Source organism: Choloepus didactylus, chromosome 22 (assembly GCF_015220235.1).
Source record: "Choloepus didactylus isolate mChoDid1 chromosome 22, mChoDid1.pri, whole genome shotgun sequence".
NCBI lineage: Eukaryota > Metazoa > Chordata > Mammalia > Pilosa > Megalonychidae > Choloepus > Choloepus didactylus.
In genome coordinates, this window is record NC_051328.1 from 43,046,408 (window position 1) to 43,115,984 (window position 69,577).

General features: G+C 60.0%; 1 protein-coding gene and 1 long non-coding RNA gene across 2 annotated transcripts in view; both read right to left on the bottom strand.

The window, feature by feature from the left end:
• Nucleotides 1-14,856: 14,856 nt before the first annotated feature.
• LOC119518546 lies at nt 14,857-16,571 on the bottom strand. The gene is made up of 3 exons (XR_005213800.1): nt 16,460-16,571; nt 15,460-15,536; nt 14,857-14,948 (listed from the first exon to the last, which is right to left on the bottom strand). It is a non-coding gene; the product is annotated as an uncharacterized LOC119518546 (long non-coding RNA).
• Nucleotides 16,572-68,410: 51,839 nt separating this feature from the next.
• The window catches only part of LOC119518587 (formin-like protein 14), a 4,073-nt gene continuing 2,906 nt past the window's right edge, over nt 68,411-69,577 (bottom strand). Inside the window, exons 4-6 of the mRNA XM_037815795.1 lie at nt 68,916-68,992; nt 68,644-68,802; nt 68,411-68,545 (exon numbers count right to left, since the gene is read on the bottom strand). Of these exons, the coding sequence (XP_037671723.1) occupies nt 68,411-68,545; nt 68,644-68,802; nt 68,916-68,992 (371 nt within the window). The remainder of the gene's footprint in view (nt 68,546-68,643; nt 68,803-68,915; nt 68,993-69,577) is intronic.

A 69,577-nucleotide genomic window follows, 5' to 3' on the forward strand; every position in this document is an offset into this window, starting at 1 on the left:
TGTGTGTAATGACCATGCGTGTGTGTGTGAGGGCGAGTGTGTGAGTGCATGATGACCGTGTGTGCGTGTAAGGGTGTGTGCATGTGTGCGATGACCGTGTGTGTGTGTGTCTGTGTGTGAGGGCGTGCCCTGGGCTCGTGGCCCTGCAGCTCCTCTCCATGGAGCCGTCCTAGGGCACGCGTGTCCCCTGCAGGGAGCCGAGCCCTCGCCTTCCGTCCCAGCCTGGAGACCCCCGTGGCCCAGCTCCCTGCCCTTGGCCTCGCCCTGCTGCACTTCTCCACGTCGAGGGGCCGTGAAGCGCGGGCCGTGCCCCTCCCCACCCTGGCCCAGCTACCAGGACGGGGCTGGCAGTGGGGACCCCGCACCGTCCCCAGGGGTTGGGCCTCCCGCTCGCGCCCCTGCATCCCCACTGGCTTCCCAGGCCCCTTGCTCCTCACCAGCTATGAAGCAGCCGCCCTGTTGAATTTCCTTAAATCTGTCTAAAATCCGATGTCCTTCCAAGCTCCCAGAAGTGGGCTGGACTCGGCTGGAGGCAGCGTTTGAATTTCCCCGAGTTTAACCCCAATCCCCTTCTTTGCTGCGTATCCTAAGCTCGCGGATGGTGTGGGGCTTTTCAGCCGAGGGTTTAGATGAAGGGCCCCTCCTTCCTCACCAGGAGCCCACTGAGTAGGGATTGCGAGGGAAGCCGGGAAGCAGGTGGGGTCCTCTGGGGGCACAGGGCGGGAGGGCAGGGCCGGGCGCCCCTGAGAAGGCCTGGGCCGGGGGATGGGGGGACGGGCTCTGGCTGCCTGGGAGAGGCCCCGGCCCCCCGCAGGCCTGGGGGTCTCCTCTCCAGCCTCTGGCTGAGGGTGCCCCGGCTGCAACAAGGGGCTGCAGCGGCCCCTCGGGCACTTGGGGCTCTATCCGCAGTCCTTGGGCTGCACCCAGCGCCTTCTCGGCCTCAGCTCCGGGCCGACATGGAACCAGCTTTGCCCCCCTTGCTATCCTCACCCGTCTTCTTCTCGTTTACCTCTTGCTTTCTCCCCTTCCGTGATTCCACATTCCTGTTTCCCATCCCTGATCCCTCACCTTCAATTCAGATTTCAAAGTAAAGCACAAAATATCCTACTGCAGAGTTTAAAGTTTAAGTTCCAGCCCCCATATTAGACTCGGAAGGAACCCCCTCACCCAGCCCAGCAAGGCCCACAGCCTCCCTCGCCGAGTCCTCAGGCTCTGCTGCCCGCTCAGGTCACAGTGAGACTTCGGTGAGTGTTTCGGAAACCCCCTCGTGGGCCTTCAGCTCCACACAGGCAGGGGCAGGCTTGTCCGTTCACACCTATGTCCCCGAGGCCTGGGGTAACACCTGGGGCCCCTGCAGCAGGTACGGATACATCTGTTGAATGAACAGATGAATGAATGAATGAGTGGGGGAATGAGTGCATGAATGAGTGGATGAAAAAATGGATGGATGAATCGACTAATGAAAGAGTGGAGGAATAAAGGAATAGAGAAGTGACCAGTGAGTGGAAGACAGAAGGGATGGATGGATGAGTGAATGAATGAATGGAAGACTAGATGAATGAGGAATGACTGATGAGTGAGGAAGGAATGGATGATGGATGGACGGGTGGATGTATGGATGGATGGACAGATGCATGGATGCATGGATGGATAGATGGATGGATGGACAGATGGATGGATGGGTGGAGGGATGGATGGACGGACAGATGTACAGATACACGGATGGATGGATGGATGGACAGATGGACGGATGCATGGATGGATGGATGGGTAGATGGACGGATGGACGGACAGATGCATGGATGCATAGATGGATGGATGGATGGATGGACAGATGGATGGATGCATGGAGGGATGGGTGGGTGGAGGATCGTGGGTGAGTGAAGGAGTGAAGGGTCGGATCTGTGGCACCCTGAGCTGTCTAGCCCCTGCCTGCCATCTTGCCTGGAGCCCGGCTCGGGGTCCCACGAGCCCCTCCTCAGACCTGCTCGGCTCCTGCTCTGCCTTTGGTGGCCCTGTTTTCAGGTCCACATTGGCATCTTGACACCCCTGAGGGCCTGGACCCGTCACTCACCACATGCCTACAGTAAGGCGGAGCGAGGGTTTGAAATCTCCGACTGCCCCTGTGCAGACCTTTCTTTCTTTTCCTTTTTCTAAAATCTTGTGCTGACATAGATACAATATAAGATGCGGCATTTGAACCATTTCAGGTGTGCAATTCAGTGACATGACTTGCATCCACCGTGCTGTGCTGCTGTCACCAGCATCCGTGCCTATTGGGCTGCCCCAAAGGAAGCTGCACATTGAGCTGTAACACTCCATCCCCCCCTTGGCCCTGTACCTCAAATCCACTTTGTCTCGGCGAAGCAGCACGTTCTAGATATTTCATACGCGATCATTCGATGTCTGTCCTCTGCGTCTAGATTATTTCACTGAGCATGATGTCTTCCCGGCTCATCCACGATGTCACGTGCACCAGTGCATCACTCCTTTCCATGCCTGAGTCATGTTCTGTGGTGTGGACAGACCGCATTTGTTACTGTCCTTCTGTGGTGGACACTTGGGCCGCGCCTGCCTTTCGGCTGTTGTGTGTAATGCTGCACTGCGCATCGGTGCCAGCCATCCCTCGAGCCCTCTCTCAGGTCTTCGGGGTCCGTGCCTAGCAGTGGGGTTGCCACGTCACGTGGACATCCTGGGTTTACCCTTTGAGGACCACCGCAGGCCTTTCGCCATCACTGCCCAGCTGGGGGTCCTGGGGCCGTTTGCTCACCCTCTCTGGGTGGGTCAGAGGGGGCTGTGTTCCTCGCACTCCTGGCTTGGAGCCGTCTGGGGCCTGGGGCAGCATGTCCTTGGCCAAGGACATGTGACTTCTCGGGGCCACACCATCCTCGTCTATGAAACGGGGACAACTGTCCCTGCCCAGCTGGATTATCACAGGAGCCGCTGAGATGAGTTCACGATGGTCTGCGGGGTGGGCGGAGGCCGGCAGTGTCCGAGTTAATCCGAGGTAGAAACTCTCTGCAAGAGGACAGCTTCACAGAGAGCTTTGGAGCTCCTCCTGGGCTTTCTCAACGAGGCAGCATTTGCTTTTCATCATATTCTTCTTTATAAGAAATTCAGAAAATACATGCAACAGAGGTAAGAGAAAACAGACTCAAAGACAACGGCTATTTGTTAGGGGTGCAATTACTTTTGGTCCCTATTTTCTCTCTGTGAACAGTTTTAACAGTTGAGATTGACCTGGAAAACAATTTTTAGACAGCCTTGGGAAGGTTGTCAGTGTCAGATACCGTAAAGAGGTTTTATTTTTATCACTAAACACAGAAATTTGGCCGTGATTGCCTGGTGTTCCGGCTCGCTGGGTCTCGGGTTTGTCCCCGGGCTCGGAGGGAACACACTGCTTGGGGACTGCCGTCCGCGGGGGGCCTGGGAAGGGGTGAGGGGCAGCGGGGGCCTCCCCTCGGTCGTTCCTCGTCGAGGCGAAGAGCTGAGCCGCCCACGGGTCAACAAACATCATTTAACCAATCGTTTCTCCAGGGGTTTCAGACGTTCTCGAAACTTCAAACATAATCAAATTTGTTCTGCATTTCACTAACATGAATCAACCAAAAGGAAAGATAATCAGGCAAAGATAAAGAGATAAAAGCAACGTTAGCATTTTCACCAATTTTCCGGTATTTTGCTCAAGAGGAAATAACGAGCAAGACCCCGACGGGCTCCCCTGCTCCCCGCGTCTCGCCAGCGCCTGTCCTTTGTCAGAGCGACACCGTCCGACGTGAGGAATAAATCACTTCGGAGCAGATGAGCCTTTCGTGGAAACTGTCCCGCGTCCTCGGACACCACAGACCGACTCGTCTAGGAATGATCTGGAGGTAAGGACCCTGCAGGAGAACGTGGCGTGCAGCTGCCTCCTTTCCGCTCATCGATGCCCCGTGACGCGGGGCGGGGATCACTTGGAAGACGACCCAGCGGCGCTGGATGCACCTGAACTTGATTCCATTAGAGAAGCTGTGGGTTTGCAGAACCTTCCTGCACGAACCACAGGGCTCCCGTGGGAGCCCCTGGTGCTGGGGGGACACTTGCTACCATCGTGCAAGCTCAGTTTCCAGCCGTGCTGCTGCCCGTGGCCCGGGAAAGGGGTCAGCGCCTGGTGGGGACGGTTTCTGTTTGGGGTCACGGATGAGTCTTGGTCCTGGGTGGAGGTGATGGTGACATCACAAAACACAGGGAAATGACTGCGTGTGGTGGGAGGGGGAGGCTGGCTGTTTACGGGGTTCCGGGCAGAAGCCTCATGGTTGCAGCACGTCCTTCCTGGGCAGGAGCAGGCAGAGCAGGGCCGCGGTCAGGGCTGGCCGTTCTCCCAAGCGGAGGGCGGGTCTCCCCATGATGTGGAGTTGTGGGTGCGAGTGAGCACATGCACGTGGTGGTGCGCCATGTCTGGGGGCCGCAGGTCCCCCTCACCCACAGCTGCTTCCTGCGACGGGGGGGTACCGTGCATCTCCCCCAGCACCGCTCGGCCCGGCCCGCAGACCCGAGACCAGCAGGAGCAGGGCCACGCGTCTTCCCTCTGTGGGGGTCTCTGCTCTCTGCCGGCCCATCTGGGACCCCGGCAGTGGGCGCCCTCTCTCGGGCCCCTCTCCACCCCCCGTGCTGGCCTGCCCTGCTCTCGGCCCTTGTGCAGTCACTGTGTTTCTGGGCCCAGGCGTCCCTCCGTCTTGCTGGAGACGGGACTGAGGTTGCGGCTTCTGGCTCCTCGTCGTTCTCGCCCAGTGACTGCCAGGAGGGGAAGGCGGCAAAGCTGGGAACTGACCCAGCACCGTCAGAGGTGGCCACCACACGGCCGCGGCCATCTGCAGAGGACAGATGAGTGACCGCGTGTCAGCCTTCCTTTCCTGCTTGCAAAGGTGGTACCTGGGTTTGGGGGCCCCCGAAGCAGGCCTGGGCCCTGAGGCAAGGATTTGGGTGCAAGCTACTTATTTGGGGAGGTGGTCCCTGCGAGCCCTGGGGAGTGGAAGAAGGTAACTCAGGCGGCTGATGAGTGGGGTATGGCCAGGGCCACGGGGGATCCGACCCGCTGGGGAACGTGCCTCAGAGCTGCCCCAGAGGGGGCTGGGCCTTTACCCCACCCCTGCCCCATGGCTGTGGACGGTGCAGCTGCGGTGCCACGAGTGGGGACCCCAGCAGGTGGGCTCAGGTGTAAGGGCCACAGGAGTGTGGGCAGTAATTCAAACCCCAGCTGCAAATCCAGCATTTCCCACGGCTAACCCACAGATCAACTGAAGGCCACGTCCCCACCCCACCTGTCCCAGTTTGCTAATGCTGCCGGAATGCAAACACCAGAGATGGATTGGCTTTTATAAAAGGGGGTTTATTTGGTTACACAGTTACAGTCTCAAGGCCATAAAGTGTCCAAGGTAACACATCAGCAATCAGGTACCTTCACTGGAGGATGGCCAATGGTGTCCGGAAAACCTCTGTTAGCTGGGAAGGCACGTGGCTGGCGTCTGCTCCAAGTTCTGGTTTCAAAATGGCTTTCTCCCAGGACGTTCCTCTCTAGGCTGCAGTTCCTCAAAAATGTCACTCTTAGTTGCACTTGGGATATTTGTCCTCTCTCAGCTTCTCCGGAGCAAGAGTCTGCTTTCAACAGCTGTCTTCAAACTGTCTCTCATCTGTAGCTCCTGTGCTTTCTTCAAAGTGTCCCTCTTGGCTGTAGCAAGCTCACTCCTTCTGTCTGATCTTATATAGTGCTCCAGGAATCAAGACCCACACTGAATGGGTGGGGCCACACCTCCATGGAAATTATCTCATCAGTTATCACCTACAGTTGGGTGGGGCGCATCTCCATGGAAACACTCAAATTACAATCTAATTAACACTGATAGGTCTGCCCACACAAGATTACATCAAAGATAATGGCGTTTGGGGACATAATACATCCAATCTGGCACATTCCACGCCCTGGACCCCAAAATGACATTATCTTTCCAAATGAAAAATACATTCATCCCACAACAATATCACAGAAACTTAAATCATTTCAGTAACAATAGTTAAGTACAAAATCCCATCAAAATTATAGGTGTGGTCAGTCCTAAGGCATACTTTTCCTTTAGCTGTGGATCTGTGAACTTAGAACAAGTTATGTGCTTCCAATATACAAAGGAGGGATATTCATAGGATAAATATTCCCATTGCCATAAGGAGAAACAGTAAGGAAAACAGGGTTAACAGGACCAAAACAGTTCCTAAAACCCTCAGGACAAACTCCATTAGATTTCAAAGTCTGAGTCATTTACAGAACAACACTGCATCCTTGGGGCTTGAGAGAGCGGGAGTCTAACCCTTCCTAAGGGCCTTTGTGGCAGCCCTTTCCTCTCCAAACACTTGGATGAGTGCTCCAACATACCCACACATTGGGGAGACCACCTTCTCGGCCCCACTCTCCTCAAACATCGGGGCAGCTCCCGGATTCCCTTCCATCTCCGGGGCACACGCTCAACCCCTTCAGAACAGTGGGGTGGCAGCCAGGCTCTCCCCAATTCCCTGGGAATGTGCTCCACCCTCTTTGGGGCTTGGGGTGGCAGGACATTTCCTGAGCATCGAGGCGGAAGGCCCACCCTCAACCTCCAGGGCAAACTCACCCTTTCCATGCGTGTGGGCTGCTCCGCTCTCCCAGCCCGAGACCTCTTGACTCCAGACCTCAGCCTCCATGGCTCTGTCTTTGAAGAAATTTTTCCTTCAGTTTGTTCCTTGTCCGTCCCCTCCAGTTCAGACCAGCAGCGGTTCTGTCTATAAAGATCTTGCAAAAATTCCGTTGGCTTCACATGAAGCACACAGGGGTCAAAGCTGTCAGACAACAGGACTTTCCACAAATCCTTTCTGGATAACTCCATCTCCAATCTTGGCTTGTAGTGAAACGGCGGCTGGGTTCCGTGTTTAGTTATATCCTCACGTTGGGCTGTAGCTTCTGGGATTCCACCCCCTGGAAGCCTGGAATTTTCCAAACCATCAGTTTCTAGTTTCTTTGAATCCAGGAAGTCAGTTCTAAGTTTATCTCTGTCCTGTTGCATTTTACTATAAGCTGCAAGTAGAAGCCAGGCTACTTCTTCTATATTTTTCTTGGAGATCTCCTCAGCTAAAGATTCCAGGTTGTTGCTTTCAAATTCTGCCTCCCATCTGACACTAGAACGCAATTTTGCCAAATTCTCTGCCACTTTAAAACAAGGGTCACCTTTCTTCCAGTTTGCAACAACACAGTCATCATTTCTCTTCAAGGCCTCATCAGAAGTATCTTTAGAGTCCATATTTTCACAGTCTCTTCAAAGCAGTTTAGGCCTTTTCTATCAAGCTCCTCACAGTTCTTCCAGAATCCTTCCCTTATCCATTTAAAAAGCCATTCCAACATGTTTGGTATTTGCAAACTCAGCAGCAAAAGCACCCCACTTCCGGTACCAAAATCTGTTCGGTTTGCTAATGCTGCCAGAATGCAAAACACCAGAGATGGATTGGCTTTTATAAGGGGCTTATTTGGTTACACAGTCACAGTCTTAAGGCCATAAAGTGTCCAAGGTAAAACATCAGCAATTGGGTAGCTTCACCGAAGGATGGCCAATGGTGTCTGGAAAACCTCTGTTAGCTGGGAAGGCACGTGGCTGGCATCTGCTCCAAAGTTCTGGTTTCAAAATGGCTTTCTCCCAGGACGTTCCTCTCTAGGCTGCAGTTCCTCAAAAATGTCACTCTTAGTTGCACTTGGGGTATTTGTCTTCTCTTAGCTTCTCCAGAGCAAGAGTCTGCTTTCAACGGCCGTCTTCAAACTGTCTCTCATCTGCACCTCCTGTGCTTTCTTCAAAGTGTCTCTCTTGGCTGTAGCAAGCTCGCTCCTTCTGTCTGAGCTTATATAGAGCACCAGTAATCAAGACCCACGCTGAATGGGCAGGGCCACACCTCCATGGAAATTATCTCATCAGAGTTATCACCTACAGTTGGGTGGGGCGCATCTCCATGGAACACTCAAATTACAATCTAATCAACACTGATAGGTCTGCCCACACAAGATTACCTCAAAGATAATGGCGTTTGAGGGGACATAATACATCCAAACTGGCACCCCACCCCATACACAAAAGGACTCAACAGAACCCCGGGCGGCAAGTGCTGACTGGAGGGGGGCACGTCGATAGCATGCCATGGGCACCTTGGGGTGACAGGTGAGCGAGCCCCTCTGGCCAGGGCCTCCTGTTGCTTGAGGCAGACACCGAGGATGGGAAAAGTGTGCTTGGTGGCTCTGGGTCCCTTGGGGCCCAGCAGGGAAAAGTGTGGGGGACAGAAGAGGGTCCCACCCTGTCTGAAGGTCCGGGTGGGGTTTGGGGAGGCAGCAAGGAGGAGATGGGACCCCATGAGCCGAAGCCAGGGCTGCCGCAAACCAAGTGCGAGGAGGGGGCATCTTTGGGGCCCAAGAGCTCCGTGGCTTCAGGTGGTGCAGATCTGCTGTCCTGCAGGTCAGGAGGCTGCTGTGCCGAGGCGGTCCCCGCCCAGAGCCCTCCAGAGCCGGCAGTGCAGCCGCTCCCATCGCCCTCTGACTCTGACCTCTGCCCCCACTCCTAAGGGCCTGTGATGGCAGGGAGACCCCAATGACCAAGGACGGTCCATCCCGGCCCCCTTCACTTCATCACCCGCAGTCACATGTTTGCAGTCGGGGATGAGGACGCCGATGTCATCGGGGTCAGAACTCAGGCCCCCCCAGGAGGCTGCAGAGGGGCCTCCACCACAGCTAGTGCCTGTGGGGGGGGGGTGTGGACCACCTGCGGGAGCCAGAGAACAGGCACCCCGACACACAGTCTCCCTGCTGCCACCAGAGGACAGGCACTGGTGGGCAGGCACTGAGGGATGGGCATCAGAGGACAGGCACTGGTGGGCAGGCACTGGAGGATGGGCATCAGAGGGCAGGCACTGGTGGATGGGCACTGGGGGATGGGCATCAGAGGATGGGCACTGGGGGATGGGCACTGGGGGATGGGAATCAGAGGATGGGCACTGGAGGATGGGCATCAGAGGAGGGCACTGGTGGGTGGGCACTGGGGGATGGGCATCAGAGGAGGGCACTGAAGGATGGGCACTGGGGGATGGGCATCAGAGCACAGGCACTGATGGGTGGGCACTGGGGGATGGGCATCAGAAGATGGCACTGGTGGGCAGGCACTGGGGGATGGGCATCAGAGGACAGGCACTGGTGGGCGGGCACTGGGAGACGGGCAGGCTGCCACTGGCTGCCGTGTTTGAAGGAGCACAGATTGCCCAGCTGCCCCCTCGGTCTCGCCTTGGCCGGACACAAGCCCACGCCCGGTGAGCCTCTTGTCCTGCCCAGAGTTGACCCTGGGTAGGGTGGTGAGAGGGTGCCAAATACTAGTCCCGCCGCAGGGAGCAGTGGGCTGCTGCTTTGCAGGCCCTCGGCCCTCCAGGGAAGAGAGAGGGCAGCCAGAGGCTGGACGGGCCATGATGGTCTGTGCTGACCCCCGGGAGTGCCCTCCTTGGCAGCCGGCTTGTTCAGCGTGTTTTTCCTCCTTGAGCCCCTGATCATTCGACGATCTGAACCTGCTTCAACTTCCGAGCCTGTCGGAATGCGTGTGCCGAGCCCTTCCTCCTGGCCACGGCCGGAGCAGGAGACAAACAGGCTCGTGGTCTGGCAGCAGAGGAGTCAGGCCGCTGTCCCCAGCCAAGCCCTGCTGCCCGGGCCCCCTTGACCTCTGTCCCATCCTCCTCTCCGAGAGCCGCTGGGGCCTGCTCAGCCCCCCACAGCCCTGGGAGCTCGCACCTGCCCCGGCCAGCCGTCCAAGGACAGCGCTTCCGAAGGACCCTCCTGGGGAGCGAGTCTGGCCGGCAGGAAGCTGCTCAGCAGGGAGACCCCTGCCCCGCCCCGGGCTCTGTAGAGAGGGTCCTCCAGGGTTCCTCATGCTTCTGGCCTAATTTCTGCCTCTTTTCATGTCCAGGTTGGGAAAACTGTCACCACTCAGCTCCGCTCCTCTATGGCCAACGGCTTGTTAGTTTACCCTCTTCGTCCCTGCCGGGGCCCCAAACTGTGGAACTAGATCCGTCCACACCTTTCGAGCCTGGGAGCACCTGGGTCCCTGGTCTGTGTTGTGTGATCCCTTCGGAATCCCTCTTGGAAATCTAGAAACAGCCACCTTGTCTGGGGAGGCAAGTATTCTGGAAGTTTCCGTGGGTCCTATGCCATCGACCCTGCACGTATGGCCGTGTCCTCGGTGATGGATGACTTGAAAGAGTTTGGTTTTGATGACAGAGTTTGATTAAGCTTTAAAAAAATTCCACCTGGCTGAGGCGTGAAATAGGAGCCCAAACATCAGCCTTTGATTCGGCCACTTTCTCAGGGAGGGACAAGCAGCTCCTTGGGGCAGCTCCCGGGGGCTGTGCTGGACCGGTTGGGGCCCCGAGACGGGCGCTGGGAGCTGCCCGGGACGCTGGAGATGCGGGGCGCTGGCGATGCACGCGGGCTTGTTCGCTTCTGCTATTTTCCTCGTTCGGGGTGGACTCTCGGCCGTGGGACCCTATTATCTTGTCCCACAGAGTCAGGCAAACCCTCCACAATTTTGATCTTGGTTTGGGGATTTGGCCTGTTCTCTGTAGGTTTTCCACATGTGGTTTCCACAGGAACATTTGCTGTTTAAGTGTTTTCTAAAAAATATATAAAATTATCTTTTTTCCTATCTGAATGGGCTCATTGGCCTTTGTGGGGCCCCACGGGAGGTCCTGGTGCTGTGCCTGACCTTGACCCACCAGGCTGCTCCGGGCTCCTTGCTGTCTCTGTGGTTTTGGGGTCTCAGCATCCACTCCACTCCTTCTGGTCGGCTCATGCCCTTGAGATCGTCTCCCCTCCCCCTTCTCCATCACAGACGCCGTCTCAGTCCTGACACCGTCCCTGGACCTCACGCTGGAGGGGACACAGCCACCCCCCACCCTCTCCCCCTGATGCCCAGGCCTCGAGCTGGCCCCTGTGTCTCTCTCGCCCCCAGGGTAAAATCTAGGTACCCCACACCAGACCGGCAAAGCTGGGCTTGAACCAGCCCTGCCTGACTCCAGAGTGTTTTCCCTTCAACCACATCGTGGGGTTCTCCAGTAGAGGACAGAGGGGCCTCCTCGGATACCACCTCCTCTTGAATTTCCACCCCCCCAAATTAGCGTTGTGAGGGCCAGGGCTTGCAGTGAGCTCGGCATCTGCGAGACGACGGCAGACCGTTCCCCCCACCAGGACTCCCACGAGCAGTGGCCTGCGGAGCAGCCGCATCCCTCAAACTTTTGTCATAAAGAGCAGACTTTATTTTTCAGAGTGGTTTTAGGTTTCCAGAAAACTGTGCAGAAAGTACAGATTTCCACGTCCCCTCCTCTCTGCGTCACAGTCTCCCCATTATCAACATCATTTGTCACAACAATGAGCCCACATGGATTTGTCGTAAGTAACTGAAGCCCACGTCTCCCCTGGGTGCCCTCTCTGGGCTGCGGTTCTCTGGCTCTGACCATGGCCCACGGCCTCCGCCACAGCGTCCCACGGGTAGGTTTGCCCGACACGTGTCCAGGGCGCCACCCGCTTGCCCTCCCTGCCCGGCCCCGGCACCCCCTGCTCTTCTCGCTGTCGGGACAGTTTTGCCTTTTCTGGAAGGTCGTCTGGTTGGGGTCGTCCAGGACGCAGCCTTTCCAGACTGGTCTCTCTCGCTCGGCGACAGGCGTCCCAGGGCCCTCCTCGTCTTCTCGTGGCTTGATGGCGTGTTCCTTCCGTCGCTGGGTAATCCTCCGTTGTGTGGACGGGCCGCAGTCTGTCTCTCCGTTCCCCTGTCGAGGGACCCCCTGGGCACCCCCAGTTTCTGGTGTTTGTGAATGAAGCTGCCCTCCTAACTCTCATCTGTTTTCCTCTGTGCCCTGCCAGGCTGTGAGCAGCTCGGGGGTGGAGGTTCTGGTCCACCTGTGCCCAGCACCCAGCTCGGAGCATGGAATGGCGTAGCAGCTCGGATATTTACAGAACTGAGTAGGGGCTGGGGTGGGGGTAGAAACCGGGGGCCAGTTTCTTTCTACAGGGAGAGCAGTCCTGGAGCAGGGATGGGGAAACCAGGCAGAGGGCACAGAGGGGTCCCTGACAGGCAGAAGGGAAGCCCTGAGGGGGTGCACGTCCTGGAGGGTGAACCAAGAGTGGTGCATACCATGGAGGGTGGCCAAGAGGGGGTGCAGGCCCTAGGGTGAACCAAGAGGGGGTGCGGGCGCTGGAGGGTGGCCAACAGGGGGTGCGGGCCTCTTAGCAGTGGAGCCTCCGTGAGCAGCCCGGCTCGGGCCCCCTGTGGAGACCACCTGCCCTGGAGCCCTCGGGGCGGCCATTGGGGTTTGCAGATTGTGGTTGCTTTAAACTCTCTAAAATGCACATATCTGAGAACAACCTATTCCAAAGTGGAGGAAAATGAAGCCGCCATGGTGTCCGAAGCATCCCCTGTAAGCTGTTTGGGTGCCAGTCTTCTCAGTGGGCCCCGAGAGTCAGAGCCGGGGACACGGCGTCAGGCAGCCTCGGTCCACTTCCTCCACCAGAACCGTTGTCCTCTGGTGGGAAAAGCCAGCGTGCCCACGCTTTCTCATGGAGTCGTTTGGCAAAGATTTGGTTTCGGAAAGCTCCCATCCACTCACCTTGCCCAGAACCGGGCCTCGGTGCCGGCCGGGTGACCCGGGTGAGTCGCTGCCCCTTCTGACCCGGCCGAGTCAGTGTCTCCTCTCGCGCGGGGCCGACTGGGTTTTGCTTATTTCACAGTCAGAATTGCTAGCTGACTGGGCAGGAAGGGAAAAAATTGGAACTTGATCAGTCATTGTAATCCCCCCTTATGTGGTTAAAGGGAAGACGCAGGCGACTTCTTTAGGCCTCAAACCTTCACGCTGCCTCTGGCCATTTGCACCCAAGGCCTCTGGGGGCCGTGGGTTCCCTGGTCCCCGCTTCGCTCTGAGATGCAGTGGGAGTGTGTGTGTCCTGGGGCCGGGCCTACCCGTGGATTTCCCCCACGTTGGACGTCTCGTCGCCCCCGCAGCCTCCCCTGTGTGCCTCGCAGGCTTGAGTCACTCCTGACCCTGTTGTTACAGTGAAGTGGGGCCGGAGCGAGCGGGGGCCCTGCAGGCAGTGCTGGGGGGCTGCCTGCTCAGGAAGTGGCCACTGCCCTTTCCTGCACGGTTTCCTGCCCCCTTGGCTGTGGAGAGGGGCCCGAGGGTGTTGGCTGCGGCCGAGGGTTGGGGGGCGATGCCCAGCCGAGCCCCCCAGCCTGCCTGGGCAGCCGCAGGAGGTGTGGGGTGACCCGAGGAGCTCCTGCTCACCCTGACGTGCAGCGCTGACTTGCGTGCGGAGCTCTGGGGCCGACCGGCCATCCTCCAGTGCTGGTCGGGAGAGGGGCCTTCCTGTGCCAGGTCGGCTGAGGGCACCGCTGCAGACAAGCCGACACTTGGCTTCCGGATCCCTCCATGCCCACCAGGGGTTGGCATGGAGAAGGGGGCAGAAGGGGAGACATGACAGGAATGCGGGGTCCAACCCGGCACAGACATGAACCAAGAGACCCCAAAAAACCTCGTCAGAGCCAGGGCAGATGCCCACGGGAAACGGTGGGGGCAGAAAGGGGGTCTTTGAAGACGCCAAAGCCTCCATGACAGGGGGCGGGCTTCGGGGGCTGTTTTGGAGCCTGGGGGCCCACACTGTTCTGCCTGCAGACTCGGTCTGGGGGCCGTGGGGAAGGAAGGGCCTGCGGAGGGGAAAGCCCCTTGCCCCCTCCCCACGTTATGTCCGGGACCTCGGTACGTCCCAGGCACGGCGGCCGACTCTCGGAGGCCTGGGGCGGGAGGATGTCCAGTGAGCTGCTGGCGCGGACCCGTCTTCCTGCTGACCCCACGGCCCCCAGCGTCCTGCGTCCGACACTTTGCAGACCTTGTGGAGCCTTCGCTGGCTTCCAAGAGCAACACATTCCCGTCCGTTCACCGAGCAGAGCCTCGTGTTAAACGCGCTCTGTGCCTCCATCAAAGGTTATTTCTTTGGAACCCGGGGTCCCCCTCTGCGTCGCCTCTGCCTTGGCTGGGCCCCAGGGCCGGTGGTTCTCACCGGGGAGCGGTTGCAGGGGGCTCGGGGCTGCTCCCAGGCTCTGGTGACAGGTGGGGACACTGTGCTGGACCAGACGAGGACCCCCGGAGCCAGTGCTGCCACGCCATGGCCAGGAAGCTGGGAAGGAAGATGTCGCTTCTGGGGTGGGAAGGAGAAAACGGGGAGCGCACCAGGGACATGCTGGACCCCTCGTATGCAAGTCACCGAGCAACACGCAGAAGATAGTCCCCCTCTGTCCCCGCCTCGGGAGCCGGGCCACTTCTAGGACCAAATCCAGCAGGCCGGTCAGACGGGGCCTGGAGCAAGTTCAGAGAACCCACCCGGCGATTTCCTGGCGGGAGTCAGGGCTGTGGGGGAGGCTGGAAGCACTGGGAAAACCAGCCGGGAGCAGAGAGGACTGAGGGTGACTTCACATTCTAGGAATTTTTGGAAGCTTCGGGTGTCCAGGAGATGGTGAGTTGCTGCTCCCACGAGCTCAGCTGTGGCCCAGGGCATCCGAGAGAGCCTGGAGGCCAAGCACACGGAAGGCCCCTGGCCCGGGCCAGGGCACACCAGCTCCGAGGGTGCCAGCAGGGGCCCCCCAAAGCAGACCTGGCTCAGGGGCGAGCACAGGCCTTTCGCCCAGGGGTCCCCCCCGGGAACGGGAGGGCGAGTGCTGCCCCCCAAGCCAGGCCCTCTGACCGAGCTGCCGTGGGTAGGGTGAGATGCTCACATGTCCTCCTGGGAGACCCAGCCACGCGCCCTCCTGGCTCCCGCCGTCTCGCCCATGGCATCTTCTCCATAAGGCCGTCTGGAAGCACCCGGGCGTCCCTGCAGCCAGCGGCCCCTGGCACCCAGTGGGCAGGACGGGTGAGGGTCTCTCTCTGCACCAGGCCCCACATGTGGGGATGGCAAAGGGGCGGGAGGCCTGGCCACACCACCAGCTCCCCTGCTCCACGTCAGCAGCCTGGGGGCCCCACATTCCTCACACCCCTCACCCCCACCAACCTGAGGCCAGGAGGGGACACTGAGGGCATCGGGAGCCACCAGCTCCGAGCCCCCAGATGCATGGGGGGGCAACTGCTTGAATCACCCCCCACCCGCCTCCCCAGAGGGCCCGGCCATGAGCGCTCCCAGCCCCTCTTCCTCGTCTTCCCCCCAGGAGGCCCCTAGACCCAGGTTCGGTCCAGGCCTGGCCCCTCAGGAGCCACATGACGCACGGCACTGTGGGTAGTCTCGGCTTTACATCTGTGGCTTGGGGACCCTGGGCCGAGGGGTGACTGACGAGAGGGCTAGCCCCACTCTTTCCTGTCCGCATCCGTGTGGATTTTAGAACCTCAGACCCCAGATCTCCTTACCTTGGCCTGTGGGTTTATTCCATTCAGGATGGAGCCACCTCCGGGGGCAGATCCAGGAGGGCAGGTGTGGGCAGCACCTAAGAGACCCTCAGTTGACCTCAATTCTCCTTGTACCCACATTTCTCGAGCACTGTCTGTGTGCTGGGCATTAAGAAAAGCCCCGGTGTCCCCAGGGGTCCCCTCACCCCTGGGCAGTCAAGAGGGGACAGACACAGCCAGCCAGGCCCTGTCCGGAGCTGCACCCGGGGGACGGGGGCCTGACCCTCAGGGTGGGCGCATCGCCCATTAGCAGGCGTGGGAGGGGGAGGGATGGAGATGAGGCTCAGCTTTCCCAGGCCTCGGCCCTGCATGGCTTGGTGAGGGTCAGACCCCACCAAGGGGTCAGCCCAGTTCCCACCAGCGAGGATCCAGACTTGGCCGGACACACGCGGAGCCCCCCGCAAACAGGGTTTATGACTGTCTCTAAAACCCGGGTGTTTACACATTCCTGTAACGAGGGAAAAAAACCCAAGAAGAAAAAACCCAGAGCAATTATTCACTCTTGCTTTCTTAAGCTACAGAAGGAACCGGTTGGAAAATCATGAGTCAAGTAAAATCTTGTAGGGAATGAGCAAAATCGAAGGGAACAAAAGCCTTTTTGCCTCGGCCCGCGCCACCCCCCACCCCCCGCCCCGGGGAAACGCTGACTCGGGCTGGGACTGTTTACTGTCCCCGCCGTCCCAGCGCGCTCTGCCCGGCCCTGGCCGTCTGCAGTCCCTGGCTCCGCTCGCCACTTGCTGAGACGCTGCTTATAAAGGCAAAAGATGCCAGGCGGGGGCTCCCGGGGGCTGGAGACACTGAGATGTCCTCGGACGGCAGCCGCGTCTCGGCTCCACAAGGATCCACTGTTGAGCCGGCACCCACCCACCCGAGGCCGTCAGCGCCTGTGCAGGGACGCCCATGCCCGGGCGGGTCTGTCTGCAGCCCGCGGTGCCGTTTGCGGGTCTCCTCACTCACTCACTCATTTACTCGTTCATCCGTTAATTCACCCAGGCCCTGTTGAGCTGTCCTGTGCCAAGGCTGACTCAGGTTCTGTCTGCAAGTGCTTCAGATCTTGGTTGGGATGGCAGACGTACAAGACCCCTTCTGGGAGTTTCCCTTGGGCCCTCCAGGGTTTCTGCTCTTACTTAGCATTTGTCCCCCTGCTCTGCAGTTGTCTGATGATACACCTCCCAAAGAATGTGCTTCCCAGCGACGGAGCTGCAACTCAGTCACCGCTGGTTCCCACCGGGAGTGTCGGGCGGGGCACATTCCATTTGGCCTGTGTGTACAGCACAAGTCTGGGGTGTGAGGCAGAGAAGATGAGAACTGAGCATGAGCTCATCCAGGAGCGTTTGTTAGATGGATGGATGGATGGATGGATGGATGGATGGATGGATGAACAGATGTGTGGGTGGGTGGGTGAATGAATGGATGGATGGTTGGATGGATGGACGGATGGATGAACGGACAGACGGGTGGGTGGATGGATGGATAGATGGATGGGTGGATGGATGGATGGACGGGTGGGTGGGTGAATGGATGGATGGATGGTTGGATGGATGGATGGATGAACAGATGTGTGGGTGGGTGGGTGAATGAATGGATGGATAGATGGATGGGTGGATGGATGGATGGACGGGTGGGTGGGTGAATGGATGGATGGATGGTTGGATGGATGGACGGATGGATGAACGGACAGACGGGTGGGTGGATGGATGGATAGATGGATGGGTGGATGGATGGATGGACGGGTGGGTGGGTGAATGGATGGATGGATGGTTGGATGGATGGACAGATGGATGAACGGACAGACGGGTGGGTGGATGGATGGATAGATGGATGGGTGGATGGATGGATGGACGGGTGGGTGGGTGAATGGATGGATGGATGGTTGGATGGATGGACGGATGGATGAACGGACAGACGGGTGGGTGGATGGATGGATAGATGGACATGAACCAGTCATTTTACAGTGACTACCAGGGCATGCCACATGTCCAGTGGAAGAGCTCAGATAGTGATCTGGGAAAGCAGAGAAACTGCCAGTCCCCAGGAGAGGCAGAACTTACTGTCAAAGGCAAGAGGAGATCGTCTAAATTGTGCCTCACCCCTGAAAAGCAGTAGTCTTCTCTGAGAGAAGTTGTTTGTCCTATTTTGCAACCTGATGAGGAGCTACCTCTCAGATCAGCAGAAGCTCATTCATGGGTGCCCATGCATGCTCACTGCAGCACAAGGGATTTAGGGTAGACACGAGTCAGAACTTTCGGACGCGAGCAATGGGGAAGGAGGGAAAGAGTGTGACTCACGTCTCTCAGGATTTGGAAGCAGGCATGTTTCTCATCCGTCTGGTTCTCATTGGAGTGTCTGACTCCCGAGGAGAAGGCGAGAGGATGTGTCAGCTCCTGGGGCCTCCCCCAGGACCATCTCCCATGGCCCCTGGGTGCTGCCCCTGCAAGGAGCTTCGGCCCCTGAAGCTCACCCTGTTTCCCCTGGGGGTCTTGGAGCTTGTGTTCCGAGGCTGGCCGTAGCCCGAGGCGTCACTGTGAGGCCGTCTCCTTCCCACCAGCCCAAAGAAGTTGGCCCCAGAGGGGGGAATTCTCTTCCCCCGGACCCTCTCCCCCTCGCCTGCCAGCTCTGAGTCAAGCCACCCCCAGCCTATTTTTAGACCGTTTCTCCAGATTGTCGCGCAGGGCAGGATTGTTTATCCTGGATTGGAGCTGCTCTGGGAACCCTCCGTCCAGCCATCAGACACTGAACAAACAGCAGCAAGGAAGCAACTGATGTTTCAGACGTCAAGCAGCCTGCGCGTCCCAGTGACCCCGGTGCCTGGCTGGGCCACGGGGAGGTGCCCGGGGCAGCCGCAGGGCCCGGGGTGTCCTCTAGCCTGGCCGCCTCGGCTCTCGCAGCAGGAGAAGTCTAGGAAGTGCCTGGCCGGGCACCAGGTGGCGATCACTGGACAGGCCAGGACCCCGCCAGTCCCCAAAGAGCCGACCCCACCACCAGCCCCGGCCCTCGCCCCTGGGGGGCTCCATCCGTTCCCTTGAGGCATGGAGAATAGCTCGAGAGCAGACGCTCAGCCTGTTCTCGTTCCTAACCCAGCGTCACTCCAGGAAGGGCTTGGCGAAGTCAGCTCATGATTCGTTCACTCGGTTAGTGTTTGCTGTGACCTGCTGTGCCAGGTGCTGTTTCCACCCTCAGAGAACCTCTTCCCAGGAGCCAGCAGGGACAGGTGTGACACGTATCGCCACGGGTGAGTCTAAGGGGCCGGGCAACATGTAACTCCATCTTGGAGCAAATCAAGGAAGGCTTCCTGGAGGAGGGGGTGCCTCTGCATCAATGGAAGGAAGTGCGTCAGCATTCCCCAGGCTGAGAGGGATGGGAGGAGGGGAGGATGCTCTTTCTAGCACATCAGAGTGTGTGTCATATTCTGTGGGGGGCATGTCAATCTCACAGGTGAGGGTGAGGCCCCCACATCTGCATTTCTAACAAGTTTCCTGTGATGCTGAAGCACTTGAGCACCCCCTTTCTGGCGAGAGGGTGCAGCATGTTCAAAAGCCTGGAGTGACAGTGTGAACAAGTGAATGAGTGAATGAGTGAAGGAGGTAATGAATGAATGAATGGATCTCCTTTCCCCCAGGGAGCTGGGCTCATCTGGACATCTGTTCTCTCTTGGCCAATGAGCAGGGTCATTATTCTGGGGACTGGGGCTGAGGGCGCTCCCAAGACCCCAGACGCCTGCCACGTGGGTGGTGGTCACCAGCCGCGCCCGCTGTCCCCCAGCCCATGGCTCCCCCCGAGCGTCAGCTTCGTCAGCATTTGGTCACCTGAGCTATTGTTGCCCAAACTTCCCCAAAGCTGAAGAGCCTTTTTACTTCCCAAAGAAATCCCTGGCAGCCCTTCTCCCAGCAGAGGGACAGATGGACGGATGGACGTGGAGAGGCCCCGGGCCCCACCCGCACTTGCCCGGGGGAAGCTGTCCCAGGGACCCCAAGCGCCCTGGTTGTAGCTGCTCCTCTAAATTCACAAGTTATTATTACTGTTGTTGTTTTTGTCGCTGTGGTTGTTACTATGTACCAGCCTCACCACGCCAATTCCAGAAGTGTCTAAATGAACTACCCAATCAGAGTGGTGCTTAAGCAGCATTTCTGATGATAAATCTTTATTGGCCTAAAATCAGTGTTCGTTCAGAAATCTCGAGGCAGAAGAATGGGCCAGCGCTTTTTGGAAATAGCTTCGCGTCGCTGAGCTGTGACAGGGCCACCCCCACCCTCTCCGCCCATGGCAGAGCCGCCTCCCGGGACCCTGGGTGCTGGCACCGTCGGGGGCTGCCGGGCTGCGGGGGCAGTGGGGGGCTCAGGGCCAGGAGGGTCTCCCCATAGCTGCCCCGCTGACCGCAGGAGTCAGCTCGGAGCTCCTGCAGAGCCAGGGGTCCCCTCACTTTGGGGGTGTGCTCTCCTCGTCTCTCTGGGGCCACGCGCTCCGGGGCTTCGCTGAGAACCGTCTCTGTGTGGTCACTGCCCAGGCCCTGGGGACAGAGCGAGGGGCCTCCCCTCATTTCTGACCCCCACAACCCACACTGCCTGTTTCAGCCATTTCTCTGGGGTCTGCAGGCCTAGTTTAGGCTGGAGCTGAGACCTGGGGGAGGGCAGGGCCGGTCGGGTGACCGGTGGACGGGGGAGAAGGGGTCGGCACCCAGGGAAGCGTGGCACCCTACGTTACCCCGGCGGAGCGCGTTCCTCAGGGTCCTGCAGCCGGAAGTCCCCTCCTGGCTCCAGGGGAGCCCCTTCCTTGACCTCCCAGCGTCCAGTGGCCCCGGGTATCCCCAGGCCACGTGGGGCCTCCTTCCCGGGGGTCTGCATCTTGTTTCCTCACCCTGTAAAGACACCGGTTACTGGATTTAGGGCCTGCCCTACTCCAGGATGCCCTCACCCCACCTGACTGCATCTGCAAAGCCCTGTGTCCAACCACAGTCCCTTCCTGAGGCTCGGGCGGACCTGGATTTGGGGGACACCACTCAGCCCGGAATGTCACATCCGGGAGGTCGGTGAGGGGCAGTGCGTGGCCCGGGGTGGGCAGCGGAGATGGGCGCATCCCTCGGGGCACTTTGGCTTGCAAGTTACAAGCCAGAATTCTGTGGGGACAGTGGAGCAGGCCCCCAAAGTAAATCGGGGCTCTACCTGCAGAGAAGCATGGGGGTGCGCTGGCTGGGCAGCCTGCAGTGAGGGCCAGAGAGAGGGGTCAGGGTTTGAACCACGAGCCGGGGGGTCCACAGGAAGATTTCCCTTGAGGGGTCGGCAACCGATATTCATGGTGTGAAGCTCCATACGGCTGCGTGGGGAGACCCAATGGGGGCTGAAAACACGGCCCCCTCCTCCCCTGGAGCGACACTGGGAGGGTGGAAACACCCGAGGCTGGGGTCCAGGCCGCCACGAAGGAAGCCACCCCGAAGCCACCAGGCTGGGAGGGAGCGGAGCCGCGGGGGTGGGGCTGGGTGGGGAGGGGGCACTCCCCTGGGCGTTCTCGAGGGGTCGGGCAGCCCAGCTCAGCCACACGCGAGAAGGAGCACAGGCGGTCAACTGTGTGGCGTCCCCTCAGCCTTCCCACAGGAGACCCCAGGACCTTGAGGTGGACAAGCCCCCCCCTGCACCGCCCAGTTCCTGGTCGCCCCGTCGGAGGCGCCGCTCAGCGGGGGGTGAGGGCTGGGGGTGACGGGACTGGCGGCTCTCGAGGCCACCGAGGGGGACAGTCCCCAACCCAGCTCAGGGCCACACCACGTCCAGATGCGCACGAAACCCGGGCCCTGCCTTTGGGTTTATGGACCGGGGGTATAGACGAGAGGAATGAAATCGGCCATTTCGAGGGAAAGCCCTTGCAGGGTGACGAGCCTCGCTTAGCCATGGAGGCGTTTAGAAACCAGTGTGGACGTTATCAGGGAAGACTTCACGGCGAACCAGGCCGGAGTGGCCACACGAGGAGAAGTGGGTTGACCGGCCCCATGCCTCAGACGCCTTGAGTTTTGCAATACGTGTGACGATGCTCCGGTTTCTCTCCGGAGGGGCTGCGATACTCTTTAGAAATTCCCCCTGATGAATTTTAATTTATGTAGAATTTATAAAACTGAGTCTGCTAAACTAGCACTATTTTTTTTCTTTTTTTTTTTTTTTGGAAGGGTATAGGCTAGTTGTGTAATCAAGTAAAAGAGAGGGCGTTGTCATAGCGGGTTTGTGAACTCAGCATAATGGCACTTTAGAGCCAGGAAACTTGTGATTGTTGGTCTCAACTCCTGCATGTTTCAGAGATGCGAACTGAGGGCAGAGACTCGGCCTCCTGCTCGAGCGAGTGCACTGAGCTGGGGCAGAGCTGGGGCCACAACTGGGATGGCTGAGGCTGGGGCCAGGGGACTTTTCTCAAGGTTCCAGTCCAGTGTCTTAAGTCTGTTTTTCTCAGCTCCCACCCTGGTGGCCTCACCAGCCAGCTCTATCCTCTCTTTGTCTATCTCTCTCCCTCCCCACCTCCCTCTGTCTGTCTGTCTCTCTCTGTCTCTCTCTCTCTCACACACACACACACATCTACACACTACTCTTAACCCACATCTGTTGCTGACACCCCAAGTGCCGTATCGGTCACAGGGAGTGTCCAGTATTCCACAGCCCGAGGGCTGCAGGCCACTGAGGGGAGCAGCTCTGCTCCAGTCGTGTGTGACACAACAATATGTCGTGAACACCCGGGGCCGCCTTCTAGATCTTCCAAATTTCTTCCCCACCCCGAGTGCTTCATGCTCTGCCGAATATTCCTCACTGGCTTTTCGCATGGCTGGTTCCTTCTCAACCTTCCAGAATTGGCTGAAAGCTCTCCAGAGAAATGTCCCTTTCCCTGACTATTCTCTATCTCTGCCCTCATTTTTAAGTTTAAAACATTTTTGACTTTTGGACTGAAGGTAACGTTTATGTGGGAAAGTCAGGTTGTGAGTGTTCAGCTCAGTGGCTGTCCACACCATGAATCCACCAATTGGATCAGGCAACAGAACCACACCAACCCCGGAGGAGCCTGCCTCACTCCCTGAGACCACCCCCTCCGCACAAAAGCAGATCTCATCCTGACTTCCCTCACCACAAACTGGTTTTGCCTGTTTTGAGCTTTATGCTAGTGGAACCCTATAGTATTATTCAGGTGACTTGGGTGTCTTTTGCTCACCACTGTATTTGGGAAGATTTATCCATCCTGGTGCACACAGCTCTAGTTCATAATTCTCATTGTTGCATAGTGTTTCATTGTATGAACATGAAAGAGTTCCATTGTTGATGCATACATTACACTGCTTGGGCATTGCCAGGATTCTTAGATCCATACATTAATGTTTTCCACCAAATCTGGGACATTTTCTGCCATTATTTATTCAAATATTTTTTTCTGTCCCTCTTTCTCTCTTTTCACCTTTTGGGACTCCCCTTATACATATGTTGGACCACTTGCTAATATTACTTAGGTTTTTGAGGCTCTGTTTCTTCCTTATCTGTCATTTTTTTCACTGCATTTTTCAAATTAGGTAATTTCTATTAATTTATTTTTAAGTGCACCGATTCTTTCTTCTTCCATCTCCAATCTATTGTTGAGCCCATTTGTGAATTTTAAAATTTCGATTATATTTTTCAGCTCTAGATTCTCCATGTGTCTGTTGTAGCTTCTTTCTTTTCTGTTGCGGTTCCTTATCTGTTTTGTTCATTGATAACACATTTTCTTTCAATTCATTGAATATATCCATAATGTCTGATGTGAAATCATCCATTATCTGGGCCAGCTCAGAGTCACTTTCTATTGAGTGCCTTTGCTTCTGAGCATGGGTCACTTTCCCATTTTGCTGAAAGCCTCTTAATAATTTGGGGGCATTGCAGCAGCTCTGGAGTCTGCTCTATTCTTCTGAGGATTGTGGCTCTTTTGTTCTAGGAGGCGTTCACTTGCCTGGACTCGGACTGCAAGATTTGCTTTCCAGTGGTGAGCCGTGGCTGACAGCTTCTCCTTCTCCTTGTGGCTTCCAGTTGCCCCCCTTTTAGCTGGTCTCAGGGGACCTTCCTTGTCCCTGGGCAATTTGGCATTCAGCCAAGGATTTAGGGCCAGGTTATGCTCCTATTTTGGGTCTCATCCTCTCTGTGGTTTCCCTGCTTCTAAGGATCTCCCTCCTGCTGATTTCCAGCTGCTTTGCCGGCCTCCACCTCCGTCCTCTGACACTCAAGTTTGCAAGGCTTCAGGTTTCTGCCCCTTGAGTGGCACACAATTGGAGAAGGCACTGCATTAAAAAAGCAGCAAACACACAGACCTTTCCTCGTGTACCTCTCTCTCTCAAGAATGGATTCTGCTCCGGCCTCTGCCTGCCTTTTCCCAGGCCTTCTGGGGTTTCCCTAACCAGGCTTACTGTGCCAGAGATTGGGGCACAGTTTATACCAAGGTGTGGGGATTTGCTCCTTCTGCAGTTTTCTCACTGCCAGAATTTTCCCTTTTGGTGCCTAGTTGCTTTTCCATCCCCAAAATATCATCTCTGGCACCTCGAGCTGGTCAGGTTGTGGTTTTCCATCACAGTTACCTCCACAAAGGCTTTGCTCTCAAATCAGGAAGCTGCAAATTCACAATTTCTACTATTCCCAGTTGAAGTTGTTTGGGAGTCAACTCTCCTCTGGCTTCTGTCTGTTTTTGGTCTCTCTAATGCAGTTAAGTAGAAACCGTTTACATTTTATCAAGTTTTGGGAGTTGTTATCTGCAGGAAGATTTGCACAACCACTTCCCTCTGCTGCCCTTATCAGGCGTTTAAGATCTCTTTTTAGACAATTAAATATATTGGTATCTATATAGACTGGCTCTTACTTTCAATAAAATATGCACACATGCAGATGTGTGTACGCAGGCAGGCATGTAGGTGTGTGTGTGTCTGTGTGTCTGTATTATTGAAATATAGTTCGTATAGAGTAAAAAAACACCTATCGAGAGTGTATGGCTTGAGGAATTTTAAGAGTATATCCCATGTAATCAATGCGCAAATAAAGTTGGAGAGCATTTTCTCCACTTCATAAAGCTGTCTCTTGCTTCTTTCCAGGCAGGGCAGGCACTGCTCTGATTTCTGTAGCCTTAAATTAATTTTGCCTCTTCCCAAACTTCATTTAAATACAATCACACAGCCTGTGTTTTTTTTAATCTAGCTTTCTTGCTCAACACAGCATTTTTTAGATTAATCTTTGTTGCATATTTCAATAGGTCACTCCTTTTTATTGCCGAGCGGTGTCCCATGATACGAGTTAACCACAATTTGCTTATTCATTAACATCCTAATGGATATTTGGGCTGTTTTCAGGTTTGACTGTCAGGAATAGTGTTGCTAGAAACATTCTTTTACCCGTTTTCATTTCTCTTAAGTACATGCCTAGGATTGAAATGGTTGTATAAAGTTATATCTAAGTTTATTAAAAACTACTACAGAGATTTCCAGATTACACTCCCACTTGCAATAATGAGTGCTCCTGTCGTTCCATTGCACCAGCATTTGGTCCTGATGTTGGTTTTTGGTCATTTTAGCTATTTTCATGGGTTTGAGTTAATATCTCCTCATGGGACTTGTGTACGTACTTTCCACGTGATACATCGTGCTGTGCTCCTTCTGATGAGCTCAGTGCCCGTTTGTCTGTCTTCTGCAGTTCCATTCAAAGCTCGTGCCAATTTTTATGGGTGGTTAGTCTTATTATGATTGGGTTGTAGGTGTTTCGTTAAAAATGTATTTCGGTTATCTACTATTTGTCAAATGTATTTTCCCCAGTCTGTGGCTCGCCTTTTCAGTTTCTTAATGGTATATTTTAAATGAGTAGACATTATTAATTTTGAAAAAGCCAAATTTAATGTTTTTCTTTCTTAGTGGGTGCTTTTGGGTTCTGTCTAATAGATGTTTGCTTATCCCAATATCATGAACATATTACTCAATATTTTCTGGTAGAAACTTCATTGTTCTAGGTATTATGTTTATATGTACAATAAATTGATAATTATTTCTGTGTACATTGTTAGATAGATGTAGAAATTCACTTTCTTCCGTTGGGATAGTCATTCAGCTTAGCACCATTTGTTGAAAAGACTTTCTTTCCCATTGAGTTGCCAAGACGCCTTAATTAAAAATCAAACAATCGTATATGGGTCAATTCTGTATTCTAGTTTTCTTGAACTTCTTGTCTATCCATACTCCAATACAATACTTTGTTGATTACTACGGATTTATACCAAGTCTTGAAGTCTGATAGTATAAGTCCTCCAATTTTTGTCTTCTTTTTCAAGGTGGTTTTGGTTATTCTGGATCCCTTGCATTTCCATATAATTTTTAGAACTATCAGCTTATCTGTGTCTACAGAAATGTGTGCCGGGAATTTGATTGAGACTTGGAGAGCGTAGATCGATTTGGGAATGTCTGACATCGTAAAGCATTTTTAATCCACGGGCGTGATGCACCTCTCATTGTTTAGGTATTCTTTCATTTTCTCTCAACAGTGTTTTGTTGTTTTCAGTGTAGGATTGTTTGGCAACTACTTTTTATGACCATGTAAGACATAGACGTATAAGATATGTCTCCATCCTCCGGACACTTAAAGTCCAGTCAGGGAGAGAAGCCAAGGTATGGGGATCAGCCCCGAGTCCTCGCAGACAACGCATCGTCCGCGGCCGACCAGCAGGTGCCCCAGCCGGGTGCAGACACTGTGCACGTCGAGCAGCTGCTCGCCTTCGACTGTCGGACAAGCATCACCCAGGCGTCCAGGCGCTGTCCCGCGGGGAAGGAAACGCATGATGGGAATCGGACAGATGGTGGCAGCGGCAGCTTTGACCGCAGGCCCCACCGTCTGCGCTGCCCTGAGGGTCCCAGGAGGCGGGGGCTGTTTCCATGCCCGTCTCACAGGCAAAGTCTCCTGGCTGGTCGGCAACGGAGCTCGAAACCCGGCTCCTGTCCCCAGGGCCGACCCGGGCGCAGCTCTGCGGTGACCGAGCCACACCCAGGACCCGTGGAAGCACAGCGTCACCCCTCTTTTTCCCACCCCCACTTCCTTAACTGCAGAACAAGAAGAGCAGGAGGAGGCCCCAGAATCTTCCCTCCAGCTCGGCAGGCCCTGACGGCCGATCTCAGCTGCCTGCGGGCTCTGCTGCCCTGGGTGGACCCAGGAAACACCCTAAACACAGCAGATGTGTAATTTGGTGCCAGCTGGAGCCATCGCAGCAGAAGCTGGTGCAGCCCAAGGGAAACAGGCATTGACCGTTTAAAGAAAAGAAGACTGTGGAGGACGAGCACTCAGAGGAAGCCGACTGTCAGCGCAGGCCAGGGGACAGCCACCGTGTCCTGTCTCTGGCAGAAGGTCGCCCAGATCTCTGCGCTGGTCTCAGGAGCACGGGCTGAGGTTTGGGCATTTTGCTCCGGAAGGCCTCCTGGAAGGGAAGGGGTCACAGCGGGACGGACGGCTGCCTGGCCCCGGGCTTCCTTCCTGTACCCCACTTTCCCAAAGGAGTCTGAGCTCATTCGAGGTTCTGGGCTTGAGGTTTGAGGCAGTGATGTCAGAGGACAGACTTCCTTGGGGCAGGCTGAGCTTCTGGGAGGCTAAGGTGGCCGCATCGGCCTGAGCCCCCCGTTTCCCTCCGACACCCAGAGACTGGAGAGTCAGGGGATAGTAGGAGTCGTCGTGGCGACGAACGCAGCTGGCGTTTCAGAGCAGGGAATGGGAAGGACAGATCCCAGCCACACGAGCATCCCATGCGGCGAGAGAGTCAACCCACCACATTGTCCACGACAATTATCCCTGTTTTAAATGTGGGGAAACGGGGGCTTGGAGAGACCTGTCACTTGCCCAGGTCACACGGTGGGAAACGTGGAGCTGGGATCTGAGCCACCGGCCCGTGGGGTGAGCAGGGGGTGCAGGCCGAGCGGATCCGGACGAGCCCCGTGGGTGGGGGCACTTGTCCCCGAGGAGTGACAGGGCACTGCTCCTTCCCACCTGGCCTCACTCCACCCAAAGACCAGAGGATGCGACATCTGCCTCTTTCTCTTTAAGCAAGATTTCCTTAAAAAAAAAAAAAAGAAAGAAAGGAAAAAAAGAGAGAGAGAGGTCATGCTGACAAAGCAAAAGAAACCCTCACTGATTCATCTGTTTGCGTGCAGGCCTTGCCCCCAGGGGCTGAGACTCCCTTGGAAACAAGGGTGAGCGGCCGTCCCCAGAAGAGGCTGCACAGGTGCCTGCCCTGGGCGGGTCAGGAGCCAGGGACCCTCCTTCCCCCTTCCCCAGGCCCCTGCCCAGCTGTCGGCACCCTTGTCCCACCAGAAAGCCGTCCAGGGAAAGTAAACAGCCAGATTTTGTGAGGGGCTGGAAACAAAACTGCCGTTGTTTCCACTCAAACTGCGCTTAGGGAAAACAACACGTTTTTTCACTTTGGAGCCCTCCTAGATTTCGACACATGGCGAGCTCCCTCCTGCAGAGGGAGGAGACCCTGAGTGTTTGTTCTCCAAGGTTGGAAACGCTCTTAGAACTGGACTTTGGAGACTGGCGGCCGTACCGTTCGGGGCCATGGGGGCCGGGGGGCCTTCGCTGCCCACAGACAGCCCTGGGTCCCGGACGAAGCCCACGCCCTCGACCCCCTGCCCTGGCTGCCCCATCACTCACGCCTCACGCTCCCCACCTTTGCCCGCCCTCGGTCACACCCAGCTTCCCACGGGTCCCCAAATCACTTCCACTAGCAAACGCCTGCCCCCTGCAATGACGAGACTGCACACGCGGCCAGAGCTGGAGGGCCGGCCATGTCCAGTGGGGGGACTGGCTCCCTTCTCTCCAGCACACGAGGGACGTGGCAGAGACCGTCCGTCTTCGTGCCGTGAGGGCGTTTGGCTGATTTGTCTCCTCCTGGGACACGACCTCGTGAGGCAGGGGCTGTGGCTCCTTTGCTTGCTGCCTGGCACCTGGTAGTTGCTGGGAAATACTTGGCTGCCCATGTGCTGCAGCCGTGCAGGTGTCAGGCCACAGCGGGGACCTCAGCCCGGGCTGCCCACCACGTGGCCCTCCCCCGGGAAGGCTGCCTGGGCCACCTCGTCCCTCGTTCTCTTTCTTCCTCCCAGCCCCTGCACACGTCTTTTTCAACATGACTAGGGGGCAAGGTTTGCTTTTGCGTCTCATGCATTAAGTTTATTTCTGCAGCTGGATGGATTCTGGAACACTCTGAGTGTGATTGCTCACGGAGGGTGTATTTTCCCAGGGGTGAGGCAGCGGGTGCCGGAAGGATGGGGCAGCCCAGGCTTGTGGCAGCCAAGCTGTCACCCCCCCAAGGCCATGGGGTGCAGGAAGGAGAGGGGCTGGTGCCAAGAGAGCAGCCGTGTGGGGCAGCGACTCTGCAGGGAGGGCGGCCGAGTAAACGCCCGACCTCACTACCCCCTTAGCCTGCTGCGGCTCCCCTGTGGGGTCCCAACCGGGAGCCGGGGGTGTGATGGCCTCACTGCCCCACATGCGTTGGCTCCTGGGGCAGGCTGGGGAGGGACAGGGGTGTGGAGGCGCCAGAGGGAAAGGGGCCGAGAGGGAGATTTCTGTGCCGTGTGGATGGGGCGTGATGGTGCGTCGGGAGGTAGAGGACAAGCTGAAAACGGGGAGCCTGGGGTCTGTCCCAAACACGGTTGCCCGTGGCCTGTGTCACCACCCACTGCGGTGTGTCGTGGCCCCAAAATGTGGGGGAGGAGCCGGGGCCTACAGAGGTTCAGGGATTTGCCCGACGTCCCATAGCTCACCCCGTCCTCTCCCCCGTGCAAGGGGCCCCTTCCCTCCGATGTGGGACAACGAGCTGCCCGGGCCCTGCACCAGGCCCTGCAAGGGGTCCTTTCAAAGGAAGCGATTCCCATGGGATTGAAAACCCAGAGGAGGAAATAAACCGGGAGCTGCCCATCTTGACGCTGCAGGAAGGTGCCCCTGCAGCCCCTGCCCAGTGCCGCCGGGAGGGAGCGGGCGGTGGGTGTGGAGGCCCCAGGATTGTTGGCCATGTCCTGGGAGCACCGCTGGTGGCGGCTAGGAATTCCATTCACATTTCAGGGCTGGGGTAACAGCCCCATCTTGCAGGCTGCAGGACAGCCCACTTGAGGCAGGTCAGCGGGATGAGGATCGGGGGCCCCTCCGAGGCCGGGAAAGGCCGGGACGCAGGGTGCTGCCCACTGGCCCCGCTGCCCCTGCCTGCCCGCAGGCCACAGGCCCCCCGGGCACGTCCTCCCCACCGGCCTTCTGGAGTTGGCCGAGAACGTCTGGAAATTGCAAACACCTGTGGTCGGAGCCGCGCGGGCTGTGCTGGCCCTTCCCACTGCCCGCAGCTGCCATCACGTCCTGGATCCCATACGCCCCTCGGCCCCAAAGCCAGTCCGCTCTGTGGAAGTGGCTGGGCCCTCAGGATTATGGGAAAGAGCGGACTGGCCTTTTTCATCTAGGTGGAAACAGAAATTGAGCACTATGCTAGAAATAAAGCAACCTGAAATAACAAAGGAGCTGGATGTGCTCCTAGGAGTTTTTGTGGAAACATTAAGAGGGTCCAAAAGGATGCAGACACGGAAGGGTCAGAGTGGCTTGTCCGCAAGCTGGTCATTGATTTGAGGGGTGAGCGAGGAGCCGGCACTGAAGGCCAGGACGGTGCGGAGCTGCCCGGTCATCCCAGGAGCCCAGACCCTGCGCACGGGCCGTGGGGCAGCCCGGGAGGGGAAGTGGACACTGCCGGGTGCTGGCGGGGGCTCCCAGCGGGGGGCCTCTCCTCCGGGGCCCTCCAAGGGGCGGCGGGGGAGGACGATCAGCGAGCTCCGCACCGTCGCGGCAGCTGACAGCGTCACGGACACGCCCAGGGGTCTGTCTCGGGAAGTCACTCCGAGCGCGGGAAAACAGAGGCTTTCAGCAAAGGAGGTTCACATCGTGCCACATCCAACCTCCGTCACGTCATCCAGCAGTGACCCGAGCTGATGGGCTGGGCCTTTCTGTCATTGGAGCGGGGACCCTCCTTCTCCATGAAAACATGGGGGTGCCTGAGCCCCCCAGAGAATCGAACTGTGAAATCTGGTCTTCATAAACGGAAAAAAAAGACCCAGGACCGTGCAAGGACTAAATTCTTTCACAGGGATTCATGTTAGCGTTGCCGTATGGGACAGACCCCGGTCGCTGCACCCCTGGACTGACGAGATTCGGGGTTCATGGCTCTCGAGTCCACGGTGCACACTGAGCACCTGTCCTCCTCAGCATCAGGTAGATGAACTGGCTCAGGGATAATCTGCTCGTCCAGAAGCACGAGATACACACGACTCACGTGCAGACAGGGTGCCTGGGGTCCTCCCGAGGGTGACCAGGGCCTGGGGCTCTCTCGGTTGGACGACCCTGAGCAGAGGTCCGGCAGGAAGCCCGGCCATGCTCCCGGGATGCACGGGGGCCCATCCACATTCATCCCTGCGGGTTTCCTTGCCTGGTCAGCACGAGCAGCCCATGTTTTCCTCCCAAGCTCGGCATGGGTGAGCCGTGTCCTCCCTCATTTGCCATTTTCCGCCATGAAATAAAATCACCATAATTAGGAGGGGATGGCCGTGGCCTAGGGTGAGGCGTGGGCTGACGGGGGCCGCAGGCCAGAGGAGACCCCAAGAGAGGAGCCTGTGGTGAGGCTGGGCCTCTGGTGACCCCAGGTCCACGCCCGGGCCCCCAGATCCAAGGCTGAAGGGCCCCTGTGTTTGCAGAGTGTGGACCCCTGACCTGGGACACCCCCCCCATTGCTCCACCCTGGCTGGTGGATCTGGACCCCAGACCCCCACCCCCACCCCACGGCCACCCTTCCCCCAGCTGGGTGGTGGGTGCAGCCCCCGCCGTCCCTGCTCTCTGCCGCCTCCTCTTCCCCTCCCCCCTTCACACTGCAGCCCTGACTCCCTCCTGTGCCCCCCACCCCCATCCTGGACGTCTGTCTGTCTCTGTCTGTCTCCTGCCCCAGCCTCACTCTCAGCAGCCTCATCTTGGCCTCTGGGCCAAGCGAGACAAAGCCCCCTCTCTGGGAGGGTATCCCCCAACCCGGCCGAGGGTGGGGGCAGAGGTCACGCTCCAGCTGCCACCACGGCCCCTGCGTCCTTCCGTGGAGCCTTCCGGGTTCCCACCGAGCCCTGAGGCGCTGCCCCCCACCCAGCCACCTCCCCGGTCTGGGAAGGCCCCGTCATCCCGTGCCGGTGAGTCACGGCCGCCCGCTCTGTCCTCCAGCGACCCCACACTCGTGACCTCGCCCCCTGGGCTCTGAGATCAGCGTCCCCAGGAAAGAGGAGCCGGACGTTTGGACACAGGGCACGGGGCATGCCCAGGGCCCTCTCGAGACCCCCAGGGGCTCCCCAGGAGCACGCTCACCCATGGGGGGATAGGATGCAGACCCCACCTCACACCCACCAGCTTCTGGAAGATCTGGGGGCTCCTCAGGCCCCCCGTGATCACAGTGGTGAAGGAAAGGGATTTTCCCAAGAGGGCCCGAGCTCCTTCCGAGGACTTATGTCCTTGGAGAGTGGACTTAAAGTGTGGGGCATCCTGGGACGAGGGGTAGCAGTGGCTGGGTGGGGCTGGGTGCAGGGGACACGTGGGGGCCCGACTTCGGAGCCGGCCGCGCCTCGTACCCCACCGCCAGGCCTCAGCGTCCTCGTCTGTGAGGTGGGGACAAAGGACCCAGCCCCCCTGCAGACAGGACGGGGAAGGAAACCGGCGCAGGAGGTTGTGAAAGCAAGTGGAGGGGATGCATCTCGCCCCGGCCCCATAACACACCGAGCCAGGCCTGCCTGGTGCCCTCCAGTTTGGGAGAAGCCTTGTCGTTTGCTCAGATGCGTCCAACGAGCTCGTCAGACGGACGGGGACACGCAGACTCAGGGGCCGTGATCTGCCCAAAAGTCCCACGGGGTCCTGCAGCCGGCCAGCCCCTCACCAGCCCTCAGCCTCCCTCTGCCGTGTTCCAGCCTCTCAGGGCCCCTCTCCGTCTGCCTACACCGAGGCGATGCCACGTGCTCACCGAGATGGCGGCCTACGTTCACCGCAGGTTCAGGTGCGGCCACGTGGAACTGGCGAGACCTGTCAGCGGAGCGCGGGCTGCTCTGTTAGCTGAGAGCAAGGCCCACAACACGACGAGGCTCAGGCCTTCCCCCCGGACGTGGAGGCCAGTGGACAGCAGCGGGAAGGCGGCGCTGGGCCCGAGAACAGCAGCGGCTCCCGCCTGCCAAGCGCTGCTGCGTGCCGGGCCCTGCGGTGAGGACGCATGGCTCAGAGCGGGTCACGACTTCCCCGAGGTCACACAGCCGGAAGGATCTGAGCCCGCGATGCACGCCTGCTTCCCCTCCAGCGCTCAGACCCAACATTGGCACAGGCACAGGCCCCGGGCACGGGGGCTGCAGTGCTGAGGGAGGCCCCCCGGGACGGCAGCGGGCTGAGAGGGAGGTGGGGCAGGGAGGGTCTGCCCGAGCCCACGTGGTGATACGGCAGCCGGGCCCTCTTGGGGTTCAAGGCCGGCAGTCGGGGAGCAGCCCTACATCGTGCACACTGGGACTGGATTCCGGAAAGCTCTGGGGCTCCCAACAGAGGAGTCGGGTCTTCACGCGGGCCCCCCCATCAGCCCAGCACAGCCCCCTCAGTCCCTGCTGCCCCTTGCCTGTCCCCGCTGCGCCCCGGTGCCCTCTGGCTCCCTCCGTCTCTGCGCCGTTTCCCACCATCTCTCAGCTTCCTCGCAGCTCCAGCTCGCTCATCACCTGCTTTCCGGGACATGGGCTACCACAGTGCTCCTTCCCCGCAGGCCCCACCCTGGCTTGAGCTCCTGCTGGTCATCCTCAGGCTCTTTTCTGGGGCCCCCGTTTAAGTGCCCCAGAGGAGAGTCTGGCCAGCTCCTTCCGACCCAGGCAGGGATTTTCAGGCCACACTCCTCAGCCCGGGAGCTGTCAGCCCCGGGGCCCGACACCGTGAGGGGCTGGCACGTGGCGCAGGGCTCCCACCTTCCCTCTGGCCAGGGGCAGGGTCCGCACTCTTGCCTGCTGCTCACGGCGCATGACATGGCAGAAAATGGGTCTCCAGAAAACGGGGCCCGCACCCCTCACAGCTGCCTCCCCAGGGCCAGCCACCATTACCACAACCCAGCACCAGGACATCCCTGGCCCAGGAAGCCCCCCACCCATCTCAGGCCCGCCCCCTCCCACCCACCTGGCCCAGGCAGCGGGGCACCTGAGTTCTGTTCTGGAGAGTCCAGAGGAACGGAGCCCATGGTGCCAGCCCCTCGGCCCAGCTCCTTTCGCTCCACATTGAGGTTTTGCTGTTCACCCATTTTGGGGGTGGCTCTTGGGGGTTCTCTCCTTTCAACTAAAGAGCCGTGTTCTGTTGTGTGCAGAGGCCACACTTGCTTTCCCATTCCCCAGCTGATGGACATTTGTGCTGGTCCCAGTTTTGAGCTGTTAGGAGTCACCAGCTACGGGCACCACATGCCGTTCGTTGTCGGTTTATCTTTCTTTTGCTGGTGGAGCCCAGCAGAGGTGTCGGGTCAGGGTCCGGCCTTGTACCTCACTCCCCGGTCGTTCGCCATGGGTCCCACCGGGCACGAGGGTCCCCTTGGGGGACAGATGCGGCAGGTGCATACGGGGACCTCACTGCGGCTTTAATTTGCACATTCCCAATGATTAATGATATTGAGCATGTGTTCATGTGTCTATTTGCCATTTGTGTATTTTCTTTGGCAAAATGCCTATTTGAGTCTTTCGCCCATTTTTTTTAAATAAACTTTTAATTTGGGAATAATTTCAGATTTATAGGAAAGTTGAAAAGAACACGAGCTTTGACACGTGCACGGGGACACGGGGAGGGGCAGGGTTGGGGATCCCTGGCCGGCTCTTGGGGGAGCTCCCGGCCGGGGTCCGTGCGGCCAAGGGGGGAGGGCCCAAGGGCTTGGACGTTGGGGACCAGCATCGCGTTCACGGCAGAATGGACGGCCCCGGAGCACACGTGTGCACACACACGCACCAGGGTTCGCCAATTTAAAAATTAAAAAGAAAAAAAATCATACCTCAAAGAAAGAGTGAGCGTGAAGTGGGGGTCCCCAGAAAGCCCGAGACCCACCCGCACCTCGACGTCTGTGGGCTGCAGAGACCCGGTGCAGGTGCCCCCACGGCCGCAGCAACCTGGAAACCATCAGTCAGACAGCAGGTGAGGTGGGAGCTTGTGGCCTCGAAGGCAGCGATTTTTCATGTTTTGCTGACAGCCCCGGCGATTACAGGATGCAGCGGAGGGGGTGGTGGGAAGCCGACGAGCGCCTGGGAAGGACAAACCCCACGGCCCCGCGGACGCAGCTGCCAGCGGGGAAGGACCCAAACCCCCGCAGTTCCACGCTTTTAAGTGGGGGCCGCGTCAGGTGCGCTGGGGCTAGTGTGGGTGCCGGGGCCGGCGAGGGCAGTCGCCCAAGAGCAGCCGAGCAGCCCACGGTCTCTCCACCAACCCGCGTTCCCAGTGCTTTGGGGGCCAAGATGGCACAACGCCCCCAGACCCCGTCACGCGCCAGAGCCTCTCGGGAGTCTCGGGGCTCGAGTCCATCTTTCTCGCGACTGGCCTGGCTCCCGGCACGCCCCACCCCGCGCCGTCCCCCCATGTTCGTCTGCCCCGTGTTTGGATTTCCTCCGCATGGGGAAGGCAGTGGCTGGACAGCACCCCTCTCCTTGCCCTTTGCCGTCCGTGGAGAAGGGGTGCGAGCGCATGGTCAGAGGAACGGCCAAGAGGGGACGGTGAGGAGAGCGGGAGGGGTGCCGAGGCCCAGCCACAAGCTGCTGACGGAACGGCCAACGCGAGGGCAGCATCCTGGAGGGGGGAGGCCAGCGGGGCTGGACGCGGGCGCAGGGCCGGGAGCCCTCAGGGTCCACCCGCCAGGCCATCGCTGCCAGCAAGGTGGCCCTGCTGTCCTCCGGGCAGCCCAGCCCCAGGAACCCAGCCGCCGCCTGTGCCAGGGTGGTGGAGAGAGCCAGACATGGGCGCCACGGAGAGCAGCTGGCACCGTCCGCGGCTTGCGGGAACCGCATGGGGCTCCGGGGGGGAGAGAATCCAGGAGCGTGTACAGGAAGCAGTGGCCCTGCTCGTCCGGTGAGGCCGGGGCCGGAGGGAGGGGCTGCAGCCGACACAGGGGACAGTGAGGCGAGACCCAGGCAAGTGGAAGGAGAGGCCAAGAGTAGAAGGAAAAGGGGGTAAAAAAGCAGCATAAAAAGCCGGGGCTTCCGAATGGATTTCACGCTCATGTAAAAGTATGTGCATCTGACAAAATGAAAGCTAGAATTAAAAATTCTTGAAAATGAAGCCTGTCATCTTGGCCTTGGTTTTAAAGAAAAGGCAAGGAAAGCAGTTGTTTGTGTTCACTTCCTGCCACAGGGAGGGGGTGCAGCCTGGGACAGGAGGGGTCCCTGCACCGGGCCCCTCCCCTCCTGTTGAGAGAGGACGGAGCAGGGCTGCAGGGGTGCAGGGAAACGGGAGGTGCAGGGAAATGGGGGTGCAGGGACATGGGGGTGCAGGGATATGGGTGTGCAGGGACATGGGGGTGCAGGGAAATGGGGGACAGGGACATGGGGTGCAGGGACGTGGGGGTGCAGGGAAATGAGGTGCAGGGATGTGGGGGTGCAGGATGTGGGAGTGCAGGGAAATGGGAGGTGCAGAGATGCAGGGGCACAGGGAAACAGGAGGTACAGGGAAATGGGGGTACAGTGACATGGGGGTGCAGGGATGTGGGGGTACAGGGACATGGGGGTATGGGGACATGGGGGTGCAGGGACGTGGGTGTGCAGGGACATGGGGGTGCAGGGAAATGGGGGTACAGGGACATGGGGGTGCAGGGACGTGGGGGTGCAGGGATGTGGGGGTGCAGGGAAGAGGGGAGGTGTCCCTCCGGACGAGGCACAAGCCCCTCACCTGTCCACAGGCCCCTGGGGTCTTACACCCCTTTCCCCAGCCAAGGTAGCTAGGGGTAAGGAGGGGGAGCTAAGCGTGCACCCCCAGGCTGCTCGGCCTCTAGGTTCGGGACACCCCCCACCCCGCCCAGAGTGACGGGGAGAGCATGGGGAGGGGTCCCACGGAGCGCACCCGGCTGTGGTTTTCCAAGCCACACAGGCGGCACCCAGCGCGGGGAGCCAGTGGATTTTCTACGGCCGCAGCCCGGGAGACCCCTCCCCGGTGTGCCCAGAGGGCCCCCCACTGCCTGCCCAGGGGGTCTGGACCGGGGAGTCTCCTGGACAAGCAGCCCAGACGCGGTTCTCGAGGGCCTCGGCTGACGCCCCGTGTGTGGTCCACAGGGCCTGCCCGGCGGCCGCGAAGGAGACCGCGTGGGACCGGCTCAGCCGCGGGACGGACCCTGCCTGGCTCCGGGGCCGCAGGTAAGAGCCGCACCCTCGCGCTTCGGGTCTGACTTGGTGTCCCGGCTGACACTTCCTCGCGCTGTTCGTCCAGGGTTAGCGCGGCACTGACGTCACGCGGGTGGGGACTGCGCCGACGTTGGTGCGTGGGTTGGGGTCTCATGGACGATGAGACGTGTTCCTGGCTTTCTGGAGCTCCTCAGATGTTCCAGGGCAGGAAGCACTGCTTCGGCCAGGCTCGAGGGGCGATGGAAACAGTCCCGAAGGCAGACGTGGGTGAGAGATGGCGGTTGATGAGAGTGCCTCCTGCTCGGCACCCCACCCTGTGCTCCGCAATGTGAGGTGCGCGGCAGTCGGGGCGATGGGCGCGGCTGCCGGCGCTGGGTCGAGAAGGGCTCTGAGGGTCTCTCGGGGCCGGCAGGACGGCCTGTGTGGTGGCCGAGAGGAGGGCAGTGCATGGCTGGTGCTCGTTTACCTTTGTGTGTCCTCGGCCTTGGCCTCACCTTTACATTCTCCTTGGGAAGGGAACACTTCTCACGTCCACCCCGGCAGAGGTGCTGGGGAGCCATCTGGAGCCCATGTGTCCGGGGCTGTAGCAGGTGGGGACTGCCCCCCAAGCCTTCGAGGGGTGCAGCCAGCATTCCTCACTAGGCTTGGAGACGTGCGTCTCACGGAGAGGGAACCCCTGTGACAGAACGGGGGGCATCACGCCCCTCGAAGGAGTGGACACGACTGCGTGCACACCACGGAGGGCCCTGCCGCCTCCAGGCGCTCTCTGGGCTTCCTCCTGATTCTGGGACACGCAGGTCGTCACAGGGTCGTGGCTCCTGGAGGCTCGTGAACTCACCTTGGGGAGGAGGGTGGCTGCAGCTCCACCAGGAGGGCAGCCGGCACACTAGAAGGTCACCTTCCTATTTCTGATTATTTGAGGCATAGCTGCCCAAAGTCTTTATTTTCACCTTTGCAATTTATTGCAGCAAAATCTGGGTGGTGAGCGGGTGCCGGGGGGTGGAAACAGCACTGACTGGGAAGGGACTCCCTGGGGTGAAGGAAATGGTCTGTAACTTAGCAGGGATCTGGGTTTCTCAGGGAAACCGCTTGGACGGGAACTCATTGACTGGTGCACTTGGGACTTGTGGGGTTTGCTGCAGGTAAATTTCACCTAAAGAATAAAAAGAATTGCAAATATATATTGAACTCATGTTAACAATAGGCGAGCTGAGGTGTTTAGGGGTGAAACAGACACTGTTTGCCACTCACTCTGAAATACAGGGAAAGATGGATGGGTGGATGGATGGATGGACGGCTGGATGGATGGATGGGTGGATGGGTGGATGATGGATGATGGATGATGAGTGATGGGTGATGGAGAGATGGATACATCTGTGATGAAGCAAACAGAATTAAATGTGAATAACTGAATGTAGGTGGTGAGTATTTGGGTGCTCTCTGCACCCTTCTTTCAATTTTTCCATGTGTTTGACACTTTTCATAATAAAATGTTGGAGAAAAATTCTGGGTGGTGGGTTATGGGTTTCTGTTATGATGTTTTCTGGGCCTTGCTGTACCGTTGGAATGTTCTGATCCCCTGGGGTGCGTGGGTAGTGCAGCTTCTCGAGGCGTGCCCCCCCTTTCTAATCACCCATGCAGGGGCTGTGGCCCGACGTCTTAGCCCAGTGCCCAGCATCGTGCTGCCTTCATCTGTGTTTTGATTATGCCTCCTGGGTGGTCCGTGGCTCCGTTCCGTCTCGAGTGGCAGAACCACCCCCCGAGCTGGCCTGGGCCGCGAGACAGGGGACCGGCTCACGGGCTGGAACCGCTGCGGCACTGCTGGGCTCTGAGGTCAAACCCACCGCTGGAGCTTGGCTCTCTCCAGCTCCTGCCTCTGCCCCCTGCTCGGGCTTCCCAAGGCCCTCGCATCGTCACAACCCAGGTGTGTCCTGCAGCAGCCCCCGTGGCCAGGGCCGTGGTGGGTGCTGCCTGGCTGAGCTGCAGTCGTGTGCCACTCCTGCACCTGCCGTGGGGTCAGCCCCACGAGCCACAGCCCCCGAGTCGGGCAGGGAGGGCCCCGGACCACCCGGGGGTGCATCACAGGAGCGTCGCAGATGACGGACCCCTGGACACGGCCTCCTGCCAGCTCTCCACGGAGGCCATGGCTGCGGCAGGTCCAGCCCTCTCCTCTCCAGGGCCCAAGCGCTCCCGCACGCTGGCCTCCGGCTGTTTCCAAGTCCGAACAGGGCCGTGCCCGGTGGCTCCGGTAAACCTAGCAGGGTCAGGGTGCTCTTCCTGGGAGGGGCGCACCTTTGGGCTTTGGGGAGTTTCTCCAAGAAGCTCCTTGGCTCCCTCCCCACCGGATGCTTCGATTTAACCCAGAATTTCGTGGTGCCTCCCTGCGCGGCAGCGCCCACTTGCTCCTCAGAGATGAGGAACACGCAGCAGTGCTGGCTGCTGACCTGCGCCGGGCCGGGGGCTCTGGGGACACGGCCCTCCCTTCGTCCTGGGGTCCCTCCCCACACCCCACTCTCAGCCCGGCTGCCCCCGCCCCACCCTGCACGCTGTCAGTTGTCGCCGTCCTCGTGCCCGTACATGAGCGGAACATTCCCAGTGTTTCGCTGTCACCAACAAAGCCGCCGTGGACATCCCCGCGCCTCAGGATGTGCACCTGGTCGTTTCTCTGCGGTGTAAACACGCACGTGCACGCCGGGTTGTGGAGGATGTGTGTGCCCAGCTGCACAGCTGGGCCAGGTTATTTCCAAAGGGGCGGCCCCCACGCATGCCGCCACCAGAAGGCGACGGGGTCCGGATGCTCTGCCCTCACCCCCACCCTAGACTGTCTCGTTTTCATCTTCAAGCCAGTGGTGGTAAAATTGCATCTCATTTGTTATTCAATCTTTTCATCGCAGTAAAAAATGCACGTAATTTGAAATGTCACACAGTTCTACAAGCTCGTTATGAAAAACTGTCCCCCCCCCAGTGACCACCTGTGCCACCTCCTGCCCCTCAGTGCGCTCCTGCTCAGCTCCTCCAGCCGCCCTGTGGTCTTTGCCTCCGTGTCACGGTGAACACTCAGGCAGTGCTCCCTCTCGACTCGGGTTTAGGTACTCGGCACCCCTCCCTGTCCCAGCGAGCTCATATCCCGTGTTCACTGGGATCGTCGGCTGCGATTCTCAGCCAAGTCTCCTTGTAGATGCACCGCCTTTTCGTAACTGCGCTTCCCCTCGGGTTTGGGGCTGGCTGTGGAGGTTGGTTTGCCTGCCCCTGGCTTGCTCTTCTGGGCATTTATCACTAATTCAACCCCAAACTCTTCCGGCGTGTAAACCTCCTCCCAATACTTTCAAGCACATTAGATGATCTAGCCATTTTGTATTCATGAATAAATGTTTTCTGGATCCTTCTGCTGCTCCAGTCTGGACTGGATGTTCTCCGTTCCTGGTGCCCAGCTGACATTCTGGGAATCCTCTTTCTCCATCTACCCGGGAATTGACATCACCTTGCTCTCATGTGGGATCCCCTGCTTTCTGGATCCCATATCCTCCACTTTCTTGGCTTACGCCCTTGTTTTCATGGGGTGCATGCCCCAGTCACTCCTGAGAGAGGGTGCTGGGAGGTGCGTTTGTCGAGGGCTCCCCTCATCCTCCTCGGGCACACAGGCTCCCTGGTGGCCGGGCCTGCCTGGGGCCCATCGCGTGCACCTTTGTCCCCTCCCTTTCCCAGACCCACGCTGTCATCTCCTCCCCTTCCATCCACCCAGCTCTTCATCTGTCTTCCAGGCCAGCTCCTCCAGGAAGCCTGGTTTCTTTCACTCCCTTATGATACTTATTATCCGTGTCACTCCTTTGGCAGACTCCTCATATTTGTTAATTACCTCAGTACACATTTCTCGAGCACCTACTCGGTGACTTGGAGAATTCCACGATGAATCAAAAGTAGTCCCTGCCACAGAGGAACATCCTAGGAAGTAGAAGCTAGAATGGACCCATCGCACAGATAGACACTGGGGTCCAGGCGATTACAGGACTTCCTTGCTGGGCAAGGACCCAACCGAGGTCTCCTGTCTTCCAGGCTCCTGCCCTTCCCATGATGATGATGGCAAACAAAAGGGACCTTCATATAAAGAGATGACAAATATGAGTAAAGACCTGCAGCAAGTGTTTCACAGGAAGGTGGAGGCTCTTGCAATGGAAGTGTTAAGTCTCAGAAATGTGTTTAAGGACAAAGAGCACAAGATCAGATACTCCGTAAGTTGGTGTTCCACTGGACACCAAACAACAGTGGTGGTGGTGGTGATGATGGTGATGGTGATGATGATGGTGATGCTGGTGATGGTGATGATGATGGTGATGATGGTGATGACGGTGGTGATGGTGATGATGATGATGGTGATTGATGACGGTGTTGATGGTGATGATGGTGATGATGGTGATGGTGATGTGATGGTGATGATGGTGATGGTGGTGATGGTGGTGATGGTGATGGTGATTGATGATGGTGATGGTGATGATGGTGATGGTGATTGATGATGGTGATAGTGATTGATGATGGTGATGATGGTGATGATGATAGTGATGATGATGAAGGTGATGATGAAGGTGATGATGATGGTGATGATGATGATGGTGATGGTGGTGATGGTGATGGTGATGATGAAAATAATACAAACAATGAGACCAATCCTTGTGAATATCAGTTACTGAGTGCACTGTTCGGTTCTCTGCCAAGTGCCATGCTGAGTGCTGTGTCTAAACTGGCTCATTTACTCTCCACCCCTACCTACTCCATGAGGGCTGAGTGTCATTTTACCTATTTTACAAGTGGATAAGTGAGAGAGAAATAAAGTGGTTTACGAATGCTGCAGCTGGGACGTTGACTCCAGAGAGCAGTGCCTACGGGTGAGCGAGTTTCTGAGCTCTCTTGGTCCATGTGCCACACGTAATGTCAGGCAGATGTCCACGTCTGGCCTTGTGGGCCACGCACACAGCCATCGCAGCATGTGCCTGTTGCCTGTTTCACACGGGGTGGGAGGGAACCCCTGCCTCGTTGCCTACCCAGAGGAATAGCTTTCACTGGCCGTAAAAACTCATCCTGGCGTTTAGGATGATGGAAATTCTGATAGTCTAGAGCCTGGGGCTGTGTCAGACTCCAGAGTCTAGGAACTACTTGGAAAACTGCTTATTCCCGGGCCACATACATGGCGCAGCCGTGCTCCTGCCAAACACGAACGGCAGCCGTGGAAAGGTCACTGAGAGGGCTGTGGGTGGGGGAGCCCATCCCAGAGAGGTGGGGCATCTCCAGTGGACGGGAGCCGTTGGCCATGGGCTTAATCACACCCGCAGGAGCTCACGCGTGCGTTGCACAGAGAGGCATCCGCCAGCTGTGGATTTCCTCTGCGGCCGACAGGTCTCCAGACGGAAGGCAGAACTTCCTGTGCCCGTGATCTCCAAGTTGTCTCTTGGACAATTCCCGTGTACTCTTAAGGTGCGCCCATAAAGAGGCAGATAAAGCTACATTTTATCAGGAAAGGAGTGTACATGGAGAGGTGTGTGGACAGCCTGCTTCCAGCACGGTAGCCGTGGCCTCTGCCTTAAGCGGACGTGTTCCTCGTGGACGCCGTGACGTTCCAGGGCTGTGTTCCATTCACGCAGCCCAGTCGGCAGCACACTGGGGCACTGGGCTTTCCCTTCCTAAGAGACCCCGTAAATTCCAGGGCTCTACCCTCTTACATATACTATTTTACGTAAATAAATGTTGAGAATGGAAACAACCCTAACTCTGGCCTTCTACATTAAGTAGAATTCCTGATATCAGTTCCTAGCGAACCGCCCCTTCTCCCCCACCCCCCAGCTAAGACAACAGATGCTCCCTGGGGTGGCCTCGTGCTGGATTGGCATCACAGCGATGTGCTCCCTGTGGGTTTTCCATCCACGTCTCAGAATGAACCAGTGGATTAGACTGAACGAGTGAAGCAACATCTAGTGGCCCCTGTTTATGTCCCTGACGGGAAATAACTTAGTGGACTCCACGCTGCCCATTTTCAGGACACGGTGTCTTCTCCAGGGACCCCCAGGTCCTTTGACCACTGCTGCTTGCGTGTGAGCTCACGGCGTATTTCCCTGGGGTCGAAAGGGGGTCAGCCTTGACCAGTGCTCCATCCCAATGCCCCCATTTCAAGAGCCCCCCAGAAACACTTGCTGAGGGGCTGAGGGGCTTCTGGGACCTTCTCTATCCAACACGCTTCCACGGCTCTCACAGACAGCGGCCCCCAGACTGTGGGGGTCCTGGGCCCACAGATAGAGCAGGTGGGCTCCCCGCTCCTGGCTCGGCTCCTCAGAACCACCCCCCCACACCCCTGCTTCTCCAGAGGCGTCGGTGGGCGGAGGCCACGAGCTGGGACCCCCTAGCTCTTCCTGGGTCCACCTGCCTGGGAGGGCTCTTGGCTGCTGCACGTCTTGCCCCACGGTGGGAACTTAGTGAATTTTGACCAGAGTCCTGGGATATCAAATTCGGGAGTGGTTTTCGGCTTCCAGCCCCTTTTCCACCATCGGGAAGTGTTGTGTAAGCCGCTGTCATTTACCGAGCCGCTGCCGTTTGCTGAGGCAGCCTCTGGGCCCCTCTCTTGGGCACCCCTGGTCGCCCCACAGCAGCTGGAAGGCATGGCTGTGGTTTCTCCATTTTAGAGGCTCAGATTGGTTACATAATTTGCCTAGTGTCTCCCAGGTAAAGAGAAAGAGTCAGGACTTGAACTCGGGCCTCCCTGCCTGCAGACACTCCCACTCCCTCTCACGCCATCGTCTCACCTGTGCAGAAGCCCCATCATAGCCCTTGACCTTGAAGAAGCCCCGTGTGGGACGCTCACACCTCACAGGGTTCAGGTGTGTGAGAGCCGGGAGGACGGCCGTGCAGAGTGGCCGTGCTGGGCCCGCCATCTTGGGTCCACCCTTGAGTCTGGGGACTCGGCCGGTCATGTGACCATCCCGGGCTCCGGCGTCCCTTCCGGGGTGGACCTGTGGTTGGTTGAGGTTTGTCCGGCCTCGCCCTTCCCGGCAGGCAGGGGCCTGGGGCTCGGCCTCAGAGGAGGCTGCGTGCCTGCTGAGGGGTTTGCAAGAAAGGGGTGCGTGGTTAGGACAGGTTTGGGAAGCGAGTCTTTGGCCCAGAAGGAATTTGAAGACATGACCCGGATCTGGGTAGGGGTCTGCAGCTAAAGGTCGGGGAGCTGCTGTAGGAGGACTTAGGAATGGCGCACAGGGGGCTTCCCAGAGACAAAGGAGAGGGGGGTCTTTCAAGGGCCCCCGGGATGAGCCCGTGGTGGGCAGGTGGCTGCAGTGGGCACTGAGCTGCTTGGGTAAGTGTGACGCCAATGGGCATTTGACCAGACTTGCTTAGCTCCCCGTATCCAACCAGGCAAGGGGGAACCGTGGCAAACCAGGGGCATGGAGCAGACGCTGGGTGGCGTGCCTGGTGCCTGGTGCCCGGTGTGACCCCAGACTGGTAGCTCAGCATCTCTCAGCCTCAGCCAGCCCCTCACCAGGGCTGTGGTGGGAAATCAACAAGGTAATGCCGGTGAAGGGCGGTGACAAAAGGTGAGAGACTGGAGCGTACCCCAGCAGAGCCTGAGAAAAGAAAAGACGTGCTGAGCTTGGGCTCGGGGCCTGGGGGGAGACTGGCAGTCAGCCCAGGCTGGGCGTCAGACCCTTCGCCGAGCTCGTCTCCTGTGCAGACTGGCAGGTTACTCTCCACTGGTCAGAGAACCTTCCAGAGTCCTCCAGTCACTGCCCCAAGTCATTTTTTCCATAGATTAGCTTCTCCTGGGCTGTGCCATAAAAATTTATTTTCCAGCTGAATCTTGTTTGCATCCAACCCCAGTTGATTTTTTTTTTACCATTACTTTTTATACATTTGTTTTATGCATTTACATTTTAGAGCCGCGTCCCTCCAGCCGCCGTCTCTCCTCTGTTTGCTCGGTGTCCCCTCCACGTACTGTGGGGGGCCCTGTACGTCCAGTCACACCCTGAAACTGCAGCCCTGGTGTCCTTCAGCCCCTTTCTAGTTACTTCCACGGAGGAGGAGAAGCCCGTCCACCTCACCTACTCCACTGTCTTCCCAGAAGTCCCACATTAACTTTTAAATCCCCACATCCCGGATCCTTTACCCAACACTGGTCAACCAGACACAGTCGGACAGTTCCGGCAAAAACTTCCTTGGCAGAAAGCCCTGGGGTCTTCTCCTTCATACAGAAGGATGGAGACCAATGGCAGGGTCTCCTCGGGCAGCCGGAAATCTAAACCCTCCCCTTCCATTCTCTGGCGTTGACTGTGGCTGAGGGGTGTGTGGGTGGGTGGGCTGATTAACTAAATAAACAGCGAAATGGCTGTGCAACACCCAGCAAGCCTCTGGCTGTTGCCCAGCATTTCTGTGGAATATTCCAACAAAGCAAAGACATATTTAGAGTGTTTGGCTGGAAGAGTCAAGACCAACACAGCTTTCAAAACTGTGTTCCAGGAACGGCCAGTGGCCAGGCTGCTTTCCTTCAGCCCCTTGCAGCCTCGTTCCCGGCGAGGGGGGCTTCCGGTCACCAGGCCCCCACACCCAGGACGATGCGGTTGCCTTCTCGATAGCACACGCTCAGGTCCTGATGGGGTGGCCTGGGCCTTTGGTCTTAACCCCACCCTCTGTCCCCAGCCTCGGCTCACACGCCCAGTCTCTCTGGACCTCACACGTGCCGAGCGTCACCCACCTGGGGCCTCTCTACTGGCCACGTCCTCTGGCCACTGTCCCGTGCACGGTGGGACAAGGCAACAGATTCTGTGTCGTCAGTGCATGGGTGACGTTGGCCTGAGCCTTCCAACAGGAAATACAGAAGCCGGCTCGTGCAGACAGCTTCCTGAGACCCCCTGCTCATATTGTCTCTGTGAATAGGAAAGTGACTGCAGAGTGCTCCGTTCTAGAGACGTTGCTGTTGATAAGCGGGGCCTCGGGCTCGGCTCTGTGGGGGAAGTTGTTGGAAGCCACCCCACCCGGCTGTGAGGGCCACCCCTGCCTTTGCAGATTCCTGCTCCGACAGGCGATTTCCCCCCAAGAGCGGCCCTCGCAGACCCTGGCGTGTCGCAGTGAGTCCCACAGCCGTAGTGTGGGGCGCTGTGACCACTCGCAGACCCCCGGCAGGACGAGGAGGCTGGCTTGGCAGGGACGGCCCAGGAGACCCCAGGCCCTGGCCCAGGACTGGCCGCGGGTGGGCAGAAACAGGCCAAGACGACTCCAGCTGCACAGGGTGGGCTCCGTCAGCCCCCTTCAGGGTGGGGATGGGCAGGGCCACTCTCCACAGGCTGAACAACGGCCACGGCAGCTGGGCCAAGGCAGGTGCCATCTTGGTGTGGGTCAGGTGGGGAGTTAAAGTGACTGCTGCCGGACCCCCGCGAGGTGTGTTAGCATCTGCTCGGGCCCCGAATGCTGGACAGGTCGGGGTGGGGCAGGCTCAGGGAGAGACCGGAGAGGGGGGCGGGCGTCTGTGGGGTGCAGCATTTGGTCATGGCCCAAAGCTGATGGTGTGCACTTCAGGGTCCACCAAGACACATGTCCCTTTCTCAGAGGGACCCTCCAAGGCAGTTTGGAGATGGTTACGTGGCGTGACGAGGCCTCTGCCTGGACGCCTGGGCCCCTGGGTCACCTCTCGCGTGGCCTGGGGTTTCAGGCCACCAGGCGTTCCCACTGCCCGCAGCAGCAGCGAGCGCTTGGCAGAGCTGTCCTCCCCAATGGGCCCCACCGCAGACCCCGCCTTGGAGACTTGACACCCCCACGACTAGAAACACCCGAACGTGGGTTGGGAGGGCAGCTGGCTCTGTCTGAATGGGGTTGGGTGGGGTCCCCCGGGACCCGCACCCCCTCGGGGGGCTCTCCCCCACACTGCCCTCCTCCCGGGTTCTCGGGGCGGCCAAGCGTCGGAGCCAGCCCCACGCCTCGTTCACCTGGGGAGGGCGACGTGGCCGAGGAGGCCCCTCTGGGGAGAAGCCGGGCCGGACCTGGGATCATGCAATCCGGGGCTCGGGCCCACCAATCTTGGGGGCCCCTCCCCACCCACTTGTAAACCGCGCAAAGACGTGTTCCGGAGCCTCACGGAACAATGGAGCAGGCCCCAGAGGTCACGTAGGCCCCGGAGGTCATGCCCGGCTGCACGTTCTGCCCAGTCCCCTTGCTGCGGAAGGCGGCCACCAAGCCCCAGAGCGCCCGTCCTGGACACCCGGGGACCTGGCGTGGCGGGAGGCGTCCGGAGGCCTGCCACAGCCCGAGGCCGCCCGCTGGGCCCAGTGCGGTGCCAGGTGATGGGAGCCCATCTCCCCGGGCTCTCGTCTTCTCTGCTGAGTCTCGGGTGACAGCCAGAGCAGGGAAAAGAGCCCACCCTGTGACCTGCTCAGGGCCACGCTTTTGAACTGAGTGCCAGAAATTCCTGGCGGCAGGGCCGGGCGGGGGCCCTGTTGGCGGCTTCCCCGGACCCGAGGCAGGTGGGAGCCGAGGACAGGCGAGCACGGCTGGGCCGGGGCAGGTTCCGGGCCAGGGGAAGGCACCGCGTCTCCTCGACCTCCCCCCCCCCCACCCCGTGCCGCATCATTCATTCCTAAACGCCTCCCGACCCTGGGGCTCCGGGCCACGCCGGGCCCTGTCCTCAGCGCTGGGAGCAGGTGGGGGCGAGGCCGAGACCCACCTCCGGGGAACGGCTTCTCGCCGGGGAAGAGGCGGCGGCACCTGCAGACACCATGTGTGAGCCGGACACGGGCAGGGCAGACAGCACTGTGAGGAGAAGGGGGGGACAATGGCAGAGGAAAGGGGTGGCCACATTTGGGAGGGGTCCCCAAAGACCTCTCTAGCAGTGACATCACATCACAACAACTCAGGGGAGAAACCTTCCAGGTGGGAGGGATGCCAGCCCAGAGTGGGACCCAGGAGAGACAGGAGAGCAGGAGAAGGGCCCTCACCTGGCTCCGGTGTCGGGCACACCTGGGCCACTGGGCAGGGCCTGCGGGGGGCAGGTGGGGCACGGGGAGACCAGGTGGCCGAGCACCTTGGCCCTCCCCCCTCCCGTGGCTGCAGCTTCAGGCCCCCAGGCCTCCTAGGTTGACAGGCAGCCCGGGACCCCCAGCCTCAGGCCACGCGTCCCACCTCCTGCCGCACCACCCCCTACCTCCTCCCGGCACAGCTGCCCACCCATCCCAGTCGCCCAGCTCACCCCGTTCCCCCATGGCTGAGCCTCTGAACCCGCTTTCCTTCTGCCTGGGTGCCCTTCTGTCCCTCCCCCCTGGGAGCCCCTGCCAGGCGTCACCTCCTCCCTGCAGCCTTCCAGATCACCCCGGAGGAAGCAAGCCCTCTCACAGGCCCTTGCTCTGGCCCCGTTGTCCCTTGTCCTCTTGCCGTCCAGCAGGTCATTTACAAGCCACACCTGGCCGGTGGGACGTCATCATCGGTGTCTGCTCACTCTCCCCTCACGTGCTCAGGGACACTGAGCTCCCGGCTGAGAGCTGACAATTAGGGCAGGGGTGGGCTCTGGGGTCTCAGCCTAGTGCCCCCCCAGTCCTGCACACACAGCCACACTGGGCAAACCAGAGACCAGAGAGGGAGCCGACCCCCCGGACCCCTGGGAGGGCTGCAGGATTCCCACGGCGGGGAGAAGAGGCTGGGTCCGCGTCCCAGGGCCACGTGACAAAGCTCAGGAACCCAGGGGCTTCAAAGAAAACACATCTTCCCTTGCAGCTGGGGGTCCAGCGGTCCCGAGTCAGTGTCCCCGAGGCAGACTTTGGGTCAGCAGGGCCAGGGGGGTGTCCCGGGCTCGCCTCTTCCAGTCCTGACAGCGGCTGGAAGCCCTTGGCCTGTGGGGTGCCCTCCCCTCACAGCCCTTGTGTGCACAAGCTCCCACCTCCCTCACCCAAGGACGGTCACCCCAGAGATCACCTCCTCTCAGGGTCCTAACCCATCGCATCTGCAAAGGCCCGGAGTCCAAACGGAGCCCACGTGGGGTTCCAGGATGAGGGCCAGGTCAGGAGGGAGCCCCTCGGAGCCCCCACCCCATCCCCAACCACCCTCCATGCCCCCCAGCACAGCCCACGAGGCAGGAGGGGATGGGGCACTGGGAGCCAAACGCCCCCGGTCCCTGCCCGGCCCTGTCACCGCCTCAGCAGCCTGGAAGAGGGACCTTGGCCACGGCGTCTCCTCCCAAAGGGAGGGAGGGTGACTGGGAGCACCCCCGATGGAAAACACTCCGAGTGGGGCCAACCCAGGGGTCCCCCCACAAGATCTCCCCACAAAGGAGCCTCTGGGGAGGAGGCTGGGAGGTGCAGGCCACGTCAAGTGATGCCATATTGCTGCCCCGTCCACTGTGTCCAGAGGCACCGGCCACTCCGGTGGTCCACACGGGCAGCTGTCTCGGAGTGAGGCCGGCTGCCAGGCGGGTCCACCGCAGCCAGAGGGCCAGGCGGGGCCAGCGAATGTCATCTGCTGTTTTGACTTTTCACATTAGAAAAAGTGTCACGGAGCACAGACAGAACATGGAAACATGAGGCCCTTCTTATGTCAGACGTGACCGTTCCGAGCCGCGGGCCGTGCTAAAGGGACTTGGCCCCGGGTGAGAGCAAGTGCCCCTCTGGAAGGTCAGGGACCCCGTCCTCCCCTGCCCAGCCCCCCGAGTGGCTGTGTGTGACAGCTCCCGAGACAGATGCCTCTTGAGGTGTGCGCACGTGCAAACATTCCATCTTTAAATAAACAGGTCTGCTAGACATTTCTTCCATCTTTGAAGCCAAAACCTACATCCTTGCAGGTCCAGCCCATGGGCCCCAACCCCCTTCTTCCTCCTGGCTGCCCTCGCGTGCTGGGCGTCCACTGTGAGCTTCCAGAGAATGAGCTCGGTGGCTCGTTCCACAGATGTTGGCCGAGTGGGTCCAGCCCGGCCCTCCCTCCCCGAGCTTTCTCCGCCAGATGCCCAGGTCCAGGTGGGCAGAGACCCTGGGGCCCGAGGGAGGTGGGCTGAGATGTGGGGGTCGGAGGGCAGGAGGGCAGGGGTGGCTCACCCTGCTTCTGGCAGGAGGCTCACTGGAGACACGAGGAGCAAATGCGCCACCGCAGAGCGTCACACACGCGTTCACTCACGCCCTGGGCCCAGAGGTCTGAGATCGGGGTGACAGCCGGGCCATGTCCCTCCAAGGCTCCGGGGAGGCCCCTTCCTGCCTGGCCACCTTCTGGGGGCTGCGGCCGGCCTTGGTGTGTGGCTGCCTCCTCCGTGTCCTCTGTCTCGGTGCCAGGCGTTGGATTAGGGCCACCTCCTCCAGGTGACCTCGTCTGAACTCAGCGGCATCTGCCAAGACCCGTTTCCCGGTGAGCACAGGCCAGGGCTCAGGGCCGCCACATGTCTGTGGGGGAGACACAGGGCACTGAAAGGGGGGTTCTTTGATGAACCGATGGAGGTGCATCTCTGTGGGCCGAGGCTATGGCCCTGAGGGGCCACAGGCTGTACCCCATAAAGCTCTGCTGTGAGGTGAGGTCAGATGGGGGAGGTCCACACAGGGGGGTCCCAAAAGCAGGCGCAGGCTGTGCCCCGGGGCGGAGGCCAAGGGCTCGATCCTGAGAGCCCGACTCAGCTGAGCCCCTGCCCCGTGGGACCCACCTCTTGTGTCCTCTGGGCGCTAGCTCGGCTCTGCCCACACCTCGGGGCCCCCAGCTCACCATGCACTTCCCCTGAAAAAGGTGGGGGGACAGGCTGAGGCCACAGACCTGGCCCTCTGCTTTCCAGGACCCCTGCCAACACGGAGCCCAGCTGGAGCGGGGCCATCCTTTCCGTCGGGCCTGGGCCCCCTGGCTGGAGCCTCACTTGGTCTGTAAGGCGGGCAGCGCCCGGGCAGAGCCACAGCTGCGGGGTGCCTGCCCCGGTGTCCCTTTGCCAGGTTCCCCCGTGACGGCTGCTGCTAGATAGAGGCAGGTGTGGGTCTCCTCGACCGCATCAGTGGGCCGGGGAGGACCGAGCCGCAGGTGCCAGGAGGTCTGGCTTAGGCTGCTTGAGCTGGGTTTCTTGACCTTTCTCCACACTCTGGGTGGGTGGCTCCCCTTGGCTGGAGGCCGTCTGTCCCTCCCGGGCGCCCGCGCTGCTGCACCGTCCTCTGGAAGTGGAGGGAGAGCCGCAGGCCCCGAGCTGGCCACCCCGAGCCGCCGTCCATCTCCCCCAGGCCCGGGCTCGGGGGTGGAGATCCGACCCCTTTACGTGTCGAGCTGGAACCTGCGCAGAGCACGGGATCCCCCCGTGGCTCTTCACGGCGCCTTCCCTCTGGTTCTGACGCTGACTTGGGCGTCTGACCCCAGGCTGGGGGCCCCTGCCCTGCCCGGCACGTGTCACTCGCCCGGTGGCACCGCCTGTCCTGCGTGAGGGAGCCTGACGGCCGGCACACCAGCCTCCCACACCAGCCTCGAGGCCCAAACCCCCTAAGTGTAGTCAGTGAATCAGTCCAGAGTGGGCTGCCTCGTTCAAAGGCCAGTCCCGTGGGGGCGCCCCTAGATGACCACGGGCTCCGGGCGGCCACACGTCCTCCGGGGTGCACTCACTCAAAACGAGGCGATGGGGCGCAAACTCCGTGACGTCAGAGGCTGCGACAACTCAAACGGACGGCGGCCGCGCTCCTCTAAGGGATTCTTTCCGGAAGAAAACCCTCCCCCGGGACCAGCGAGGCCGTGGGCCAGTGCCCGGGTGCCCGTGCAGCCCCTGGGAGGCGGGCGGGGAGAAGACGGTCACGGGGTCCGGTCAGCCCAGGCGCAGGGCCGGCCGCCGAGCACTCCCGGGAGGTGCTGGGACCCGTGGGGAGCCGCTGGGCGTGCCTCTGCCCTGTGTGTGGGCGCCCCCTCCACCGCGCCTGCAGCCTGCGGCCCACCCCCCACCCGCAGCCCCAGCTCAGGGCCTCGTGTCCCGGGCGGCAGGGGGTGGGCTGTGGCCGTGAGGACGACACACTCTTGGCTCTGCTGTGTGGGACACGTGGCTTCCAGGCCCCTCACGTCTCACGTTAATGCGTGTGACGTAAAGACAGGGAAACTGAGGCTCGAGAGACTGGAATCCCAGGCGCCTCCAGCTCAGGCCTTGCAGCCCCTCCCACCACGAGCGAATGCCCCTGGGGGCAGCGTGGGACCCTCCAGTGGGAGCTGGTGGGGGAGACCCAGGAGCCGCAACACCAGGGAGGACCCGAGAAAAGGCGGGGTGGGGCGGGGGCTGGCCGCTGCGGTACCCACTGTCCTTGCGGCCCCTGAGGGGCCCGAGCTCCCAGGAAACAGTTAAACCCAAACCCAGACGATATTAACGGCAAAAATACTCCATCTCTGAGTCTGGCTAATGGCATCTCTCAAGATAAAACTTATTCCCTTTTTTTTTTTTAAGAAAACTATTTAAATTTAGTGCTTCATGTGTCTTAAAATTCTATTTCAGTGGTTGCGTCCTTTGGCCCAGTAAGCACGGCCCACCCTGCCCGATTCCCGGCAGCCCACGTCTCGGCTTTCTTCCATTAATCGGGAATGTTCCCTCGGCCGCCTCTGCTCCCAGCTGCGTCTGCTTACCGGGGTCTGTGGATTGCACCGGGGAGGAGGCGCTGGGCCGGCTGTGCATACAGAAGGTGCCCCATAGATGCTTGTTGGGTGAGGTACTGAGCTAACAGGAGGTGGGCCCCATCCCAGGCCAGCTTTCCGTTCGGATTCGAGGCCCCAGGCCTGTCCGTCGGTGCCTCCTTGGGGCTCCCGGTCCCCCCACCCCGAGTTCTCTCTCCCGCCTCCCGGGTCAGCTCTGCCCTGGGGTGGGGCTGGCGGGGATGGGCTCTGCCACGGGACGGCTTTGAAGGAGCCTTAGCAGTGGCCCCAACACGACGGGAAAGACAGACGAGACGTGAGCTGTTCGGAGCCCATTCCTGGTGTAGGTGTTGGCGCCCCAGCCTCAGCACCACTGGCCCTTTGGGGAAGGGTCCCTCGGGGTGAAAAGCAAACTGAAAGCTGAAAGAAGAGCTTTGTATCCTGCTGGTCTCCAACCCAAAACTACAGCCCACAGCGCGCTCTGCGCTGATAATGGAGCGGGGCGTCATGTCTGCGGATTTGGGGCTGACAGTGCGTCATCCACAGCCAGGAGCTGCATCTCCAACATGGTAGCTGCCAACAGGGGCATTTAAACGACTTAAAGCAGCTCCTCTGCTGCACCAGCCCTTCCTAGGGCAACATGGTGGGCATCCCAGCGGGCAGAGGCCTGGAGCCGGAGCCTTCCTCTCCGCATCGTTGCAAGCACCGTCCAGTCCCATGGGGACCCTTCCCAGCCCCGGGACTCGTGCCCAGCCTTCCGCAGCCCCTCAGCTCCCACCTCCTCTGTGCCCGCCCCCCACACCACCCCCAGCCCACAGCCTCTCTCCCTCCCCGCCCTCGTGGACCATGCCAGTGCCTTGGCAATTAGCTGTGTGCTCAGCTGAGGCGTCTCAGGAGATCTCAGAACGGCGGAGTTGACAAGGCCTTGAAGGGGCCCCGGGGTCAGCTCACCCCCCAAGCCGATGTCTTCCAGCATCCTTGTTTCATGGGTGCATTTTCTTTCTGACTCCCTCTGGGCCGGCCCTGACGAGCCGAGGCTCTGGCTCAACGCACCTCCCCCAGGAGCCGGTCCTCACCTAGAGAGCGGGAGGACCGTCGGCATCTTGCGGGGCGGCTGTGGGGACGGGCCGCGGTGACGAGGCGAAGCTCGGAGGCCAGGCTGCCTCGTGGCAAGTGCTCACTCGGTCCCATCCGCCCTCTCAGAGTTGGCAGATGACGCCCGAGAGCTGCCCGTGGCTCCTCTCCAGGGGAGGCCTCTGTAGGGAGCCGCTGGCCGGGGAGGAGGGGCAGCTCTCCAGGGGTCATGAGGGCAACTGCTCGGCTCCCAAACCGTCCCACAGACGGGAACGCGCTCAGAGGAGGCTTTACTCTGGTTTTGCTGACCTGTGGCCACAGGTCAGGTCTTTCCAGAGGATTCTGTTCCCAAGGTGCTCCCCAGCAGAAAGCTCCGTCCTGAGGGCACTGGTGGAGGAAACGAGGGGGATGTAGGGGCCTGAAGGTCACACGTGTCCTGAGAGCCACAGGCACAGACCGTGTTCCTGGCAGATGACTCGAGGGCCTTGGAATCCACACACGTCCGCTCCCGCCGCGCTCCTCCCCGGCCGCTCCTCACGGCTTTCCGCAGCTGTCTGGGAAGGGACAGCTTGAGAGAGAACAGGACAGAGGCCTCCAGGCCGGGGCCCGGCCGGCGGAGCTGCGCAGGGGACGTCGGACGTGTGGTGGCTGAGTCACCCCGTCGGGCCGGCGCGTTCCCAAGTCCGCTAGGCTCAGCTCAGTAATCTGCGTATCAGGGATTCCGCCAGCTGCTGCTGGTGTGCGGCACACTTCAGCCTCCAAACCCCGGGCGCCAAGGAGCCTCCCAGGCGGGCATCGGCCCAGCGCGGCCCCCTCCTGTTGGCGCTTCATTCTCCCCAGGAAGCATCTGCTCCCAAATGCTGCAAAACCAGATCCCGGCATTTGACCCTTGAGGGAATTGCCTGTTCTCCCTGATGGCGCAGGCGGGGGGCCTGGGTGCAGGCGGGGGGCCTGGGTGCTGCCCATGCCAGGGGCCGGGGGCCGAGCTTCTCCTGTGAGAGCCCAGCTATCGGGTCGGGGTCCCCGCCTGAGGCTCTGGGCCTCACCCAAGCTCCGTGCAGGGAGCCCTCCCAAGCCGCCAGGTAGACAGGGGGCCCCTGGGGTGCCAGGGCAGCAGGGGCCAAGCCGGGGCGAGCACAGCCTCTGACGCCCAGGCAGTGAGCTCGGAGGGTGAGTGTGAGCAGGCCCGATGGCCTTATGCTGACCCTTAGTTCCGAGGGCCTCACGCCTCCGTGCCTGGCACGGCAGCCACTTGGACATGACCAGGAAGTGTGAGTGCATGCACACAGACATGGACATGCACACACACTCACACGTGAGCACATCCCCACACAACTCCTGCACATGCACACACAGAGATGTGCACACATGGGCACCTCCCCACACAACTTATACACACACACAGATGCACACACTCACACGTGAGCACAACCCTGTACAACTCATAAACACACACACAGACATGCACACACAGTCACATGTGAGCACCTCACTGCACAACTCCTACAGGTGCCCACACACTAAAACGCATGCACACGCTCCCACGTGGGCCGTACACACACAGGTGCACACACGGGTAATACGGACATGGATGTTATGCAACTTGGTTTCAGATTCCGCGTTGGAGGACCCGGAGACGCCGCGGTCAGAATCCCCAGCCAGACGTGAGGAGGGTCTTCGGCAGCAAGCTCCAGACAGAGGGCGCCTCGCAGAGCCCCTTCCCCTTCCCCGCGCCCCTCCAGGGCAGGGCCCTGCTCTTCCAGCTGTTTCTCCGGGCGGGCAGGGTTCGGGTTCGTCTCCGCTCCCCTGAACGAGGGAGCCAACCAGAGGGAGGGATTCCCACGGGATTCCACTGAGTTGAATAGTGTCCCCCCAATTCATTTAATTGCCACACCCCACAAGACGAGGGCCACTGTCCCCTTCTCAGAGCGGAGACTGAGCCCCAAGGGGTCATGTGAAGTGCCGGAGGCCCACTCGCCAGGTGGCGGACAGTGGGGTCCCTGGAGATGGAGCCAATTGCAGGGGCAGAAAGCCCACCGCCCGGGGCTGGGGTCTGGCTCACCACCTCCCGCAACCGAGAGGAGCAGGGGCTGCTCTCCCTCCGCTCTCTCCCCGAGATGGCCTCCTCACTGTGTATTTAGTTATTATTTTCTTTGTAAGTGTTGTCTATGAGCATGGTTTAGAAAAACATAGTGTTAAGGGTTCTTGCACACATGTATGCCCGTCCCCAAGGATGTTCTGGCCCCTGGTTCTGTGGTCTGACCGGAGAGAATCCACACAGAGAACACGTGTGTGTGCACAGGGCAGAGGAAGCCCAGCTCTGTCGGAGACCAGACCCTCCTCCCAAACGCAGGACGGACAGACGGAGCGGCCAGCCCAGAGCCGCGTCAGCCCGACCCAGAGGTTGAGTGTGGAGAGTGGAGAGAATTTGGGGGGTTGTCTCACTGCCCAGCCTCCCCCAGCCCAGCCCCCAGCCCTCTTTTGGGTGAGGTGGGGCACCACCTCCTGCACCTCATTGTGGGGTGCACAGGCCCCACCGCTCAGAAAGCCTGAAGTGTGGTCTCAATTTTGGAACCTCTTGGAGCCGATGTTTGCTTTGATGGGGGCCAGGGGAGCCCTCCGTGCTGGGGCACCCCACCTTCCGTGCAACAGACGCAGCCCCCAGAGGGATGGGGATGCCAGTGTGCAGCCTGGGGGCCGCGGGCACAGAGCAGGGAGGGGCTCGTCACCTGGGGCAGGAGCGTGGCAGAGGTGCTCGTAGGGACCGTGAGCTGCAGAGAGACCCCCACCCCAGGCAGTTGGCTGTGCGCACCTGCCGCGCCCAGGAGCGCACCCCACTGCCAGGGGCAGCAGCAGGTGGGGCAACGTGACCCAGTGCAGGAAGGAAAAGCCACGAACCCCTTCCCTAGGCAGGCATCGTTGGGGGGCAGGAGAGGCCTGGCCTGGGCCTGGGGGGACCACCCCTGAACCAGTGGGTGAGTCAGGAAAAGTCTCGAGGCCGTGTCCCCCAGTACATCCCGCTGGGCAGTGAGCCTCGGAAACGGCGGTGCCCGTGGGGCCGGCCCCAGCCCACACGTCGCGCCCTCGACTGCCAGCCCCACGTGTGGACGGGACCTTCGTTCGCTCACACGACGGAGGCTTCCTTCTCCCGTCGGCTTTCCCTTAGATGTTAGGTTACAGCAAAACCTCAGAGCTGGGGCCGAGAGCTGCCCAGAGCCGCACGCAGGGCCCCTGCCGTCGCCGTCCTGCTTTGCTCGGATCGTTGCCACAGGGCAGCACACGAGGGCAGGGGGCCCATGGCCGCCACTCGGACGTCCCGTAACTTTGTCTGCAAGTCCCTGGAGGGGGTTGGGGGGGTCCCGGTGTCCCCCCAGAGCTGCAGTGAGCATCCTTGCGTGAAGCCATCGGTGTACCTGTCGGATTCCAGGGAGCGTGTGGAGCTGCCCCGAGGGTGCGTCTCGGCCCCGTGCCGCGTGGCTCTCCCTGCAGGGGGCTTCAGTCCCACCCGGCCGAGAGGCAGCCGCGTGCTTCCCCTCCACACCGTCCCCAGAGCGCACACTTCCAAATTCCTTATCTTGAACATCTGATGGATAAAAACTTATACGCCCCTAGTAGTGCTAACTCCAAGAGATCGAGAATGTTTTCATGGGTTCAAAAAGCTTGTTTGGATTTACATTTTTGCTCCGAACACCCCTGTCATTTGCCCAATTTTCTCTCTGCTGTTTTGTACCTGACTTACTCTTTGGAGCTTTTTTGAAACTCTTTTTCTGACATAAATGTTGCCAATTTTCTCCCCAATTTTTCACTTTGCTGGAAGACATTTAATTGTAGGTCGTTGGATATATTAATCTCTTTTTAAAGCTGCTGCATCTTGAGTCGTTCTTATAAAGGACTTCCACATGCTGAAATCATATTGTTAAAAACATCTTTCATGATTTCTTCTAAGTGATTTCTTTTTACACATTTAAACCTTTGATTAGAGGTGGGATCACACTTTTCTTTTTTCTGGCAGCCTTGCCCACTGTACCTCATTGAAACGCTACATTTATCATACAAACAACATGCCGTCTAGACTCGGGTCTGTTTTGTCCTATCAACTTGTCAACCTATTTGTGCACCCGCAGCAAAATGATTTCGACCACAGTAACATTGCACCATATTTCAGCATTTGCTGCAGCTTTCCCTGCCCAGCTCTCTTCTTAGAGAATTTACTGGTATCACGTCCCCGCTTTTTTTTCTGTATGAACTTTACACTCAGCTTGTTTAGTTCCAAAACATCCTTTTGGAAGGGAAGTGGGGTAGGAATTGGTTAAATGTGTACATTGATCTACAGGGAATTGACGTGTTATAATGTTAGGATTTTCTATTCAAGAACAGGTTCCTTCAATTTATTCAAGTTTTTAAAATGTCCCTCAATAGCATTGTAAAGTTTTCTTCTTATAGATTCTGCACATTTTTAAAGTTTAGTCTTGGTGTTCTCATCTTTTTCATTGCTGTTACAAATTTGATCTTTCATTATGCTTTCTAGCTGACTGTATGTAGGAAAGCTGGTGATCTTTTAATATTCATTCTGTACCTGCTCATTTTACTGGATTCTGTTTATCCTCTTGAATTTTCCAGATAAAGAGATCACATCCACTGATACTGATAATTCTCTCGGTTCTTTTTCAGTGCTTTCACCTTGCATTCATTTCTCTCGTGTAACTCCGTCAGCCCTTCCCTCCAAAAATTGCTCGGTCCCAGGCCTCTTCGTCTCATTTCTGCTCTAAGGACGCTCCCTTCCAGCCCTGACCCTGAGGTTTTAACAGGACGTTTCTGAGGTGGATTTGTTGTATTGCAAGGACAGATGGACACACGTGCTGGGGACAGACGGGCAGGACGGCAGCGCCCGAGGGGCCTGTGAACAGCCGGCCTGGGCGCCCGGTCAGTCCCGTCACTCACTCGGCGTCTGCTCCTGGACACGCCCCTTCAGCCCCTGCGGACAGGGGGTTGTCCCAGCTGAACCGGTCGCCACCACGGCAGGGTGGTGCTTGCCCGGGACCACGTGGTGGGGTGGAAACTTCTACTTGTTCTCTGCAGAGCCCACTCACCCCCGATGGCTCATCAAATCCCCACTGCGACCAGAGATGAGGGAGCAGGGCCCGAGCGGCCGGAAGGAGGGCGCCCCGTCTGGGAACGTTCCTGCTGCTGTGTGCTTGCACGCTCACCATCGTGCGTCTGTGTCACACATCTGTCTGCACCACGTGTGTGTCTGTATCACACGCCTGTCTGTGCCGTGTGTCTGTCTGCACCGCGCATCTGTGTCACACATCTGTCTGTGCTGCGCATCTGTCTGTCACACGTCTGTCTGCGCCGAGGCCGAGGAGGGAACGGCCCAGGCTCAGCGGCGGTGGTGGCTGATTCTGTGTCTGCCTGGCCGGGTGATGGCACCCAGTTGTTTGGTCGCACAGCAGCCTCGGTGCTGCTGGGGCTTGCAGGCGGGTTCACAGCTGCGCTCGGCCGACGGCCTTGAGGAGACGACCTTCCGTGACGGGGTGGGCTGTGTCCCGTCGGTGCAGAACTGAGGTTTCTTGGAGAAGTCCTTCTGCTGGAGACGGCAGTGTCCGCTCCCGCCTGAGCTCCCAGCCTGCGGCCCTGCCGAGGCACCCTGGGCTTGCCAGCCCCACAGAGCGAGCCAGTTCCTGAAGATAAATCTCTCAATGTCTCTCTGCGTATAATATCCCACGAGTCCTGCTTCTCTGGAGAGCCCTGATGGATACAGCAGCCAAGCTCCCACAGACCCCAAGGCTCAAAGGGCCTCCTCCCCGGCCCCTGTGACTGCAAGGGTCTTTCCCAAGCCCCGGGGAGCAGGCGGGCCCTGGGCTGGGGGGCCTTGAGGCCAGGGTGGGGGTCGTCAGCAGAGGACACAAGAGAGCTAAGGCCTGACTGACCTCCTCACCTCGGCCTCCAGGAGCCACCGAGGGGACGTGGCTGACACCAGCTCCAGGGGGCACGGAGCCCCCCACCTGCCAGGCCTCCGCTCAGGGCCACATGCTCCAGGTGTCCCCGGGGAAGGGCTCAGGCTGCATAAAGTCCCGAATCAGCTCAGCTTCCCGACCGGACTGGGCACTGGGCTGGGATCCTCGGAGCCGCACGGGGTCCGGGTGCAGGAGGAGGTACCCCCGGAGGCCCCAGCTCTGCCCCACGTGCGCCTCAGCCAAGGGGACACTGGACGGGACAGCCCCACCCCCAATATACACATCCCAAAATTGGCCGTTTAACCGTTTTTAAGTGCACAATTCAGTGGCATTGATCACATTCACAATTTTGTGCAACCGTCGTGCTGTCCATAACCAACTTTCTCATCCCCCCAAACAAAGACCCTGTGCCCACCAAGCATCTACTGCCCTTCCCACCCACCCCGGGCCCTGGCAACCTCGCGTCTACTTTCTGAGTCTACCCATTTTCTTATTCTAGAGATTTCACAGAAATAGAAATACCCAAGTGGCCTTGCGTCTGCTTCTTTCCCCGAGAACGAGGTCTTTGGGGTTGAGCCCTGCAGGACGTGGCTCAGGGCTGCGTTCCTCGTGACGGCAAATCCTGTTCTGCCGCGTGGATGGAGGACGTCTCGCCTGGCCGCTCGCTGTGACGGGCACTCGGGCGTTCCCACATCCTGTTGTGTTTCAGGGTCACTCGCCCGGCCCCAGCCACCCTGCCTCAGCACGCCCGGCGGGCCCAGGGTCTGCGGGGTCTTAGGCTCGGGTGGGCAAGGCGGCCCCTACCCCCCAGCGCGTGGCCCTCTGGGTAGAAGGCCTTCTGGGTGCCGCCCGACCGGCCAGGACACCCGCTTCGCGGTGGGCCCGTCTCATCCCGGCAGCCAGATTCCGGCAGCCCAGCCCCTGCCCCTGGCTTTCCTCAGCCCGGGAGGGGCCCGAACCCTGACCCAGCGCCGCTGTCCGTGAAGAGGGTGTGAGAGGCGACACGGACCCCCAACGCACCGGCACGTTGGCCCAGGCAGCAGGGACTCACTGTGGCGCATTTCCCATCCCAGCGGGAATCGGGAGAAAACTGTAGAGCCTCTCCAAGGAAGATGCATGCGCACATAAAATCCCAAATCCCCCCCGTTTCCAAGCCCCAAACCCACAGCGTCTGGCCTGAGCCCATTCCTGTCCAGTTAGGCTGATGGGGGCAAGATTAATACAAATAAATAGCCATGAATGGCTGGATTGGGGGCAGGCCACAGGCTGGAGGGAAGGAGGCTGCAGGAGAGTGGCCACATGGGCTGCCCCCCACCCCGTCGCCCCAGTTCTGTAGGATCAGACCAGTCACGGGGCGGAAGCCCTTTCGCTTGCGTGCTGAACCGGCCCCTTCCCAATCGGGCAGGAGGCGTCAATAGGATTTTACCTCTTTGGGTCAGCAGGAGCCAAGAGAGCCAAAGAACAGTTCCCCAACTACCTTTACAACCTGATGAACTCCTACTCATACGTCAAAGCCCAATTCAGACGTCACCTTCTTTGTGAAGTCTTCTACTTTCTCCCCAAGGCAGAATGCCCTCAGCACCTCATATGTTCTGTTACAGTAGAGGGGCCCTCTCCCCTGTACCTCCCCCTGACCTGGTGCCACCTAATTGATATGATGAGGGCGCCATGTTGGAACCTAGGAATTGGGGTGTAAGGAGAGCACCTGGGATCACAATTGCTCCCCACCCCTTACATTCCTTCCCTTTGGCAGCAGTTTTTCTGGACCTTCACAGTGTTAGTTCCCACGCACCCCCTTTTGTTTTTTGGCCCCATCCAGGGGCGTTTGATCTTCTCCCACTCTGTCTTGGAGCCATAGGGTCTTGTCAGCCTTGGGGAGTCGGTGTGGATGTCTCCTGCTCCCCCCCTCCCCCAGGTCCAAGCAACCAATGGGGAACCGCCTAGACACCCCCGTTATCTCCCGCAGCCCGCCTGGCTCCGCTCACGCACTCACTGGCCTGGCCTGATTTCTGGTGTGTTGAGAGCCGGACAGCCCTCCGGCCGGGCCCCTCTGTCCTCGCTGGGGCGTGATGAGCCCTGCTTCTGTCACTGCCGGAGCGCTGCAGCGGGCGGGGTTCCCTGCGTGCCTGTTCCAGGCCTGGAGGGCGGGGCTTTTCCTTCTCATCTGGGAGCCATTATCTCTCCCTCCCCAGCCCCTGGGTCCTGCCCCAAATCGGCAAAGCCTGAAACGATCATTTATGGCCACCGGTCCCGTGTGTGATGGGCTCCCGTCCTCCCTGGTGGCCCTGGCGGCCCTCCGATTTGGATGGTGGGATGGAGGCCACCTCCGCCTCCCCCCTTGTCCTGCCCCAGACCTGCCGGGGCCTCAGCAGGGGAGCGGCAGGGAGAGGTGGGGGCCCGGGGCCTCTAGCGGGCCTGGGTCTCCTCTAGGTCTGCAAGCCGCTCCCCTGGGGCTCCGCACCTGGCCCCCCTTGGTGACGCAGCCACCACTTCTCTCCTTGACGCCTCTTGCCGTGGGCACGTGGGCAGGAGCCTGCCAGGGCCCCGATCGTCGCCTCAAGGCCGTGAGTCGTGCCCAGCATCAGGCGATTCTTCTCCCCTGAGTGCGGAGCAGCAGCGTTTCTGCGGGCGGGAGCATGGCGGCCGGGGCTCGCGAGCCCCTCTGGGTGCTTGTGAAGCAAGGACACCGTGTCCCTCCCGCCAACTGCCCCATGGAGGTTTTCCCCTCTGTGCAGCGGGCCCATAGAGGCCGTCCTCTCGGAGTTCGGTTGTTTCCATTCTGCCAAAGAAGCCTGGGCTGGTGCTGAAGGAAGGAGCACGAACGGTTGCTTACGACGCCTGCGGGACAATCAAACCCATCAGGGCCGGCTCGCCCAGCAAGCCACACGCGTGCTGGAAGGGAAGCGGTCCAAAGTGTCCACGGTTACAAGTTTATAGTCGTCATTTCATGGAGGAAAACAGCAACATTCCCACATGACCGTCCCAGGGGTCACGCAGCATCTTCAGATATCGGCCGAGCAAAAGCCAAGGGGGGGCTGTTTTTGTTGGGGAGCCCAGGTTTGTGGAGAACATTGGGAGTTTGACTCCTTGGCGGTCACCTGGTGCTCTGGGTTCATCTCACGGTGCAAAGTTGTTTTGTTTTCCTGCTGCTGTGGCTGCGGAGTGCCCGGGCACCGTGGGAAAGCGAGCGCAGGCCTCGGCCGTTCTCGGATGGATGGTGTGCTGCTTTTGGGGTCCAGGCCCCTCAGAGGCAGAGGGACGGAGGATATGGGGTGCACAGACTGTGGAGCCATGGTGGCCGTAGACCCCGAGGTGGGGCCTGGGGACAGGGGAGCCAAGGAGCCAGCGGAGCCCCCCGAGCCAGGCGGACCCCACCAACTGACCCACACTGGGGGCCGCTGCCCCTCAGCCTCGCCCGACGGGGCCCCCAGGGACGGCTGAGACGTGGACACGCCTTGCTGGGGTTTTCCCCCGTCTCCTGCAGCATCAGGGCTCTCAGAGAAGCAGCACCAGCGGGATACCTGGGGACAACAAGACTTTCCCTCAAGGAACCGGCGCACACTTTGCAGGGGCTGGCAAGTCTGAAACCTGCAGGACTGGGAGCTCCGGCGGCCCCTGGCAGGCCTCCCTCCAGACGGAGACCTTGTTCTTCGCTCAGCAGGCCCCGCTGAGGGGATGATCCCAACCCCATAATCTCATCTACAAAGCACCCCCCGCCCCCCCAGCATCTCGCCAGTGTTGGGCCGACAGCAGGACCCGACACCCGGCTGGACGGACACACGGCGTCGGGCTCCCCGAGGCTGAGGGCAGCTTATCACTGTGGGTCTCCTTTCCCAGCTGCTCTGACACCACGCAATGGGTCACTCAAACAGCAGGAGGGTCTCGGCCCCATGTCGGAGGCCGGAGCACTCACCCCCTCCTGGGCCAGTGGCCCTTCAGCTGCGGAAACCTCGGGGTCCTCGGCTTTCCCACCCCAGGGCAGCATCCTCACCCCCTATCCCGGTTCCCTCAGACTCCGGCTTCGGCTCCCCCCTCCCCACCCCGGCTCGCTCCCTCCGAGCTCCTCCTGCTCAGGAAGGCTCCAGGCTCCGGCGGAGACCCTCCCCGACACCATACCTCAGGCCAGTCTCGCCAAGAGCCCTCTCCACGGAGGCGACCCACCCCCAGGCCCAGGGCCGGGGAAATGCCTGCTCTCCTGGGTGCCTGATTCAACCTGCCACGCGGGTTAGGGGCCACCTGGGCAGAGACTCATGGGAGCAGGGGAGCCCCAGGCCCGCCTCCCTCCCTCCCTCCGGGGAGCAGAGCGCACCCCAGCCTGCCGGGGCAGCCCCAGCTGACAGCAGAGGCACCGGGTCAGGTGAGGGGTGCAGGGTCACCCCACCCGAGGGCTAGCCAGGGGCTCTCTTCCTTCTGAGGCACCATCCACCTCTGCCCACCCTGCAGGCGGGAACTTGGGGGCAGAGAGAGGCTCAGACCCGGGCCCAAGGGCACAGGTGTGAGGGACAGGACTCGGGCCCGGGCTGGTCACCCTGCACCACCCAGCTCAGCTGGCCACAGGCTCTCGGCACACGGGGCACGTGGGGGTGTCGCATCCAAGCTCAGGTCTCTGCCTTGAGGCCTATTTCTCCGTAGTGGCCTGAGCCTCGAGACGGCAGCGACAGCCCTGGTGGCTCCCATGGAGGGACGTGAGTGCCAGCCGCCCCCCTGGTCTGGCCCTGCTCTGGGGAAACACGCTCCACGCTGCCGTGCCAGGAGCCGTGGGCACCTTGGAGCTGGGCTCACCTGGCACAGGTGGTCTGTCAGCTGGGGCTCCCCTGGGGCCCCTCATGCTCCCCGATGCTGGGGGACGTGCCTCTGTTTATCCCCCAGCCCCCCAGTGCCCTGGATCTCACCCATGGATCTCCAGAACACACTAAGAGCTTGCCCTCCCGAGTTCCCTAAAGACGTGGCCTCAGCCTCCAGGGTAATGAAGCCCCATGGGGCTAGGAACAGGGCAGGGACGTGGCCCTTGGGCCACCGGGAAAGGACCAACTGCTGTCAGAAATGCAGAAACGCATCCTCGAGTCCGACAACCTCCCCGGCCTGCTGTGGGGCTGGTCCACTTCCCGGCTCCTGACCTGCCCCCCGGGGTCCAGACAGGCCTCGAGCCAAGCCCCAGCGTGGACCCATCTTTCTCCTCGCGGGAATTGACAGAGGGAGCTGCCTCCCTGGTTCAAACCGAGTGTGGGGGGCCCAGGGCCTGGGTCCCTGGTTCTGCCCTGCCTGGGAGGAAATACAATGACGATTGTCAGGCTGTGGAGTTTCAGGGTGAGTCAGAAACCCATCAAAACTCAGCCAAATAGGGTCTAGATTCTCACCCCAAATAGCCCTTGACCCTAAAGGACCCTGACCTGCCCGGGGCAGGGCAGTGTCTGGGACGCCTGGGCGCCCTAGAGCAGCCCAAGGCTGGGCCCTTCCCGCTGTCCTGGCTCAGGCCGCCTGGGATTGTCAGCCGTGGCTTCCAGGACCCGGAGACCATCCGACAAGCCCCTCGCCCGAAGACAAGGACACACAAACAATATCCTAACGACAGATGGTGTCATCACTGTTCGTCTTCATGCTAAAAAGCAATAATTGTGCTAATTGGAAAAGCAGCGTGCTGGAGGCTGTTTCCAGGAGCCTGGTCACAGTGGAGGGATCCCAGCGTGTTGTCATGCCACCCGGGGGACCGATGAGTCAGAGGGAGGGAGAGCGAGAGAATGAGCGGGGAGGGGGGACCAGTGTGTGGGACCCCGGCCCCCACCCCCTCAGGCAGTGGCTCGGGACAGGGGCTGCACGGCCCCAGTCGGCCCCAAGAGCCAAACCTGGGGGAGGCCCCTGGGGAGGGCACGGCTTTGGGGTATGTCCAGCCCGTCCGGCCCAGCCAATCGTCCACTTTTCCCTGCTGCCCCAGGGACCCTCATGGGGCGGGACAGGCCTCGAGTCGGGCAGCAGCAGGAGGTGCCCCTTCCTGGGACCCCCCCCTGCCCCCCCGACCGAGCCCCTCGCTTCCCTGGCCTCTCCTGCCCAGAGGGAGGGCCCTGGCTTCGGCGTGGAGCCTTCGCACCCAGCACCCCCTCCCCAGCCGAGGCCCAGCGGGGGCAGCGCCAGCTCGAGACGCCAGCTGTCCCCGTCCACATCCTGGAGGCCCCTGGGGACCGGCAGGAGGAGTGACGGGGCCCCCGAATCTTCCCGGCTTTAGGGCCCCGCGCTCTCCCGCTCTCCCGTGATCATCTGGGGTGTGTTAATTCCGTCAGCTTCTTGGCCAGCGTCGCCCGAGCTGCCCTCATTACTGGGCTGCGCCAACCGCAATTTTCTCAAAATCAAAGCGTCTTCAGTGGCTGCAGATGGGGGAGCAGCAGCGGTGGTCCGATGAGGCAGGCGGGGGCGGGGGTCCCAAGAAGGGCATGTGCATCGGGGTGGGCCCAGGCCCAGGGGGTCCCGGGACCCACAGGGACGTCCCCCAGCGCTGCCAGGAGCCCCGGGCAGCCCCAGCCCCGCAGGACTCCCTCCAGGGCCGAAGGTCAGCGCCGTGGCCTCTGCTCCCCGACCCCAGCCCTCCGAGCCCACCCACCCCCAGGAGGGCACTGGCCAGGATCGGGGCACCCAGCTTCCCCCTCCGGGCCGTGCAGCCCAAATCTGCTTCTCGGTGGGGTGGGGAGAGTGACACGCTTTCCTCACAGCGTCGCCCCTCAGGCAGGCAGTGGGGCAAGTGTGGGAAAGTCTCGGCCCCCACATGGGTTTGCTCGTGTGGGGTCACCCCGACCACCTCAGAGCCTCGGGTCCCTCCCTGTGAAGTGGGGACCATGATCCCACGTGACATGCGAGAGCTGCCGCTCGGCGGGTGTCCACTCAGGGCAAGCGGCGCCTGCTACGGGGCTCTCGGAAGGGCCCAGGGCAGCTGCACCCCAAGGCCTCGGTGAACTGTAAAGCGCCAGCCCCAAGTTCTTCATAAACGCTAAGTTGCTGTCTTGGTTTCCCGGCTGCTAAGGTAAATATTCACAGCGGGTTGGCTTAGCAACGGCACTTTATGGGATCATAAATTGTGGGTTAGGAGGCTGGAAGGCTGCCCCCTCCCGCGGGTAGGACGCTCGGAGGGTGGCAGCCCTGGGCTCCTGGGCTCTCCCTCCGAGGTGACTCCTGTCCCTTCCCTTCCGGGCTCCGTGGACCTCCGGCCTCCGGCCCCTTCCCACTGTGGCCCCCAGGCCTGGGAAGGAGGCCGGGCCCTGGTCAGCCTCAGGCTCTGAGGCCGGTGCTCCCTCTCCAAGGCTCTGTGGCTGTCTTCCCGGACCACGGGCCCCACCGGCCACCCTGCGTGCAGACCCCAGAGCGCCCCCAGGCCTGTCGCGATCGGGCTGCGTCCTGCTGCCCAGATGAGGCCCACTCTGCTGGAGAGCCCTGAAATCGGGGCATTCGCTGCTCCCTCCGCCGCCCCTCGCCAGCACCGCTCAGGTTTCGATGATTCCAGGCAGCAGGGGGGCAGCCGGGCCCCAGGAGAAGGCTCTGTGGCGCGGAGGGCCCGGGCATCCCACGGAGAGGTCCAGGCTGCCCTCAACAAAGCTGGTGCCTCCCGACCCCCTGACCCCGCTGTGGATGCCGTGGAGGCCGAGGGACCCACCCAAGAGGCAGGAGAGGGCGGAGAGCGTCCCCGGGCCAGCCCTGTGCATGGCGGCTCAGCCCAGCACCCTGAGGGACCCACTCCACACCCAGCCACCCAACAAGGGGTGTTACGAGTAATCCATCCTCAGTTGAGGACATGCAGTTTCAGAGAGGGCAAGCGACCAGCCCTGGGTCACACAGCCTTAGTACCCACGGGCGCCCCCACCTCGTTTGTTCCAGTTGCCTTTGGCTGCACGGCAACCTCCCCGCCCCTGAAGTTTCGTGGCTGAAACGACGGTGTTTATTTTGTCGTGTGTCTGCACTTTGGGCAGGGTTTGGGGACAACAGCTCATCTGTGCTCCATGTGGCCTCAGCTGGGCCAGCTGGACTGGGATTTGGGGGTCTGTTTCCAACAGGGGGTCCTTGAGGGTGGGTGACACAGTGCTGACCTCACGTGGCTCCCAGGTCAGGAACGCCGGACCCCAAAAGGGAGTCCCCAAGAGAGAGGAAGCGGATGCTGGCAAGCGCTGGGGCCTGGGTCTGACTTTGCAGAATCACTTCCACCTCAAAGAACCCACTTCGAGGAGGGGGGACCCCAACCTCTGGACCCCTCAGAGGGAGGAGAGTAGGAGAGTTGGGGGGCCACGTCATCTGTTAAGGGAACGGCAGGGCTCTGTGCATGTGGGAGACGGTGGCAAGTGGGGGCTCAGCCCGCGGGGGCTCCTCCAGCTCAGCCGTGTCCGTGCGCTGCCGACGTGCCCACGTCACCGCCCCTGAGCCCCAGCCCGGCGACCCTGGACCTCATGTCCCCCCCTACCCCACCCCCGGCCCCTCGCCCCTCCCAGGAAAGGCGTCTTCTCTGGCTCCAGGTGTGTCTCCCGGGTCTCGAGGGTCTCGGCCACACACCCTGCGTCAGGCTTCCAGGCCGTTGGCAGCGGCTGGATGTGCCCGCGGCCCGGTCACCGTGGGAGTCACTGACCACCCCACGGTCACCCCCCCCATGCCCCCCAGCTCTGACGCACACGGGGAGGCCTGTCTGTCCTCTGCACAGCTGGCCGGACGCAGGGCAAGTTCACCTGCAGCTTGGCGACGCTGCGGAGGCAGAAACCCCGAAACCCGTCGGGCGAGCAGGTGGGCTGTGGAGCCAGGCAGAGGGGACTCGGAGACCTGGGCAGGTGCGTGGCACTGACGGAAGCCACGGGCAGGTGTAGTGATCGTGCCCCGTGTCGACAGGGGCTCCCCACGGTCACCCGCGGCTTCACCGCTCCGGCTTCTCCCACATCTTAGTGACAACCCCTCCCCTTGCGGTGGGGGAGCCGGGGCCGTGTAGTCAGTTGGGGATGTCGGGGATCGTCCTCACCCGTGGACCAGCTGGGGCTGCGTAGGGGACCAGGAGGGCCGAGTGCACAGGGGTGGCCCCGGAGTCACCCTCTGGGCAGCCGCCTCTGCCCGGCAGCCTGGTGAGCTGGTGACGGTAATTGCCGGGGACGCAGCCGCTGTTAGGCTGCTCGTTCGCTCCTGGTTCCCATTAAGTCGATTGTCACAATTTAAACAAGAAATCACGTGAGCAGGAGGCCAGCCACGGAGCGCCATGCACAGCGCCCTTCCGGCCACGTCCAGCGAGGGCCAGGGCCCGGGGGCCGGGCAGCCCTGGGGGCAGGACACAGCAGTGTCCCCACGGGGAGGTGGGCTGGGGACAGGACACGGCAGTGTCCACACAGCCTGGGACCGAGCAATCAGAGGAGGGAAGGTGAGGCCGAGAGAGCGGCCCTCCCCAAAGCCCCCGGCAGTGCTGGCTCCACAGACGCAGCGCCGTCCCCTCCCTGCTCACTGACCTCTGTGACCTCACTTGTCCATCCAGGGGCACTGGGCACGGGTCCGGCCAGGAGAGGTGGCCCCAGGGCCGAGGACACTGGGTTTCAGAGCCGTGAGGTTACTCGCCCAAAGCTGCTAACGAGAGAGGACTCGGCTCCGCCGACCCCTTCTGGGCAGCACACGTGACCTCCCCTGACCCGCCGGCTGCCTGCGGCCACTTGTTTCTCACTCTGCCATTGGCTATCCGTAGCGAGGCCACGTAACTTTTCTGAGCCTCCACTTCCCTATCTGAGAAATGGGAATAACGCTGCCTTCTTCATAGCCTCTTGGGGAGGATCCCCTAAGAAAATGCCATCAAATCCGGCGGCCCTGGGCCTGGCTGCATAAGTTGATGTAAAAACTCTGCTGCTCCAATGAAAACAAAAAGGCAGTAGCTCCAACAAGAGAGCAGCTATCGATTTGTCTTTCTACAGAGCACGCTGAGCACAGGCAGCCCAGGCTAGATGGCACCTCTGTGGTTTCTGGGGCTCTGGTCCATCTCCCTCACTCTCTGATTTCATCTCCAGCTTTGTCTCATGGCCTAAAATGACTGCCTCAGCTCCCACCATCACAGCACCTCTCCCCTTCCCAACTGGGACACAAGCGGAGGAAAGCACACTCTTTCCACCTGGAAGTCACGCTC